We start from the raw sequence: 72,089 nt of genomic DNA on the forward strand, positions 1-72,089 counted from the left end.
CTCAAAATGTCCGTCTGGACTTTTAAAAGGGCAAGAAAATCAGAAAAGTTCCTGTGAGGCAGTGCTTTTTGCCCATTTTTCTAGAACAACTTTCAATATCTGGCAGTTATTTACAATTCGCTGCATGTTAAAAAACTGTTTCTACAATTTAAAATGTCAAATTTTTTCCAACTCTCTCCTCTCTGATTCGCCAGGTTCCTGCAACAACGTGAGTAAAATTGCCGTAATAATCACATTTGACGTACAACTTCTCTGGAAGTTTCGCTGGAATCGCGAAGTTGCAGTAATGCAAAGTGCATTTGTGCAAACGTGTCGTCTGCGATACACTTGGTGCAATCTGAGGGAATTTATTTCTTCTTTTTTTTTTAGCCGGCATGAACAGGTTGTTGAATAAATAAAGTGGACGTAGTCAAACAGAAGCGAAGGAGCCGGTCGTGTCTCTCTCTCCACGAACAAGCTGAAAACCTCCATCGGGAGCCATGGATCCTCTGAAAGACTCGTTTACGTGAATAATTTAGGACAACTGCTAATTAATGTTTACAGTCTAGAGACGAGGCTGACACTTCGCTTGTTAATGTCGTTGTCTCCTCTGAATTGTAAAGGTCTTCCCCGGGGGACAGTTGGACAGTTGTTGTGTGGGGGAAACAGAGCAGAGAGATGTTGTGTGTCCGTCTACGTCAGTAATTTGCTTGAATGCTCTCTCTCTCAAGGTTGGACTTTATGTTCCCTGCATTGCGGCACAGCGTCGAGAGTTATCGAGTGATAACAACAAACATGGCGACAGAGCAGGGGAGGGGGACGGACGTACCGCTTGGAAAAAAAAGGGGGGTGAAAGCGGCCATATTGTTGAGTTTCTTACCAAGTCTCAAATCTTTCATTGAAAGTTAAATGATTTTTTTGATTCCTTCAAATACACTATGTACTATGGTTGTTTCACTTAAACTATGGTCTTATTATTATTAATGTCCCCCAATCATCTCCAGTGGTTTAGTCTGTATCTGCATGTACAGACAGAAGACTGTGTGTGTGTTCCAACGTGTGTTAAATGTGTACGTTAAACACAACAATTATAATATAAAAATTATAATCTCAGGTATTTTCACTTTTAGTTTGATGCAGGAGGCGGGGACTTCAGGGGAAAATGCCATGGTTAAAATGATTATCATTTGGCAGAATTTTAAGTTAGTATGACGGCATATTAGGGCCAAACTGAACAGAGAAAATATTATGAGAATTAAATTACGAGAATATAGTCGTAACATTACAAGAGTTTTTAAAGGAAGTACGACAGAGGATTAGGGCCAAACGGAAAAGAAAAAAAAAAAAAGTAATCTTTTGAGAATAAACTTGTAATATTACGAGAATAAAATCATTATTAATCAAGCAAAGACGACCAGCTGCAACCTGCGACAGGATGAGAAACAAGGAGCATTTTGTGAAGTCATATTTTGGTGTGTTTCTTCACAAATAAGTAAATAATTAATGGTGTGTCACGTCAGGGTTAGGCTCAGGACTTTGAAAAGATTGTGAAAGAAACTGCGTCTGTGTGGAAGGAAGAATCACAAACACAGCCTCGGAGGAAAGCATCTCTTTTGTGGAGGAGGAAATGACTAGATCTCTCTTTAAAAACATGGTATTTTATTACCATAGAATCAACCTTTTATATTTGGATCAGGAGCCACTTCAGCTCACTTTGGACCACCATGTTTTTACAAAAGCCCACGAGGGACAAACCAAACATATTTTGGATTTTGATGCAAACTCAAAGCTCCATACGTTGGAAGGGAAGATTGAAGCGAGTGATATTCAGCTGCAACACTAACAATAAGTGTGATGATTTTACACACTGTACTGTTCAGTCAAGTGTGTTTGTTCACACAATAACACATTATAGTAGTAAAGGAACTGTGTGTTTATGACTCCTCTTCTTCATCTGTGTTAAGATTAACTGTGCATGATATTGAACATGCTGAAATGCCACACTGTATATGTGATAACTGTGGATGACCGTGATCATTTTCCTCACTCTAATCATCATGTGAAATCATCTCTCTGTGTGTAATTTGTTATTCTTTGTTATTCTTGTTGCAGAGACCGGGCTTTTTCTGTTGAGTCCAGATATTCAAACCTGCAGGTGGACAACAACACTGGCCTACTTAGAAATGGTGCCGCTGCATTAATCCTCAGAAAACAAGGCCACAGTTTACAATTCAAATCAGGGAAAACTGGAGAATACGAGGGCTTCAGTTAGCTCACAGAATATAGGCCACATGCACATGTTTCCCCCGCAATTTATCTTCATTCCTCTACTTTCATGTTACTTCACAGGGAACAACCAGGGAATTCCTGCAAACGCCTCCTCTGGGGTTCAGTGGGAATCTATTCCCAGAATTCAGATGAGCAATGAAAGATGTGAAAAGAACAGATGAGACGGGAGGAAAAATCAATATTCCACCTCTGAGGGGAGAGAGACGCGGCGTGAGCAGTAGCAGGTGCATAATTAGTGCTGACAAAGAGAAATGTGGAGCGTTAAAGGTTAAAAATAGAGAGGATTCTCCAACAAATGCAGTTAAAAAACATTTGTGTATCAATTGTGTATCAGTCCTTATTTTACGCCTGCGATCAATATGTTGGTACGAGGCGTTCAGGAGCATCGCTCGTTTCTCATGAGAGCACAGACTTTAAGCGTCTGCAGTAAAGTAGGACCACAGAGGGAAAAGAAAACATCCTGAAACTTGCAGATTATTGTGTTTGGCATCAACATTATTGTCTGAAAATGTAGGAATTGAAATCTGAGTTTAAAGAAAAAAGAACAGAAGAACAGCATCATTTATTTTGTAAATGTGATAAAACATTTTAATTTCTCTGTTGAAAACATTTCTCAGGAAGTTTTTCAAAGCAATAGTGAAATTTAAATGCAGTAACACGCGTTTTCCTACTCTGAGGCGTTGAAGCTTCGCTGTCCTCGCAGCGGTTTATACAAAGCTCTAATGACTCCGTATATAACGCACAACAGCAGAGTCTATCGTCTGTTCTTCCCCACATCATGTGCGTAAACACAGGTTGACGCACAAACGTCTCATTTAACCGTCGTAAAACTCTGAGCTACTTACCTCCTGTCTCCTCAGAGGCCTCTGCAGTTCTCACTCAACCTACAGCACCTTTGGGAGGTGATCTAAGGCACATTATTCATCGCAGCACTTGGAGCATGTGTTACAGTCTGTTTTTCACTGTAAAGGTGCAAACAAACAGTTCCTTCCCTGCATTTTATCAACAAAACACTGAGACGAGATTTAGCGGATGAGCGTTTTCTTGGAGGCAGAAACGTGTGTGACACAAACGATGTAAACGCTGGTTTGAATCATTTCTGCACCGTTCTGACTCTAAAACTAGAAATCGATGCAAGAACTGGTCATCAGTGAACATCAGCAGGCACGTTGAGATGTTTTAAAGTTAGGGTCTATGAGTTTGGAAGAACTAGCGTTAGAAGGCGACACTTTGGTTAAACTAAAGGCCTTTGCATGTTTTTAACTGATTTTCTCTGAACCTTTGTACAGTCAATGCAGCTTTCACGTTTACAGCTCATGATTTGTCGACTTGAAGAATTTATTATTTACATAATTATGTTGTTTGCTAATTGGTGTAAAATATGTTTACTGTTATGTGAATGATGTGAGGCAGTTGTATTGGTGATCTACTGAAATAGATGCCTGCGCCTTTAAGGGAGTCTCACAGTTTCTGACCGATGGAAAAGACGTTAGCGTCTGTTGTATTTCAACGTTTCAGTTTACTGTGACATATCTGCATGGATGTATTTGTGTTTTGTTTGTCAGTTTTTAAAATATATCTTTAAAAAACATCATTTTCTGTTGTGGAGCTGTGAGTTTTGGCTGCTTTGTCACTCACTCACTAACGTCTCGCTATCATCTGTGTCCCCTGCCTGTTGTTAAGACTCAGGTTCTTTCAGAGCTCAGTCTCCAGTGAATGAAGCTTCTCTGTGAGACACATACAGAGTCAGTGATGACTGGATGACTCTGAGTGTGTCTGAGTCCACGTGTGTCTCTGCTGTGAGCCTGATGTTACCGATCTGGGTTTGATTTCTGATGTCAAAGAACATCAGAAATCAGAAAAAAACAAAGAACAAAGGACTCACTCACTCACTCACTCACTCATCTTCTACCACTTCAACCTCCACATGAGGGTCACAGGGGTCGCTGGTGCAAATCAGAACAAAGCAAATAGATTCAAACTAAGCCATGAACCTAAGCAGTGCACAACGTTTCCTCTCGTGTGTGAAAATCAATGACTTGATGTTATTTTTCTCTTTGGGACATTAAAGGGGGGGGTTGTTTTGTTACCAGCACTTTTTGGAAACCTACTCAGACTGTGTGTCTCAATATAGGCACATTTCACAACACATTCATTTATGTGCCAGATGATTGAAGCAGAACGCCACATCTGGCTGGAGGGCTGCTGTTTGCCAGCCCCTCCTCTTCCTTGTCCTCTCTCTGCTACTGAGCCAGAAAACTGTGCTTCTCTGGCACATAGTTTTAAATCCACCAATGAGTTTTGCTCCCACAGAACTTCTGCCTCTAAGGAGAAAAAACAAAAAACAAAGGACCAATCTGTTCAAAATAGACAAAACAGAGTTGCTTCTGATTTTGTTTACCTTGTAGAATACGTTACATTTACAAATATAGTTTTTAAAAAAAAGATGATTCATGTTAAGGTGACTTTTATCTGCCTGGAGGAACCTCGTATTTGATTGTGTCTGCTTTAATCCGACTCAGCACTTTGTTAAATACACTATTAAAGTGAAACCACCAGGAAACATAGTGACCTTCTTGCTGGAAGCTGGAGGAACTTCTTTAGTGGTGTATGGAGAAAGGTGGGAGGAGAGTGACAAGAGGTTGGTTCAGACCATGCTGTGAATTGTGACTCCATTTCCACAGGTGTTTTGTGACAACAGCTCAAAAAAGCCACGAGCCGCTTAGCCTGATGGCATGGACAGGGGGGCGGAGACGATGTGGCCACAGGTCGGAGGAGCTGATTGGCTGGTTTGTGGAATTATGGTGGATGCGGGCGTGCAAGTGTTTGTTGATCAGATGACTCTGGTGCACAGGGGGAGGTTGTGGGTAGATGGATATGCCAGAGGGTTGAACCCCACCCCTTCTTGATTGTGATGCCCGTCACAGGGAAAACGGTGATGTGTGAAAGAAGATCAAACCCGCCCTCATCGTCTTAAACCCTTGACCTTCTCTAACAAGGTAGGTGACCCGAATCAATCAAGCCCTCTAAAGAAAACTCAGAGTGGGAGCACATTACCAGGTGCCATGTTGGGTTTGGAAAATCAGCCTGGTCTACCAGAAAAACATTGCTATTTTTACCTTTCTGCAAACCATGGGTAATGTTGCATTTGTGCATTTGTTTCTCATGTCACATCAACATCTCTATGTTTTTACACGACATCCTGGTGTATTTTTGTTATGTGTTTTCCTGGCCCTAACCAGGCGCCTTTTATCCCTAATGCCTGAGCCACAATGGATACACGATCAGTGTCTGCATCAAGGAACGTCTTGCTTCTCGTTTCATCATCCATGTTCACACATTAGAGCGACCACAGGGGTCACGTGAGACTAGCGTCTGAGGTGGATCTCACACTGAGCTCTGCTGCTCTTCCAGACACTCAGATTCTCCCCTTTTTTTCTCACTGAAAATGACCTTTAACCACAGTTTCACGGTCTATATCTGGTAACTACACATATTATTTTAACACTTTCTGTATGACTCAAGCATTTCTGCTCCCTGAATCCATTCAGTTCCTTAACAATGCTTTTACATCATGTAATAAGACACAAGGACACACTGCACACACATCCACTGTGGCTCAGGCTTATATTAACCACCAAACCACATTCATAACCAGGAAATTCATTTACACCAAAGTGCCACAAGAGGTTAAAACCTGATCATGTCTGTAAATAACCAAAGTTTGGTTTGCAGAAACATACATAATAGCAACGTGATCCTGAAATGCTTTTTAGAAACTTACCTCTCAACAGTGATTCTATAGCGTCTTATCCAAAGCTTTGAAACAACCCGATTGTTTTTTTTATTTTACAGACAAACGTGCGAGGGCTTACTCCTGAAGACTAAAGATGTTACTTTGCTTCAATGGTTTATTTTACCCATAACCATGTACAAATAAACAAAACCTTTACAGCTTTGTATGGTCACACATTTAGCATTCATTGGTCCATAAGCACTCCTCACGACGACATGAAAACACTTTGTGAGAACACCAACATTGATTTTTCTAGCATCGGCGTCTCAACGTTGCACTGACGTCACAAATGTACCATCCATTCTAACAGTTTTTTTTTCATTGCAAATCAAAAATAGTCACATGCAATGATTGGAAAAAAATTACATTACCTCATGTCACATAGAAAGTAAGCGAAAAGTTCCATCATTTAGAAATAAGTACTCTTCAGAGATTTGTCTCTTTCTCTCTCTCTCTCCCTTTTTGTTTTTGTTTCTTAAAAAAAAAAGTCCTAGACATTCTTTCAACAGCGTTGTTGGTCTCATTTGGGTTGTAAACATTAGTTACAGTGCCTAGCTTCATTCACCTGGCTGTGTAGAGAACTGGTCAATCGATGCTATCACTCAAGTGATCGAGGGGAATTGGTCAGCGGTCAATCGATTGTACAAGGAATTTATCGTGGAAGGACGTGATGGTCTTTGGGCTGAGTTAAGGGGCAACGGGACACCTGTGGGACACTAGAGGACAGACTGAACAGTAGATCTATATAAGACACCCTGAGAGTCACAACTACATCTCTTTTACTCGTCATCCCTTCTTCCTATCCTCACTCTTCCTTCTATGGAACGATCAAAGTCAGGTGGGCGTGGCCTCGGTGAGCGAGGGAAGATGGTTGGTAGGTTTTGTTGGTTGGTGGTGGCGGAAGCCGGTTGCCGTGCAACAGGCTCCTCGGTGGTTGGCATGGAGACAGGTTAAGGTGGATTCTGACCTGGTCAGGTAGTATGCAGCACGTACACTAGTATGGACAGTAGAATGTAAAATGCAGCTCTGGGGTTTAAAATAACTGGATTCAAAATGGATTTCAAGTGAAGTTTGGATTAAAGGGTAAGTTCATCCAATTTTTGAACGAAATATTTCACAACTCAGGCGGGTGGTATTTGTTGATTACAATCCAATGCAAAGTTTTTGGCTTATAAGAAAGTTGGTCCCAAGAAAACCTGTGAGAAATGCTACTGATCTTTACTGCAACAAACATTTCAGGATGAACTGATCCTTGAAAATGTAGAAAAAACAAAAAAACTTGAGGTATTCTCGTTTTTCTTCGCATTTTAGGAGAAAGATTTAGGATGTATTTTTAAAAACAATCCAAATGGTGGAAAGCACCACGTGTTAGTCGAACAAATCAAGCGCACCTCAAGTTCAAACACTTGAACGTCCACTCCAGATGCAGATTAAACCCCAGAGCTGTCAGCATGTAACAGTAGATCGTGACAGTAGTATGTTATCGATGGAGAACATCACATGGGGCTGACGTGGTGTGCAGCAAAAGGATGGCGCAGGGTAGGCGGTAGTGGTGGACAGTGATTGGTTGATTTGGTTGGTCAGGTGACTGAAGGGGTTATGGACAGTCGAGTTGAGTCAGATCACATGATGAGGGTTTGCAGCTATAACGTCAGGAGGTTCCATTGGGAAGTATGGAAGCCTGACAGGTTTTAGCTTTTGGTGAACACTGGACAAAACACCCACCCCGAGACCCCAGCCAACACACACACACACGCGCACACACATACACACACACGTAAAAGCAGACAATCATTCATTCACAGAAAAAGACAGACACAGACATTTCCTTTTTTTTTTTTTTGCATAGACACATAGAAAAACACATTTGTGTAAACTCACTCACACGAGACAAACACACTTTTGTTTAAATTATTTTCCACAAACCTGCATTCAACACGAACACACACACACACACACACACTTGCCCACCCTCAGACTTGCGATGTGTTACTGTGATGATGCAGAGTGTGGTGGAAGGTGAAGAATAAGACAACGGAAGACAGGTGATGCTAAAATGAACATTTATAATGACTGCTGTTGCTGTCGCAAAATAAGAATCCTTAAAAAAAGACCTCATATATATTAGCACTAGATTGCCCACTTCACTGGTAATCCACAAGTCAAGAAACACAACTCACTAGGATTTTTTTTCTCTTTACAAACACAATGCTACAATTACATTAAATATTGAATACTCTTTAAGTCAGTTAATGAATGTTGTTAAAAGCAACCACTAAAATACTAAAAAATAAAAAGTAAAAACAAAACAATAATAATAATATTAATTCACCTTTTTCCAGTCGTTCCCTTTTTCTTGTTGCGTTGTTATTTATTAATAGTATAATAATAATAATAGTCTGAGAAATAAATAGCTCATGTGGTGTTTCCAGGGCAATGGGGCAGGCAGCATAAATCAAGAGTGGAGCTCGGAGCGATGCGATGAAATGGTGGCGTTTTGACCTCACGTCGTCACTTGTAATACTTTCAACTTGTCTCTGATGTCCGAGGCGATATATGGAGATATGCACACGTTTGGTTCTGCAGGCAGCACAATGGCTGAGTGGCACCTGCAGAGATTCTTCATCCCTAAACTATTCTTCTATTTTATGTAAACTAGGACTGTATTGCACAAAAGTTAGCAGCTCAGCTTCCTCGTTTTGTCGCCCGGGAGGAGCTTACGTTCCTTTTTTATTTTTTTATTTCCATTTTCCTCTGTCCACCTCCCTGGGGTTTGTTTTTTTTCGTTCCTCCAACCTGGAGCCGAGCCGTTTTTTTTTTCTCTTCCACGATGATATGTCTATAACACGACCAAGCATTTGCAATAACTATGGCTTGATGATAAAAGATACTAGCGCCACTACGACTCACTGTTTTTCGAAAAAACATCAACAAATGTACAAAAACAAGCCTCTGTTGAGAACGGCTCAGACTACGTCTCAAGGTTAGTACAGTTATCTAAAGAGCTTGCTAACCAACATGGAAGCTAAACAGCGAATACAGTAGGTAAATCAACACTAATAACAACAGCACAGATTAACACAGTAGAACTAGCATAGCCGATTATACAGGCAGACCTAACTATCGAATACAGAGATGAAAAGTGTAATGATCGTCTACTGCGTCCACTTGTTCCTCTTTATGCTGCCGGCCCCGTTCTGCTCAACACTTCTCTCTTTACAGCTCAGCAAAAATCTGACAAAAATATTTACAATGAGAGAGAAAAGAAATGAAATTGTGGTGAAACAGTTTGTTTAGTGTTTTTTTTTCTTTTTTTTGTTTGTCTGCATTTCTTTTTTTGGACTTTTTTTCTTCCTTTCATGTTTTTTTTGTTGTTATTTATTTAGTTTTTTTTTTTTTTTAAACTTATATCTCAGAGAATTGTCCCCAATGATGAGCAACAAACAAACAAACAAAAAAATCCAATCATATCAGCTAGCATTGCACAGTCTCAGAGAGGTTTTGGGATGGAATGAAGAGTTATTGTCCAAACAGTTGGATGAACACAGAAGGGGGGTAGGAGGAGGAAGAAGGTCAATAAAGTTCATGAGGGAGGGGTGAAAGTTCAAAAAAGTTCAAGAAGACAGAGGATGGCTGCGCAGCTGACGGTGCGTAAACACTCCCCACACCACCGCACCGGGGCGGCGCGTGTGTCGGCGTGCGTGGTTTGGATGTTTAACGATAACAAAAAAAAGAAAAAGAAAAAAAAATCATCATTAGAAAATGGAGTTTTTGAATCTTTCCCATTGAGAAAAATCAAATGGAGCAAGAGCGAGAGAGAGGGAGGGAGAGAAAGGGTAAAGAGAGAGAAAAGGTGAGGAAGGGGGTCGGGGGTGAAAAGAGTGAAAGGTGCCCCCAACACTATGGCACACAATCAATGAAGTCCCACAGGCTGAAGAGATGACAGAATTAGGAAAGCAGCTGGCATGAGCGGTAGGGCTGTTTTAGGTTGAGAGCAGGACAGTAGGTAGGTAGCCAACCTGCAGAGGGGTTAATCCTTGTCGGGTTTAGCTCTGTGGGGGGTGGTGAGGAGGAGGAGGAGGAGGAGGTGGTGGTGGTGGGGGGCAAGGTGCTGTTCAGTTGAGGCGTCATGAGCGACATCATGTTATGAGGGCGGAGCATGCTGGCTTCATGGGTGCTTCCAGGATGGATGTCCGACACACAAGAACAACTCAAAGAAACGCTTGGAATGGTAGTTGTTGTCTTTTTTTTTTTTCCTCTCTGTTCTATTTTGGCACTCGAGAGAGAGAAGAGGCTTGTGGGAGGCAGAGGAGGAAGGTGTGTATGTTTGGGAGAGGAGGAGAAGTGGGCAGTGAAAGTGCAAAAAAGAGGGCATGGAAGAGTGTGTTTGTGTGTGTGTGTGTGTGTGTGTGTGAGAGAGAGAGAGAGAGAGAGAGAGAGAGAGAGAGAGAGAGGGTAAACAGGCTACACACAGAAATGGCATTTTGTTAAAACTGGTCTAGGTTAGACAGAGCATACAGTACAAATCAAAAACCAGGAAAAAAACAACAACAGAGAACGAGAAGAAGGAACAGAAAAACAGTGATATGACAAATGCAGTCTACAGTTGCTGGTGCTTCGATGGGGCCCGAGTCAGGGGAGGGAGGGGGGTGTGGTGGAAAAGTGGAGAAGAAGTGGGGGTCCCATAATATGTCTCAGAGAGTGTTTGAAGAGGTGGGAGGGTCAGTGGTGGGTGTGGGTGAAAGTGGGTTTGTGGTTTGTGGTTTGGGGGTGAGGCAGAAGACAACATCTGAGCACAATGTCGAGGAGCCACACACCCACTGAGAAGCAATGAGGTCACCTGGCGAGCAGGTGGGGGTTAAAATCTGCATTCCTCTACGCATCAGAATTTAAAATACAAACCATAAACAAAATTCCAAAAAAACAAAACAAAACAAAAAACGCATAAAAACGCTGCAACACAGACACCACGAGCACGGAGCCGGCCCTGAAGCAGACGAACTCAGAGAGAGGGAGAGAGGGGAGCATGCACATCCAAAATACACCCACATCTACAGTAGTCTCGCACACTGACCCCCACCTCAGCTCGGCCTGCCATGCACAGCAACAGCAGAGGGTTTAGTGCAAACATGTCTCCAAGAGAACCTTTTTACATTTAAAATGATTCTTTTTTTGTAGGATGTGGTTTATTAACCATGACAACATCTGTCATACACCACGCTGGAAATCATCTGGTTCCTTTTGGTGTAATTATGGGTAATGAGAGCGGGGAGAAAGGAGGGTGGACTTTGGCCTTTTTTGTTGTTGTTTTTGACAATGAAACCAATAAAAAGTCTAATTCATCTCGAAGTGGAAACGAAGAGATTTTCCAGAAACACACTGGCAACGTTTAGTGTTGTTTCTCTTCATAGTCTCGGAGTGACAACACAATCTGTCCTAAATTTGAGGCACCCGAGGGACGCCGGGGACAGCAGACACACGCTGGCGTGACTGCGTTGTTTAAAAAAAAGAAAAAGAAAAAGAAAGGGGGGTTTTCTTTTGTCGATGAGGGAGGGGGTGATCTAATTTCTCCCAACCCAGTGAGAGACACTGGGAGATGCTCCATGTTGTATCTGAGGTCAGTAAGGTGCATATAAGTGACAAGACAAGCCAGAGCTCAGAGTGTGGGGGGGGGGGACGGGGACGGGGACGGGTAAAAGGACAAACAACAGCGTTATACTGAGTCTGACAGCGCGTTGAGGGTTAGTAATGTTAGAGTAGAAAAACACACAGAAACACACATGAGCCTCTACTGCACGTCAATGGTCAGAGGAGTGATATGCAGACCTTTGCAGAGGTGAGTACATTCATGGACAATCTCCTGACTTCTTTTTTGTTTCTCTTTTCTTTCCAAAGTTAGTTCACAAGTGAGGACGTTTAAGTACAAGCTCGCTCAGCAAGTAGCAAAATAGTCTTAGGTTTGTTTGGGAGTTTTTGTTCGCGTTCCCCTCGGAGGACGGCTTAAAGACAACGCAACGACAGAAAGTAAATGGGACATTTTGTTCACCTGTGGCCCGCGGATCAGGACTCAATGTAAGCTCGTTGAAAAAACAGCTAACATTTGAACGCATGTAAAACAAATATCAAAATGCTCTATCGGCATGCAAGGATTTGTCTCCGGAAAATGAACGACACACACGGCCTAATGGTTTTTTCTTTTTTTTGTCACTTTTTTTTTCTTCAATTTTTTCCCCATTTTTTTTTTTAATGTCCACGCTTCACTTTTGATATCATGCAATATAGACGTGCAAAAAAGATAACATCTATTTCCACAAAATACATTTTCATTGTAACTATAAAAGGCTGTAGTTAAGAATGCTATCTAGTCACATTTTTTTTCTCTCCTTAGCATAATTATGCTAAACTACCGCTATATTGATTAGTCTAGCCCCAGAGTCATAGTGCTGTTGCATTCTGGGAAGGGTAGTTCCCAGAGAACTGGCTAACACTTGGCTAACGTGGTTGTTGGGCTTACACACACTGTGTTACTGTGTTAGTCTATGCAGTGTTTAAAAACGCTCACAGGGACTAATCCCCTCCTATGTGAATTATAAATATGGTTCTTTTGGCACTTTTCACATTTTCTTAATATAAAAGTATGTCTCCTCTTATCTAACTTGATTTAAATCAACACATTTACAGGTTTCATTCTGTAAAGACCTATTTTGGCACATGTTTAACGTCAGGTTAGAATGACACTATTATTAACTTATGACAAGCTTATAACAGAGCGTGTATCACACGGCCACTCGAGAATAGCCTCTCCAGCTAAAAGGACAGATTTCGATATGTTTTAACTCGGTATTTTTAGTACATCAGTTATTATTAAATAGCAGCATATTCCACAAATGAAAAAAAAGAAGATTCTTACTCGTGTAAACCTATTCATTATCTACAGGTAAATCCAAAAAGCTCCTACAACAGACTGAGGATAAAGGACAGGACAAGACGACATGCCACTACATGTATTGCTTCCAGTAATCGTCACATTTTTATCTCCGTCACCTAAAATACAGAGAACTCAAGAGATTGGCCGCCGTGTAAAAGACAAACTGAAGATTTAACTGATGAGATGAAAAATTAACCTGTCGACTGTGAATTAAAGAAAGAAAATGGCACCTAAATCAGGAACTGCAGTGCAAGTTTGATTCCCCCATTGTAAATGTACTGTGCTGCTGCACCCAGGATAACACAGATTTGACTCCAGACTAAATAATCTACACCCACCACCGACTCGTCACAGAATACAAAGCAGCTTTGTATTCTTACAGAGACTGTAAATTAAAACTTTTAAAACTTTGATAACAGAACCATTATTATTAAATCCCTGACATTGCTGGCAAATTCAAGTCTCCAAACTGTCTGACAAACTGTTTGAAGCCCAAACGCGTTCAATCCAAAGCTGCAATCAGCATTTCTTTGCCATTACAAACATAACAAATCAAGCAGTGATCCACCTGACTGACCCTGCACGTGAAAAATAAAACCACATGCTTCAGTGCAGCACAGTACAGGTCTACAGTGGATCAAAAACTCGCTGCCTCAAATCAAGTCAAACCCCATCAATGACACAATCTTCCCTAAAGATAAGCGAGTGTGTGTGTGTGTGTGTGTTTGTTGTGTTTGTGCAGCGAGTTCTAGATGGACCACTTCTCAGTGTCATGAAGAAAAAAACATACTGATCCAAACTACACATACTGTATGTAAGAGTGTTTGTGCACTGTGCTCCGTCGGCCTCAACAACTAACACTTCCTCTGCAGGTGTGGTCGTCTCTTCTGACGGCCTCAGCCGCCCCGAGGAGGCAAAGACGAGAGAGACTCCATCCGTGGTGTTTGCCAGGGCAAGCAGCAGACATGCATTGATCGTTAAAAAACACACCAGACATAGTCACCCATGGAGCGATGTGGTAGGAGGAGGGTGTGTCAGGATGGGAGTGCACTGGAGGACTGAGGACGGGTGTGAGGAGGGGGGTGAGGAGAGTGTGGATGGTGTTAGATGGGAGTAAAGAAGCCTCCTTACCAAGCGATGGAGAGAAACCCTCACTGGCGCTCCAACAGAGAGACACATTTGATAGCACAGTGGAGGATTGTTTTGAGTCGGATTGGTTTCGAAAGAATCAAAAAGCTTTGTTTGTTTTTCTTCTCTAATCTTACAGGAGTCCCCTCCCGTCACCAGGCCGATTGGATGGTTAAATCGAATACACCCCCACCTCCTTAATTTTTTTCCTTTTGGCATTTTACATTCCGTCACACTTTCAACTCCTGATGGACTTTTTTTAAATATTACGTGTCCAGGGATTTGCCCATCGGATGTGCAATACTTTAGAATTCATGAAGAAGACACAGCTGTGATAGAAAAGTGAATTTAGAAATGTGTTCCAGTCTATTTACTGTGGTGGTGGACACCTCCCCCCACATCCCGCCCTCTGATTACAAAACACAACAGGTGAGTAAAATCTAGTTGATCTCAACCCTTGACCTCAATGAATTGATCCTCGTCATTGACCTAGTCTCTTCCTCCTCCTTCAATCTTCAGATATGACGTGCATTTCTGACGAAGTTCTTCATATGCATTCTACATATATTTCATATATGTGTATTATTATTTTTTTTGTATTTTTTTTTTTTTTATCCCTGCCATACAAAAACCATCCGATCATGATGCCATCTACAGCACAAATCCCTGACCTCATAGGCCCGGGAGGACCACTCCCTCGCTTCACAGTGCATTAAGACAAAAATTCAGTGTACTCTGATTGTAAAAAAAAACAAAACAAACAGACGAAAAAAAACAAAAAAAAAACATAACACAAACAAAATCACCAACAAAAGAAACAACAGCATCTTCACAGCCTCCTGGGACTACAGTGGCCAGAAAACCTGTTGCCATGGGAGACCTGCAGTTTGCCAGAGGCAGAAACAAGCTCAACTTGCTGGACTGCATGTCGAAAATCTCTCTCTCTGCCCTTTACCTCATCAGCAGTCGATCAGTTGCTTGATAAGGGCAAAGATCAGGGAGGTTATTTATCTCTTATCAGAAAACAACGTGCTGCCTTTGAATAGCAAATCTACAAGCAAGGCTCACAGATTCGGGGGCGGACCCCAGGCAAACGCCGCTCCCTTTGTCATGTTTCAGTGTTTTCTCTTACTCCGTGTTTTGCATCCCTCAGTAGTACATCGTGAGACTTAAGTGCTCTCGCTTGATCTGGTCTGTGGTTCGGGGGTTCGTTTAAAAGGGGGTTTAGGAAGACCACAGGCTTAAGCAGCAGCAAATTCATCTGAGAATCAGTCTCAGGTTGACTTGGTTACTCGTTTCAGTTACACTTTTACTTCATTAGGAAAACTGTAACTGGAATTTGACTACAGGTAAAACACAGTAGGGATATTATGTGATGGAGAGAGAGCCAAGCATGAGGCATTTAAGGTTAATATAGCTGCTAAATTGCTGCACTGCAGCCTGTGGTGTAAGTAGTTTACAGATATTTCTTGTTCATCTGGACTGCAGTCTGCATTGTAGTCGATATGGTGAATTCCCTTTTCTAGCACCACATATGGCATCATAGTGTTTTCAGTGTGTGTGTGTGTGTTCCCTGTTCTGCTCTGTTACTGGATATATAAAGTGATCCTTCACTGTAATGATGTTAATGCCTGGGGCGGCTTTCTTACTGGACTTAAATAAGACATATATTACACTATGTGACATTACCATTCATCTTTAAATCCGTTTTTAAATTAAAAACAAATCAAAAAATAGTCTCATTTACATTCATGTCAACCTGAATTCACATATCAAAAAAAAAGAAGAAAACAGCTGAGCTTTATATGTGTGAACTCATTAATAAATAATGACGATGGTGGTGATTCCTACTATCATAATAATAATAATAATGATAATAATTAATAGACTGCAAATAAAAGCCATACATCCTGTGTGTTTGCCGCAGCTCGCACAGAATCGCTCTTGTCTTTTTCGAGGTTTTGTCCGACACGAGGTCACCAGCGCGTACCTCGGCATTTGATCTCAAACACTAGAGCCGCAAATGTGAGGGGGGGAGGTACTAAGTGCGGTAACCCCCGCCCCCATGGCACTGCACTGCTTGTGGGATACATCACAGGCTATACAGGAGTTGTGTGTAAATGAAGAAACGCCCAGCTGATTCAAGCCCTCCCCCAGTTCCACCTCACCCTCCTGTCATGTCCCACAAAAAGGGGGGAGGAGGAAGACAGAGGTGAGACAAAAAGTGGGGGAGAGAATAAACAATGTGGGGGTGGGTAGAGGATGTTTCTTCCCTCACACACCAGCTGAAGTTTGCAGTCTTACTCATTATAAAACCCCTGTAAAAGGGCAGGGCAGGTGACAAGTGGGGGTGGTGTGGAGGTGGGGGGAGGGGCTTAGGGGCAAGTCAAAACTGGAAAAAAACAAAAACCCTACAGGAGGGTGATGCGTGTGGGCTGCAGTGGGAGGGAAGGGTAAGGGTTTCTTCCATAACAGAGTTTGGATTAAGGGGGAGAGAGGGTTGTACCCCGTAAATGCCAACCCCCCCTCCCCCTCTGTGTGCCCCTGCCCTTCCCTCCCTCCCCCACTTCCTGCAGCCTCTCAGGCAGGTGGCCTGTCTACATGGCATTCAGCTTTGTCCACAAAATACACAAGCAAACAAACAGACAGCTTAACTGACTAAACGGAACAAAACAAACAAAACCAACCATAAAACAAAACAAAACAATTCCCGCAAAAGGTCAAGACGTTAAGTAATAAAACTTATTTACATTTTACACATTTTTTTTTCTTGGTTTTTCAGCGTGATAACTCGCTCCTCTCCCTCCTCGTCTTCTCAGCACATTTTTGCTTCGCGTCAAAAACTTTTTTAATAAAGAATACTGAAAACACGCAGAAGAAAATAGCGTGGACGTTTCCTTTCGACATTCTTGCTCTCCTCTCCTTTTTCCGTACTCACTCTCTCTTTGTTTATACTCCTCCCCCAAGCCCCCACTCTTTTTTTTTCCTCTTTTCCTCCTCGTTTCTCATTGGCTGTCAGGTTTAGCCCACCTTCTGTGGGTTGGTGGCGCGTACCCCCTGCTCGTAGGTGATCCGCTGGCTGATCAGGTACTGTGCAGCCTGTGTGGCGGCCTGGGAACCCGTGATGGTGACCTTCCTGTTCCGAGTTCCAGGGATGAACTCGCCCTTCTTGGAGATCTGAATCCTGGCACCAGTCAGCTCCTGGTACTCCACTAGCGTCTTCCCTCCTTTCCCCAAGATGGCTCCCACCAGGTTTTCTGGCACGGCAATCTCGACCACTTCCTTCGCTCCTTCTGCTAGCTTCTCTGTGGCCAGTAGAGATGACGCCACTAGAGGTGACGCAGCGCTTAAGTAGCCATTGGTGGCGCCTGTGGCGGCAGCCAAGGATCCCAGGGAGAAGCCTCCGAGACCGGCTGCTGGGTGAGCGGCGCTAGTGGATGCATCGCTGGCGTAGGATGCTAACAAATTTGCTGCAGCGGCAGCTGCTGGATTAGCGTTAGCTGCTACAGCGGCTAACACGCCTGAGGCTGCAGCGGGGTTCAGCCCAAGACCCAGGGAGTTGGTGTTGTAGCCGTAGCTGGCCAGAGTGTTGAGGGCGGAGGTGATGGTCAGCAGGTCATTACCTGAGAGGCTGGACATGGTGGCGGGGAAGGCCCCCACTCCTGCCAGGCCAGCTTGGCCCAGCAGAGAGGAGGCGGTGGCTGCCGCAGCAGCTGCTGCAGCAGGCATGACCTCGGTGGAGTTGGCGTACGGGGAACCGGTGGGGTTGGAGTTGGCGACTGGCCCCGTGATGTTGGAGTAGGAAATATTGAGGCAGGAGGAGCTCTGTGGGTCTTCCTGGATCTTCTGGACGATGATCTCGACAGCTTTGCGGTTCTGCTCGGGTTCTCCGCTGATGGTGACCACACGTTCCTGCAGGTTTATGCCCTCTGGCTTTTGGGATAGCTGCACCCATGCGCCAGACTGCTCCATCACTGCCTTAACTGTAGCTCCACCTTTTCCGATGATCAGCCCCGCCGTGCTATTGGGTACGATGAGCTTGGCCTAGAGAGAGGGGCGAGAGGAAATATGTTATTGCTAAATGGAAATCTTTTTTTTATTATACTAATAAAAAAAATTATAAAGGAGACAAAGTCATGAATGGAGAAGGAGAAGTCACTGCTCCTACTGTTTTCTATGCTGTGTTGTGATGCCTCTTGGAAATATGCAGTGTAATGACAAAAATAATTATGGATTGAGGTGGTAGATGAAATATGGGTTACATCAAAAGAGACACTGAACAGGACTTTTTAGAGATGATCTTGAAAAAGACAGGAAAAGAAAAAACACCCAAAGTAAAGAGACAGAGAGTCTGAATCATGTTTGAATAAAGAGCCAGCGAGGAGGATGAGTTCCTGAGTGTGTGTGTCAGAGATAAAGTGCAAATAGGTGAGTGAATAGTCGACAAAAAGGTAGAACAAGGTAAATATATGGTGGTGGATGGTAGAAGGAGAGAGAGACAAAGAAAGGAGAGGAAAATGCTAAAGTGGCTACTTGTGCGAGGAAAAAAAAATACATCGACTCCCAGGGGTCAGTGTTGCCATGGTAACACAGCTTCAGCATTCAGCACACACACACACTGTCCAAACACAGCACCATATTTTCATTTCACACAATGGCGTGAACATATGGTGTATTATATTTATTCATTGTTGTTGTTCTTCTTCTTTTCTTCAACACATAAAACAATAAGTGTAATATATTTATGTTTTGGTCAAAGAGAGAAGATGAAGCACTTTCTTCAGGCAATTCGTCATTAAATCTGCTCCCGAGCATACAAGCGGGGTGCAGCTAATGATGTTTTCTCTGTTGAAAGCTGGTATTGATCAATGCATCAAATATCCTTACAATCAATGTGTTTAGTCCATTTAATATCAGGGAATAAGTAAAATCGTTCTCGTTTTACCAGACTAAATCAAAGATGTTTAGTTTATTATTAAAAAACACATCTCTGAGAAGCAGGAAAATTTGATCCATCAAATAAACATAATATTGACCTGTTTGTGTTTGGATAACATCTCCCTCTCAGTGAGGTCGACTATGATCAGTGTGGATCCTTCACTGCACACGAAAGACTGGCCTTGTTGTCAAATTAGCTCAACAAACACTGAGCAGCATGAAGATCAACTCAGTCAGAGAAACCTGCAGTTTTGTCCTGTAACAGTCGACTGAAGCGGAATCGTCATGCCTGCTTTTTATTTTAGTTGCCTTTGGTTCCTTTTGCACCTTTTGAATGTGGTCTCTGACGGACATTCAGTCTAGCCTATTTTTTTAGATCCTTTGCACAGCTCTGCCAATATAATCACAACCAAACCTCTTTAGATACCTCCAAAGTAGACATTTTGGCCGAAGGATCAGGTATGGAGTTTGTTGCTGTGTGGATGCAGACAGTGAGTTTTAACACAAACACTCCTGTGGATAATTTCCACAGGATTGGGTCCAGAAGTTCACATACGGCAAACGCAGTGGGACGTTGTGTGGGTGAGACACATTCACATCGGCGGGAGAATCTTTGGATCTTAGAATCCAGGTGATTGAAATGGCGTCTGGCTTGCCAGAGACAGAAAACTCGCACATTCTCTCACTGTGGATTTTCCAGAGTTCCCCCTGGTGTGCTCTCACATGAGCTCACTGGAAATTTTATTAAACTGCTGTGAGGAGAAGCTCTGGAGAATGTCTGGAGCAACCTCTGAGGACATTTGCGTTCACACATACAGTCATCTATGACTACAGAGCATAAAAAAAACAGCTTGACTTGTTACAGTCTGCAGCACTGACCTTCACAAACAATTAACAACCTCATTGTGCTGAATTGAAGGTTAAAGAAATTGTGTTTCTTTGCTCATCAAGAAACGATGTCTTTCAAAGACAGCGGCTGCACATTAGCCACTTAAATGTGTGGGCACTAAAGCCATTCTTTGTCCCCATTGCATTGATTCAACTGTGCAGAGCAACTCCTTGACAAAGCTACAGCAGCTACGTGCTGCTTGTCTGTAAGAGCAATGGTCATATTGTGTGTTGTGCTGCAGAAACACTGGGAGGGATGACGAGATAAAAAAGACCTGGCCTTGATGAAGAAAAGGAGATGATGAAATGAGAGCGGTAGAAAAAGAGAGAGGCTGATTCATCTGTGACGTATTAAGTGAAAAGAATAAAGTGATGCACAATTTTGTTTTGTCTTTCCATGAAAAAGAGAGCATAAAGGAAAGAAATGAGAAATATTCAAACGTGGACGGCATCTTTTCAGCTTAAAATAGAAAAATGTAAAGGTCAGTCCAATTAGCGTCCCTGTTTCGATGCCCTGCTTCATGCACATGCTCTCCGTCTCCCTCTGTTTGCTACAGTTTTAAGGCGAACATTGTTTGCATGGCTGTGGCCCTCGATGCTCACTGCCACGCCAAATTATCCACTTCCTCGCTTCCTGCTTCTTCTTTTTTTCTGTGAGGCAGGAGGTGAATTTCCATAGAAATAGAAAATTAAGTCGAAGCGGACGAAACGAGCGACTGCAGTGTCACATGTTCACACTTGTCGAAGCTTCAGGTGGAAGATTGAGGATCAGCTTTGGCCTGTGAGAGTGGTTCCACGTGTGTGTCTCTCTGTGGGATTAATAGGTGTGATTTCTTTTCTCTTTCAGAACTAGTGGAAGTTTCCATGACTATCGATCGCTGGGTTGTTACTGTGAAGCGCACACAGAGATTGTGTCTGTGTCCTGCTGCTCTCAGAGGCTCTGCTACCTTCTGTTGCAGATTAATGTGAAGAAAGTGCAAAGTGCTAACAAAGTGTTCTGCTGCAGAGCAACTCGGTTTTTCCTCATATGCTCCGTCCTCAAACTCACAAACACCAGATATAACACTTTGGGAGAAGGATGTCGTTAAGACCATTAGATTTCATTATATCTCAGTGTTAATAAGAATGTTTTTCCTAGTGATTCATAATCACATTCAGTTTCTGCAATCAAACTAATTATGTCTGATTATGCATTTTATTAGAGCCAATTTGTAGAGTGAAATCTTTAGTAACCTATGACAATTCATTTGGGGAAAATGTTGTAAAACAATCAATAAATCAAAAAAAAAAATCATCACTCCCAGCTCAAACAACTCCATCTTCTACTACATTTCATTTAATGACTGAAACTATGAATTACATCCAATAATAAAAAAGGCTCTATTTAAGTTTAGTGTGTAAAATGATAGATCTATAGAACGAACGAACCATTCAGTCAGTGCTATATTGCACGATAACGCTGCACTGTAGGTAGATTGTTCAATCCTTATTTTCTTCTTATATCTTTCCTACATGCATCAAACAAAAACAACACAAAATATAAATCACCTGCTGAGCCCTGGCTCGTTTACAGACCAGAAAAACAACAACATTTTTTCACATTTCTAACACCACATATGCAACCTCACACATACGGTTTGTAAAACGTTCTCATTTCTGGGTGTAATTTGGACACAAACTTCCGACAGATGAGATAATATGTAAACACAAATTCCTCTTTTCACCATGAATTTCAGCTGTAAAAAGTGTTTGCCCACAAACGCATCTCGCACCGGCACTCGCCAAGGCCTTAAATGTCTTCTGGAAGTCTAATTTTGCATCCGGCAATGTTCCACCGAGTCTTTTTTTTTTTTTCGTTCAAGAGGCAACATTTTCAAAATGGTAGTTTTTGCGCAGTGAGGAGATGAGCGGGCGGCGGGGGGTAAAGACGGAGACAACGCATGAAAGAAGCTGGTGACAGACAGCGAGAGAGGGAGGGAGCCAAAAAGACTTTACCCATGAACCCTTTCATCCTCGGCTCTCTGCACTAAAACATTCTCTCTTTTTCCACACAAACACACACGCAGTAAGAGTGTTGGTGTAAAGGTGGGAGGATAAACAGTGGCGTACAGCGCTGTCTGATCCCTCCTGGCGCTAATGATCACATCCACCATCTTTATATCCAACTGATTCTCCGCTAATGAGCTTCTCCGTTCGCCCCCACTCCTCCTCCTCCTCCTCCTCCTCCTCTGCTTTCTTTCCGTTCTCTTTCCATTTAATTTTTTTTCTCTCCCTTGCATTTTTGACCCTGCATTCCATATAATAGCTTATTAAAATCTATATGTGGAATGAGTTCACATTTTAATGTAATCGTTCATTGTTTTTCAGGCTCAATAAATCAAAGACTACACACACACACACACAGAACAAGGCGTTTAAATGGGACTGGTTTAATTTATCTGACATGACTGTTGGTTCAGTTCACTCTAATGGCAACTTAACCACGCAACCTCCTGCCTTCCCACAATCCTCTGCTCTACGAACCCAAACATAAAGAAGATTATGTGACAGCTGGCAGCATCCAGACAATCGCTCCTAAAGTGACGGCTCTTTCATGTTTCCCTCAGCTTCACCCTTTAAAGTTGCTTTTTCTCCACATTCTCTTGATCTCTGGTGTCTCCATTTTTGTTTCATGTTTTTTTTTTTTGTCTTCTAGAAGAGCTTCATGTGTGCCGGAGAAACTTTTCCTCAAAGAGAAGAAGAGAGGCGGGTTTTGGCGTCCATCCAGCTGCTGAAATGTCCTGTTTCTGCAGCTGCTGGACTGAGGTCGGAGGTCAAAGCCAATCTCCTGTTCATGGAGACACTTGGAGACACAGTGTGAGGACGGGAAGCTTTGGCCTCAGCAGGGAGAGAACGACTTAGCCGATTTACAAAGACCAACGACGTCAAACTGCAAAAAGCTTATGCTCTGATGTAAATGTCTTTAAATATCAGAATTTCTACAGCACAAAAGCGATGTGCTAACGTTACATCTGCATTTTCTTGGGTTTGAGCTCATGCACATGCACATATTTGGAAGGAGCCTGGAACAACCTTCCAACTGAATGACCTGCAAAGCTGTGATTTTAGATTTTGTAATAAATGAAATAATGAAAAGAGAAATTGACAGTGCACAAACAAGAGGGGAACTAGTTACAGTATATTCAACATTTGGAAATTGTTCTCAGTTGTTGTACTGTTATATTTCGAGACCAGACTGTGTTGGTGGTTCGATCTCAGCTCCTCACGTCTGTGTGAAGACACTGAATGGCAAATTGCCATTGAAGGCTGTGCCTGTATGTGAATAATGTGAGATAGAAAAAAAGCACAGTATATATAGTAGATGCACTATATGAATGGGTGCAACTGTGTTTAAATAGCAAAACCACAGTAAAATGTCTTTTTCATTATTTGTCATCATCACTTATTAGAGAAAGTTTAGGTAATTGCTCTTCTGTGACCTCATTACTCTTCACCAGATGATGATGATGATGATGATGATGAAACCATCCTCCAAACCTCTAAGAGTTCAATATAATCTCACACTTCATGCATGACATAGCCTCCTTGTTCACTGTCATCATGTTTGAAAAATTAATTGTTCCTGAATTAGATGTGAATCAAGCAGATGGATAATTGTTGCTCTACAGTCTCCCTGTTGCCCTGAAGTAGCTGCAGCGATGTTGCAACAGCAAATGTGTGTGTGTGTGTGTGTCTTAATATGTTTGTGTTGTGGATAAACAACTGGTTGTGATGTGCCAATGGGGTGAAGAGGTCAAATCTGAGAGAGTAATGTCTCTTAAACGGATAACAACCATGAGCACACACACAAACTTTTTCTATCTCTGTAAAGAAACCTCATGGACATAATGAATGCATTCCCAAGCTACTTACACTAACCTTAACCATCACAACTAAGTGCCAAACCCTAAAACCATGAATCCTTAACCCTGAAAAAGCCATTTAACCAAAATGTCCCCACATAGATAGATTTGTAGTCTTTTAGGTCCCCACGAGGATGTGGTTTGCACAGCTACCCTTTTTTGAGCTCTGCAGTCATTTTCTATTCATTTGAACAGCTGAGACAAAGCATTAATCCCTAACCTTAACCACAATAAGTAAACTTAACCAGTTTGTCAGAAATGAGGTTCTGCCTTTATATTATGCTTCTCTTGTCTTGATGAAGACTCAAAGCTGCTTTACAATACAGTTTTATCATTCACCCATTCACCCATTCACTCACAGCACATTTTCTATCACAGATCTTTCATATTCATTCACATGCTGCCAGCACAGCTATCAGTATCAACACAGGGTTAAACAAAGCACATACAGTACAAACACACACACACACGTTTTAACCTTGACGTTCAGTAGCATGAACACAGGTGTCAAATCATTGCCTCTCTTGTGTGTCAACTCAGTCTGACGCTGATCGGATTCAACAAAATCGAAATCTGAAACTTAAACCGACATCAACATTAAGAGAAAAAAAAGTCAAATATTCATTCAAGCAAAAGAAGTATCATGATTGTGTTATAATTTTAAACTCCTGTTATCGTTTTAATATTCGACTTTAGCTTGTGCATCATTTCATACCACGGTGAAATGAGCGTCGCTCTGCAATAACAACCACAACTGCTGCTTCTCTCCCTCCTCTCATCTGTCCTTCATCCCTTCATCTTAACACTCCTCACTCCACTTTCTTCTTCTGTGTCTCTCACTATGTCGGCGCTGCCACCGCGGTGACGACGAGTCCTCTCGTACGAACTCTGTGTCGCGTTCCGCACGGGTCACACTGGCCACTGTCACTGAAGGCCAAACGGACAAATGCCAAGGCGAAGGTACAATACACACACATTCCCTGAGACGCACACACACACACACACACACACACACACACACACACACACACACACACACACACACACACACACACACACACACACACACACACACACACACACACACACACACACACAGATATAGAGCAAGTTGAGAACAGCAGACAACTGTTGATGAGATGGCTGGAGTTTGAACTTTGAAGTCTTAAGCGGGCGGATTCAGCTTAACCTTCCTCCTCCTGATCCACAGGCTTAGTCACCTCACTCTCTCCCTCTGTCCTCCATCACTCTGCCTGTCTCCATCAGTCTGTGTCATCCCTATTTTCCATCTCCCTCTCCCTCTCTCTCCCTGTCTTTCAGCTTTCATTCTCTGGCTTGTCCAGGAGCAGAAATCCCCCTGCAGGTTAAATATAACTGCGGCACAGAGAATCCAGGAGACAATGATTGACAGTGAGGGAGCAGGGACACACAAAACAATACACAAACACACACACACAGGTTCAGGGAGCTGTCATTTTAACCCTTAGTGTTCACGCAGATCCGTGCCGCAGGTGCACCCTTGGTAAATTGTCGTGGGAATAATACATAGCTCCTTATATGGACATCCTGGATGTGTGTGTTTATAAGGTCACACATATAGTTTTTTTTTTTATCTTCTTATGGTGTTGAGTCAAAATGATGATACATTTTATACCACTTTTTAAAAAATAAATAAAAATATAATGGGAGGAATTGTGCAAAAGTCACAAAATAGACAGTTTGTCTTCTATTTTAGTTCAAGCGGAGGAAACTTTGAACTGTGACGTGTTCCATAGTTTTTTGCTCAGGTGTGTTTATATAGTTGGTGAAAATATTAAAAAAAATATAGAATTTCATCAGAATGCCTGTAAGTTCTGCTGAAAAATAGGATATAAAACACAGCCTAAATTATCTGTGTTCTAAGGTTTCCAAGGCATAAGGCAAAACATAGAATTATCCCAAACCTGAACACATCTACGATTCACGTCGTAGCCCTTAAACCTAACCAAACCAAAGGGTTTGGTCTCCATGAGGTCTACTGGTCCTGACAAGGTTGGCATTTATGCCAGAAAATGTCCTAAAAGAGACGAATGCCACACACAAAGCTTCCACCTTCCCCTTTTCATGAATCTTTAACCAGTATTTTGTTGTTGCTGCATGAACAATATACACATATAGAGTAGAAAGTGTAAACACAGAGAAACACATGTTTACAATTAGGGCTGGATTTATGTCTAGGTTGTTTTTGTTTAAATGATCACATTTTCCTCTCTGGAGGTGATCGAAATAATTCCATCACTGTACATGGTTTTCTTGCTTTAACAGATTTAATGCTTAGAACGTAAGAAAGGGAAAAAATACACGTGTGTTGCACTCATTTTTTAACATGAATATTTGTGGATTTATTTATCAATAAACATTGTGTGTGTGTGTTTGTTTCTCCTCTGTCTCCATCATTACGAGCGTGCTGTGAAGCCAAGACTCGTTCAAGTCCAAACATTTTAATGGAGGCACAGAAAAGTTTCCACAGACACCAAACGTGTGGCTGAAATTTTGGGATTTTTGAAGAATGTAAATTGAAGCACAATAAATCAATGGACGGTGAAGGTTAACATCGTGTAACTGAAGAGTTTTCTCTGGTGAACAGCAGGATAATTATTGGTTCTCTCAAACACAGAATTACAGGACTATTTTTTAAGTTGCTGACAAATGACAACAAGTACAATCAGCCAAAAAATTATTTGTTTCAGACGGAATTAAATATTCAGACAGAATTTAAACTACACTGTTTCACTATTTCACTAATTTCACAGTTGTCACAACTGTGAGTTAAACTTCAAAATATTATAAATAAAATAAAATGAATATAGATCACATTCATTCAAGAGTAAAATAAATATATAAATAAATAAATAAAAAAATAAAAAACGGGCAAAAAGGTCTCAGTTTACTCCAAATATGGGCACCACCATCTTGTGTTGGAGCCATAGTATCAAGGTAGTAAAGTAAAGTTTATTTCTATGGTAAAAGTTTATTCATATAGTAAACAATGTTTACATTAAAAAGAAAAACTTTATATAAAATCAAGTAGAATAATTAAAAGCAATTAAAAAAGTAAATAACAGTAATGATAAAAGAAGAAATTACATATACAGTGTATAAGCTCATTTGGGTTTTGGTTCTGTTATTGATATGAATAGATTAATTTTGCATCATAAATATGTTTACAACATTACATACCCAACAAATATATCATCATCATAAAAGTGATACATAAAAGAATAAAGTAGTTCTACATGTAATTTAACTTTATTTATTTCTTTTTACTTTTAGTCTGTGTCTCATTTTCCACCATGAGAGAGAAGAGGTTCATGACCTGTCCTGCATCCAGCCAACAGGTGGCGGTCAAGATGATTTGAGGGATGTCGTTGTCTGTTAATAATCACAACAAGGATCCTAAACCTGGCTGTACATCACTCATGAGAATATTGTTATCATGTCATTTGTAAGAGACAGTGTAGAGTTCTAAAATAATGTGTAGGTGTGATCGGCGCGATAATGAATCAAATCCCCTCCTGAAGATGCATTTAGACGATCATACCTGATCATTTCTTTTAATCCTACACACACACACACTGAAGATGAAAACATCCACCAACACTTAGCTCTTTTTATAGCAATTCATTAGTTTTTACACGGTGTCAAATTAAAGAAAGGGAAGATAGAACATTAAAGTCTCTATAAAATGGATCAAAGTCATAATCTCTGCCTGTGTAATGAACTGTCAGATCTTTCCTTCCTTCCTTCCTTCTTCCACGTGTGTTCACCTCTTTCACCTCCTCTCTCCTCTGTCCACCAACCAGCAGGAGAAAGGTAAAATAAAAAACAACAACCTACCCTGCTTTGTTCAAACATACTTTCCATGTGGCACAAATATCTTTAATACGCACATCACACCTGCTAAAGATTACTTTTATTTTTCAGTGCACCAATCATGAAACAGATGTGATGAGTCATCACGTGTTGCTCTGCTGACTCAGCACCGAGAAACTGAGCAGGAAACAGATACAGTAGAAGAAACATTATTTTACATTTATCATATGAATTTAAAAATAAACTGAGCTCATCTTTGTATCCAACTTTCAGCAGGATTCCACAAAAACTTGGTAAGAGGGTGGGGGTCAAAGGTCGAGGAAGATCATCTTCAATAATTTGTTTCTCAACATTTTCCTTGAATTTCTCAAGAAATAATCCAGCGATCATTACGGAAAAATGAGACATGATTATGTAGAATATCTATAAAATCTGGAGCAGCTTCGGAAACTTTCAGCCGCTTTCTAAAAAAACTCTGAATACTGAATTTATCAGGTGGACACAACGCACTGGTTTCTGGTGCAGGTTGGTATAAATCTCTAGCGCAAACAAACAAAGAAAACCTCTAATCTCATTTTAAATAATTCAACAAACAGCAACAGATTCACTGAAACCTGTATCATGATGGCAAAATATCACATGTGCAACAATAAACTAGAAAGAAGACATAATTCTACCATTATTGATCAACAACATGCTCATCATACATCTGTTTTATCTTTGAGTTTTATTTGAGTATATCATTTATTTATGATGAGGGTTGGAAGTTGGAAACTTTGTTGAAGGTACATAAGAAACATAAACATAGTATAAATATTGTAGCATAATCGTGGCTAAAACAATCAGATTTGATGTGGACACAGTTGAGTATTATATGCTGTTCCTCAATCACTGGGACAGAGCACTAACACTACTTACAGCAGGGCTACTGAGGCCACGCCCCCTACATGCACTGTGCCATCACATGCACAATCATTTCTAGAATTCTAGAACAACTAAAGCTACTCTTCTATATATTATGATGGGCTTTATGTGTTTAGATTTAGGTTGGTATGTGATTCAGTTTCTTAAAACTAAAGTTTTCTAGAAATTTACCAGACATTTTCCAGGAATTGTCCACCCCTTTGCAACCCTATTTACGACTTTAATCACTTTCAGATGTTGAGATTTGAACCCTTGTGGAATTAAAAAAGTTCTTCTCCTTTATTCCTTCATTCATTGATCTCTAAGTCAGAGCTGACCCGAACTGTGTGTGTGTTCCACTCGGACTCTTTTCTATCTCACACTCCAGGCTCTTGATCATCTGACACGACGCGAGCCAGACTCAATTTTCCTGACATTTATGGGCGAACTTCCTGTGCGGTAAGAAAATAACAGGAAGGAGGAAACAGGTGTTTGGGCTGGAGGTGAAAGGTCACAGGAAATGGCTTCTCTCTTCCTGCGCTGGTCAGAAAAACAACAAAAAGAAAAGAAAAGCACAGAGTAGATGTGTCTCTGTCCGTTCACCTTTCAGGGCAGTTGTCATCAAAGTGCTGCTGAAGATTTCATTTTGAGTAAAGGCGTGTGTGCGCGGAGCAGCCCGCGCCAAGAATAGCTCCACGATAATACCACAACAAAACCACAGGCCTTTTACAGCTGATCTCACAGGGGACGCAGCGTCTACTCTGCAGCTCACTTTCAAACACCATAATGCAACAATAGCAGTCAGTAGGCCATGTTTTACTGTCAATATGAATACAATATTGATCCAGTAAGTAGGTGATGCTTCACTACATTATACTGTACATAAACACAGTGTGGGAGGCCTCCGGAGTGCTTTGGCTTTTACGTGATGATCCCCAATGTTTACAAGCTGCTGCTTCTGCTTTCATGGGAACTTTTTCCCTCTACAAATTAGAAGAGCTGCAACAACTGATCTGTTGTCCACTAATTTAATTACCAACAGATTAATTGAGTTATGTTCTGTGGCTTCAGCTTCATAAATGTGACAATGATCTGGTTACTTTGCTCCTCTATGAAAGTAAACTGAATACATTTGGTCCGTGAACAAACCGTTGGATTTAAAGAGGTCGTTACTTTGAGGTTTGAGAAACATTTCCTGACATCTTTATTGACTGAACAATCAACTCATCGTGAAAAGAATTAACCGCTAATAAACAAGGTCATTATTTGCAGCCCTAAAACATAGTAAACAAAAAATATCTGAAAATAATTATGTAAATAAATGATGATGATGATATAAAAGAAGTTTGTGTTTATTTTGAAATGTAACACATGTCAATCTGAATATCAGACTCAATAATGTTGAATCATATTAGATGTTGTGACTCAGAATCAGAATATTTACATTGTAGTTCTGTATGTCGTGTCACTACTCCCATGAAAGCTGTATAATTGAATCCAACATAAACAAACTACCAAATCATATATGAGGTTTAACTCTCATAAAAGTATTTACAGCTTGTGCGCATCAGTTTCCACATTAGAGTCTACATCGTAACACTAGGGGGCGCTGCAGCATGAGCACGCGACCAAAAATCAAACACCGGAATAATGAATGTCATAAAACCCCCGGTGTCGATAAATCCTCCACCGGTTTGTCGTGTCAGAGCTCATTAAAGTAATTCAGCTCCTAAATCATTTCAGTCACTGCCGTGTTGTCCTGTTGTCATGTGACGCTTCGTCTGTCGGTGTCGTTGTTGCTCTGTGTTTGTTCTTCTTCTTCTATCAGCAGCAGCCGCAGCCGCAGCAGCAGCAGCAGCAGCAGCAGCAGCCGCAGCCGCAGCCGCAGCAGCAGCAGCTCTCTGTCACTCTGCAGCTGTCGGCTAACAAGACTTCAGAGATGCCTCCAACTCTCAGTCATCCTTCCTCTCCCTTTTACATCTATCTATCTATCTATCTGTCTATCTATCTATCTATCTATCTATCTATCTATCTATCTATCTATCTATCTATCTATCTATCTATCTATCTATCTATCTATCTATCTATCTATCAAAGTCAAACTTCCAAGCTACTCTCTCTCTCTCTCTCCACCCTGAACCCCTGACTCTCTCTCAGTCCGGGGAACCAGTATTGCCGACACCACATGCTACAACAGCCGTGCTCTTGACAAGAAGAAGAAGAAGAGGAGATTTTCTCCACAACCTGAAATAGCAGACAATCACTGGACACCATTTCATCTGTCAGAAGCACATGTGTGATGTCAGTGTTGTTTTAGTGTTGTGGTATTCAAACCCCTCTGAGGGTCTCCTATAACTTCTTTACTGAGTAGATTAGGAGAGGACCTCTGACCTTAGAACATGTACACGAGTGGGAGGGTGTGACTGCAGTCACACATGTTTTATGTTTGAAATACTGGGAATCTGTCGGATTCAAAAGTAAGAAATATATTCAAAATAAAACAAATTTACTAACAAGTAAGTGATTATGATTTTACGACCTACATACCTAATGACCTGTCTGTCTGTCTAATCAGTTTATCAGTTGACTATTTATGCCTCTCTATACAACAATAAACTGAATATCTTTGGTTTGTGGACAGAGCAAGTGATTGAGGTTTGGGACAGACAGATTGACAGTTTTTGGACCACAGAAACTAACCGACTGATTAGATGTTGATGGAAATCGTTATTATTTACAGCCGTAGATGCAAAGCCTAAAGATATGAGAGTGAGTGCTCAGCAGCACGGAGAGCTGTACATTTGTAAAACAGAACAGTTTAAAGTCTGAATCACATGCAGAGTATAAACATCAAATTTCATGATAAGCCTTTTAAGGGTAATATCTTGTTTATTTTTCACTCAGATTTTGACACTGTTGTTGAACAGTGGAGGTCTCTGTGTGTCCAGAATGTCTCTCTCTCTGTGCGTGTGTGTGTGTAAGCACGTGTGTGCATCTGTGTGTCGTCAAAAGCAGACAAACCCATTTAGTCTCCTCTCTGACGCAGTATAAATAGCCTGAAGAGCAACAGGGGATTCGCCCTCATATTATAAGTGTCTGAATATCAGCAGCTATTAGCCTGCTCATCTCCCTGCAGCTGCTCATCTCCAACCAAAACAGCTTTACACGGCTGTCAGTCAGTCAGTCAGTCAGTCACGGGCTCAGACCATCACCATGCACAGGATCTGGTCTTGATAAAAGAAAAAATGATAAATGCGACACATATTGGATTCTCACATCTCTTTCCGATAAAAAAACAAAACGCTGTTCATTCTGAAAAAGTGACTTCAGGGTGTGGGGGTTTATGCACTGCAGTATTTTCAGACTCTGAGCAACAGCTTCCCTTAGTCTCTCCGTGTTGCCTGGCAACTGCAACCCAAGTTTGGTGTGGGAAAAAGTTGCCCTACCTCACACTTTGAGGGATGAACTGTGAATATGAGCCGGGCCTCGTCACCCTTCATCATGAGGTCATCGGTGACTGACCTCACTGTCACTGATGAAATCATTCTCAAGATTTTAAATCAGAACATGATGGAGAAAAAAAAATCAATACAAACAATACTGTTATCTGCAGCAGCAGCAGTGTGTGCGTGTGTGGGCTCAAGGACAGAGTGTGGGTGGGTAAGTGTGTGCATGTGTCCAGCAGCGATTAACTATGCATAAAACTGCACCTTAGGATTGTGCGCTCCACGAAAACAACCCTCTGAATCTCTGAGAAGCTGTAATCAGTCAAAAAAAGCTGCAGCAGACACTCGCTGTAAAGTCTGTTTATGACAGAGGATGAGAAATCGCAGCAGGGGAAAAGTACACAACTCCAATGCAACAGCAGAGCATCCGAGAAAACGCCGTTAATAATGTATCAAGATGTGCCGTTAGTTTACTTTTTTATTTCTTAGCTTTCTTTGTTGTTCCTTTAATGTTTAATTTAATAATTTTGGTGTCAAACCACTGCACTGCACTGCAGTCTATGTGTGTGTATTTGTTTACTCTTTTCTGGCATAAACACTAACCTCGTCAGGACCAATAAGTAGACCTAAAACCTGGTCCTAATGAGGCAAAACATAATTTCTGATGACCTGGTTACGTTTAAGGCTTTGAAGATTTGAACTAAGAAAGTAAGAGTTTAACATTTACTGGCATAAGGGCATTTGTGTCCTAAGAAGAATAGCTGCACAAACCTGTGTGTGTGTGTGTGTGTGTGTGTGTGTGTGTTGCACAGTCCTTAATAGTCAATACATGGAAACAATGCCAGACCTGGCTAATCAATAGGCAACAATCATGAAGAGAGAATCATGATAACCACTTAAATAGATTGGGATTATAATCAATGGCTGCACTAATTGTCCTCAATCACACAGCTGCTGCTGCTGCTGCTGGTGGCGCTTACACCCATGGTTCTCAAACTGAGGTACATGTACCACCAGTGGTGCGCAAGCTTTCTCTGGTGGTACTTTTTGGTGGAATTTTGAGGAAAATGACACAAATAACAAAAAACACCTAATCTCTCACTCCATTTTAATCTAATTTCACTACACCAGCAAATGATCGTATTGGGATTAAATCTGCCTCCAGTGAAAGTGTAGTTGACTTTACTTGGTCTATTTACACCTCTGTATATTAATGTTGGTACTAATGGTGTTACTGTGAGAGATACTTGGTGTAAAAAGGTAAACTTGTGATTTACTTTCACCAGCCTTGACTCAACATATGGTCTAAATGTCATCATGATGATGTCGTTATGAAATGGCATGATCACAAAATAGAAAAAATCCTCTCTGTCCCTCATCTGTTTCATGTCAATACGGTTACTCGTTATTTTCCCTTTTTTTTGGTTTTATTGGCGTCATTCCGCTCCAAACAGAAAATCCCGACTCGACCACAGCAACACACATGATTTGTTGTTCCAAACACAAACGCTTCCTTCCCTCTCTCCCTCTCTCCTCTCCTCCTCAGTCAGCTGGGCAGCAGAGTTTGGCATACACACACACACAAACAAAGCTAAAACTACAAGCCTACAAGGAGCAGAGCAGAACAAAGTGGAGGCGACACCAACCTGTTTGACACGGTCTGGGTTGACGGTGGTCTGAGGCTGCAGGATGCTGACCGGCTCTGTCTTCTGAGTGCTCTGAGGCATCTCCCTCACTTTCTCAGCGATGAAGTCGTGGACGCCGTTCAGCGCCTCCACCGTCCCCTGGATAAGACACACGCGCTCTGTCGTACCTGAACACACAGACACAAGTAGATATAGACATGAGTTTAAAGATGCAAATGATCCAAGAAGTGCTTGAAAAGTCTGTATTACTTTGATGAGTGAAAATATGCTGCCAAACATTCATCTCCTTCACATTTCTTTATTAATGTGCCAATGAGCTTTGAAAGAGCCATTCATTTTTCAGGTAAAGGCTGGATGTTGATGCTCCTCAATCTCAATCTGAATTTTCTATTTTCATCATTTTCATGTGCAGTTGAATTACAATGAACCCTGTGTCTTCTCAGCAAAACAAGAACTGTGTAAAAGGTAAGTGAAATGATATGAACAGCAATGATAAAGAACAAAAAATGACTTTAGTCATAAGACTTTCACTTCAGGAAAAATAGATTTCAACACAATGACTTGATAACTGCATGACAGAATAATGCTATAAATGAAGTCGACAAAAAGACGACGATTCTCGACCTCACATGCAGACGACAGCACCGGAGTTCATATTTCCGCTGCATCGTTTGTCCCCTGAAGGCATCACTTTATATCTGTTTCCAGGACAGTGAAATCGATCCACTCCTCACATGCTGCTACCATTTCCAAACCTCTGCTTCTCTTCGGGCAGAACATGTGCGTAAGCAGTGAAAGCTGCATATTTAAGATTTATATCAGCTTCAAACAAACTGGCTGAAGTCTATTACACCGAACCGAGGAGCTGCGGACGATTTACAGTCGGCTACTTCAGCAAAAGATCCCGGAATTTATGTCCAGTGAAAAAGTCACAACGTAGCAGAACACTTGCTGTTCCTCTCCCTCTCTCTGTGCACGTGAATATACTGCATGTACACACTGTATCTACAGCTTAAGCACTAAATGTGTGAGCATAGATTATGGGTTAGGATCTGTTGTCATGTCGTGTGTTGAAAAACAGGACAAACAGTTGGTCTTTTCAATGGAAATGGCCCCAATATGTTTGAGGGACCAACACTAACTGTGAGAATTATATTATACATCATTATATAATTAACAGCACACTGGAAAAATCCTAAACACGATACTTAGGTCAATTTTTCAGATTTTTCTGTGCGTTTTCTTATAGTTTCAGGCACCAAACAATTTCCACTCACTATTTTAGATATGGAAGTCAATAAAAAGCTGCTACAACTAGAACTATAGGACTACATTACACATCTCTGGCAAGTTTCAATAGAGTGTACTTTATTTAAACGGATGAAATCAATTACCGGCAGGAACAGTAATGAAAAGAGTCAGCGCTTCAGAGCAAAACAGTGACAGAAGTTCCTCTTTACGTGAATATGGTGGTGGTAAGTCGTCGAACAGAATACAGCATCACTGAGCGGTGACAGACAGACAGACACGGAAACAAACAATGGCGTAATGACAGAATCTAGGCCAAAGCAAAGCCTCTCAGTCTGACACATTAAAGGTAAATCTCTCTTTCTCTGCAATGGTTCTCTCATTCTTCCCTTTTTTCTCTTTCCCGCTCTCTTCTCTCTCCCTTAACTGCAGCATTTTAGAAGGATCTGCTCTTATCTCAGCCCAGCAATGTGTCAGTTACAGTGCTTCTGGTCTCCTCCTGCTCCCTGCTCGGCTCAGCTTGGCCCGGCTCGGCCCTCTGTGGCTGAACTGAGGGATGAAAGCTGTGTTGTGTGTGTGTGTGTGTGTGTGTGTGTGTGTGTGTGTGTGTGTGTGTGTGTGTGTGACGGGGTCTGGAATGGATGCTTCATTGTAGCTTAAGGCCCGAGAGGTCAAGAAGCAAAATAGAAACAACAAAAAAAAAGAAAATTCATCACAAACTGTGGGCATTTGTGAATATTTAAACACTGAGGACTCGCATGCAGAAGCACAACAGCTGAACTCAGTGGACGGACGCACAAACAACAGATGCTAAAAATAAAACCAACAGCACATTCGGGCTGGTTCTACCTGGCCCGTTCTCTATCGCGTCTGTCACGTTTACAGTGGTATTAATTCCCATTCCTATTTTTACAGTGTGTCGACAGCAGACACACAGTCACCGACAGCGTCTGCGTGTTTCGGCTGACGAGGACCAAACAAAATCGCACAGATTTCAGTCGCGCGCTGAAGCACTGAAGACAAACACTTCAGCATCACGTCGCTTTTCATTCAGCGTAAGTGTGTGTTTGTGTGTGTTTGTGTGCGTTTGTGTGTGTGACACTGAGGAAACTGGGCCTTGCCTCTCCCCGACAGCTGGTGCCCTCTGGGTAATCTAGACTCGTCCAATCAGAGGCGAGGATTAACAGGCCATTGTCTTGGCATGAGCGTTTGTTTGTCTGTATGTGTGTGTGTGTGTGTGTGTGTGTGTGTAACTGTAGAGGGAAAAGGCCACATTGGAGATCACACTGAAACCTGCTTCATTTCATTATAGAATATTTACCTAAAGGTCAATTAACAATCACTGCAGCTCATGATGATTTTTCTTCTTCTCTGTAAATCTGTCTTTTATTTATGCTCATCGTGTCACAGTGTCTGTTCCCGTGCTGCAGGGCAAACGCAGACTCACAATCACGGAGACGCACAAACCAAACTGAAGCCAACAAAACAGAATTTACTCTTTATAGTAATCAAGAGGGAGCTCTGTTGGCAGCTCTAACGGGTCCCACTGGTGCAAGACATCACTGTGTGTGTGTGTGTGTGTGTGTGTGTGTGTGTGTGTGTGTGTGTGTCAGTATTTTCTGCATTTCCTCATCATCTGACATTTCAATTGTTGGAAGCAGCTGCTGAAGCAATAATTGTTCAACGCTTTATTTAAGTTACAATTTTATGACCCAGTCGTGTTTGTGATTAGTAGGAAATGCATCACAGTGATGATGAAAAATGACATTAACATTAAGGGTAGAAGAAGGAGGAGAAGGACACAGATCGAAGAAAGCAAAAAACTCTAAAGTTAGAATTTCAGGGTTTGGAAACCTTAGGATTTTTAAATTTTCATAAGGTTTTCAGAGACGAAACACACGAAACAGTGTCACTAAGAACTCACACAAGGTCTGAAGTATAGATAAAAACGTGTTACATCATGATCACAGCTGTCTGTAGCTCATTTGCCATCTTCACTGTCACACTGGACAAACCGTGACTGAGTGAATCTCTGATCTCTATGAAAGGATGATGAGGATTAAAGAGAAAACTTCAACTTCAGCAGTGACCAAAAGTGATCCCACACAACTTTGTTCAACACTTACCATCATGATCCAGACTGTGGACCCAAGCAGTTGTTTTTATTATAGTTTAGCGAGCATGACTCACTCCTTCCTCCTCCTCCTCCTCCTCCTCCTCCTCCTCCTCTCTGAGGAGTGGAGAGGCACCGGAGGCAAACAGAAATCACAGTGAGCGGCATCTCCTCTGATTTGTGACTCACACTAATTCAGAAACATATGCAGGCCAAGCATGAAGATGCACACGCTGATTGTGACGAGGACGAAACTCCACAAATGAGCAGCACAGAGTTGACACATGAGAAATCATCTGCTGTGAGCATGAGAAACGTCACATACATATAAGTCCAGACTGTGAGACAAGTCCAGAGGAGAGCAGCGTATCAGTGTGACCTCACAGTGACTGACCGCTGCAGTCACGGAGGCTCCACACTGTAGCGATAACTCACACAGCCTGTTAATTGCAGCGGAGAGAGAACAATCTGCAGCCAGCAGCCATGATTCATTCTCTCCAGCCTCCTCAAGCCGAGGGTGGAGACAGCTGGCCGCTCTGGGCCACCGTAGCCGACAACAGAGGCAGATTACACAGCTCGGAAAAGTCACCGACTCTTTAAAGGTCAAATGACCACCAGCATGTGAACTTCATCCCACAGCTGAAGCTCGGTATCTTTTCATTTCATTATTTTGCTCTATTTAAATTTACAGTATTTCTTTACTGTATAAATATTATAATACTACTTGATCGGAACAGTTTTCAGATGGTGAGACACTGGATTTTATGATTTGCACTGTGGGAAATAAAGACGCCAGCGTTTCTGGATGATGAGAAAAAAACGTTTCAACTTTTAAATCATCATCGTTTAAATCATAACTGACACAGTCTGTGCCGTGTATGTTTAATATTTACATTTAAATGATATTGTGCTCTCATGTACACACATTTCTGCAGAAAACCATGACTATTTCTTGTCTGTATATCTGTAATAAATAAGCAATTAGTCAATGCAAGATAATTTAAGTGTTATATTATCAAGTTCTTCAGAGCAGCAAAAAAACTCCTGTAAATGAAAAGATAAATGAAGGCAGATATTTGTTTAATGAGCTGCAGCTACAAACGGAGCCTCTGAGGATTATTATTCTTAGTTAATATATTTATTTACCAATTTACAACGTGTGACTTTGCTCAACAAAGCCTGAAAGCTTCCTTGACCTGAAAATGCTATTTTTTCCCTTCTTGGTTTATTCATTTGAAGACGACCAGTATGGCATAAAGTGTCCTCGTGCTCGTGCAACAAATGTGAAACAGGAAGTCAGATTTATACTGGTAAAAAGGAAAATAACAACCCCCGAGAGTCCCTTAAGCCTCACAAAGTCCCTTATCTGTGAGTTTCTCCTACGTTTTTAAAAACTATTTGAGTAATATCAGCAAAGAATAACAACATAGAAGAGAAGACACGATGTGACAGCGTCGCCAGAGGTCTCATGTTCACAGGTACGCGGCGTTCGTCCCCCGCCGTACGAAGACGTACGGCTTCTTCACTCCCAACACCAGTCTAATGGAAAAAATAAAACCTCAGCAGGAGAGAGACAGACGCTTGATACAGAGTTACAGAGGTTCACACCACTTCTGTCACATCGCCCCCAAAAAAACACGGCGCGAGGCGACGGGTGGAGGCAGGAGACGCCGAGAAACGGACAGAGGCTCAGAGAGGGAGCGGCAGATCGGCATCAGAGTCACGATAATCACGTCAAAGTGGAGTGACACCAGAGAACGAGGGAGACGAGCAGAGACAGGGATGGAGAGAGAGAAACCTTTGTGAAACCTGTCACAACAAAGTACTGTCAGAAAAACAGAGAGGAAGAGACACGGGGAGACCACAGCGCCTGCACACGCGTGTGTGTGTGTGCGTGTGCGTGTACAGACTGTGAGGAGATTCGTGTATTATTTTCATAATCAATATTTTCTCAATTAACTGATGAGTCATTTGGTTCAGAAAATGTCAAGAAATGTTGATCGGTGTTTTCCCAAACCTCAAAGTGATGAATATTTTTCCTGATTTCTTCATTATATGAAGCAAAGAAACCAGAAGATATTCACTTTGAAGAAGTTTTAATTGTAATTAATTGTGTTTTTTTTCTTGGTAATTGTTTAAGACAAACTATTAATAAATGGATTGTTGCAGCTCTAATGCAGTTTATACAGATGTGGATTCATGGTGCTTGTCATGAGTGAACAGTGAATTGATTATAATGGACCACCATAGTTTGAGTGATTTATTCTGAATAAGAACTCTGACTGCAGCTTTAAAAAAGGTGAAGATTTTCTCATTTCTTTGATTTTCTATGACAGTAAAATCACTACTGCTGCTTTGGACAAAAACAAGACGGTTTTTCACATTGTTCACTATTTTTTGGTTTAATAGAGAAAATAAGTGGTAGATTAATTGACGGGCGATGAAAAATAATAATTAACTGTCGCCATAGACAGAAGAAAAGGAGATTAAATATATAATTTAACCAAAACAGCTTTTATACAACTTCATAAAAGCAAATGTAGGTTTGCTCTTTCATTTTTCTCTTTGTTGTTGTCGTTGAGGGTGAGACAGCTGCAGAACAAAGGAGTGGATGCAGCTACAGTATGAAGAGACGAAAACAGAGGACGGAGGGGAAACGCACACAGTCAACACTGTGTTACAGAGAAGACAAATCCATGCAGAGGCAAACACAGAGAGGGGGAATACTGGGTATTAAGTGGCATTAAGAGAATAAATAATAATAATTAACCCTTAGAACACAGAGCATAGGTATATACTGAGGCTATGTGTAATATAGAGTGTCTCATATCCTTTTTTTTTTCAGCAAAACCTAAGCAATCTGAGCAAAAACTAGTCCACAGTTTTAAAATCTCATTGAATTTGTGAAATTTGGAAATAAATCACAGATTAAAGGTCGCTCGGCTCGTTCTTATCAACAAAAATTAAATTAAAATGGTCTATTTTATGAATAACAATAATAATAGTAATAATAATAATAATAATAATTTTGATAATGATTATTATTTCAATACAATTTCCGTACAAAATAACTTCTGAGGCTCTGAGACTGGAAGCCTAAAGAGACGCAGCGGCTCTTTGATGTAAGCTCATTAAACAGATCTCATTAGGCTGTGGATAAGCTCAGGTTAACTGGACACCTTTGATCGGATCTCATGGATTAGCCGACTGTTAGAGGCGTGGCTCGACACCTAGTGGTCGCAAAAGGGTTAAAGAGTAAATGATGGAAGATGGTGGAGATGTCACCTTCGACTGGGCTCAGACTGGACAATACTAGCTGTCAAATACATCACTGTCCACTCTTACATGCCATGCTTTATCATCTATAATTATGTCTCCTCAAAATGGGAACATCATTTACAAAACTGACAAACAACGAGACCATGAACTGTTCAGGAAAAGGTTTACTGACGTTATATAGTGTATTCTTCAGAAAGTAAAACAGGAAAACTTTTAATGTTTTTAAATACTGCAGTCAAAAATGAACTAAAGCAACTAAAACCTGCAAAAATAATTAATAAATAATAATATTATTTAGTTTTTGTTATTATACAGGATCAGGATACAAGATAAGATCAGTGATGTACATTATGAGTAATAAAGTGATGAACTCTATCATAAATAAATTAAATAAAGGTGCTAGTGATGACCAATAATTGTGCCGACGGTGGCAAACCGGGTTTCTGTTGCCGAGAGACGACAAATGGATTCATTGATTGACGCGCCAATAAACCAACGGCAGCGTCCGCACAGAAGCTCAGCGCCCACTTTAACAAAAAAAAAAAAAAAGGCTTTACAGCCTCAAGAGTGAGTGAGAGGCCAGATGTGGGGACAAGAGCAGAGACAAGTGACCATAAAGATGGAGGCATGGACGAAGGACGTTCAAATCTGTCAATTTAATTAGACAGACAGACAGACAGACAGACAGATGTTGCATAACCTTCTCTGTTACCTTATCAACTCTCAAGCAAGTGTCACGCCCTGAACTATGAGCACACACACACACACACACACACACACACACTCTTTCATAGAGCCGGGCAGCTGTTGGTGATGTCATGACTTGTTATTCCAAAGGGACAGAAGTGTGTGTGTGTGTGTGTGTGTGTGTGAGAGAGAGAGAGAGAGAGCGAGAGACCATGACTGCATGTGCTGATGTAATCAGGATCAACGAGGAAAGTTGGACCTGTTGTCTGCTGCATTTGACCAAGTCTTTATTAGAGACAGGAGGAGGAGGAGGAAGAGGAGGAAGAGGGGGTGTCACAAAAGATGGGAGAAAGGAAATGGAAAAAGGAAGGATGGGAGAATAGAAGAAAGAAGGAAGAGAGGAAAGGAAAACAAACCAATGAAGCCGGGATGAAAAGGACGGAAGCAAAGGAAAGCAAAAAGTTTAAGAAATAAATTAAGCAAGAAAACAAGAAACAGAGAAAAACAACAACGTAGTTAAATGTGATTGTTGCTGTGAGAGTTGGAGAGTCTGCAGGGTTGTAAAGATCGCTCTCCCTCTTCATTTATACACAGACAAAATCATGGTCAATTAGGAAAACGTAAAAACATAATAAATCCTGGAGTCTGTGTGGTCAGAGGAGGCCGTCTGCAACACGACCACAACACCGACAAATGAGCACAACAACAGCCACGACAGGAAGGATTTTCTTAGAGAGTTTAACATTAATGATGATCTTTCATCAGAGTTCCTGCCTCTTGTCTTCTACTCCACTCCACAGCTTTAGTCTTTTTTAAAGGCTGCACCAGGAACAGTAAAAACATGGTTTTACGGTCAAACTCCCTCACTCCCTCACTCCCTCCTCAGAGTTTCTGCTCTCTCACTCATTCACTCTCCCCCTCCACCTTCTTCTTCTTCCCCCAACCTCACCCACCACCCCCGTCCTTCACCGTCCTCCTTTATCAGTCCCGGGGTCTGGCAGTGACGGAGCACTCAGAGAGAAGAATAAGGCCGTGCTCTCTAAAGAATAACAAAAGAAAGTGGAAGAAAAGGCAGGAATTCCTCTGCTCTGATGTAACACTTTTCACTTGGAGGGAGAGAGAGAGAGAGAGAGAGAGAGTGAGGCCTGCTGTCCTCCGTCCAGTCTCCACCTTCACTCCTCATGTGCACACAGTCCCTTCACTCTCACATCTGTATGCCTCAATGACACAAAACAAAACGCTGTCCTTTGTCTTTCCATCTTCACTCACTGTTATGTTTTCATATTTTTAACACTTTCTTTAATAGGTTTAACTGTTTTTGGACAGGTTTGGTTTGTGCATGTGTTAAATATTGTTTTCTGCATTTGCCTCTTGTAAAGTGTACAGTAACAGTATAATATAATGACGACGTGTTCCACGTGTTTCTGGTCAGCGGGAATTTCTTTTAGTTTTCAGGTGTTGAAATAAAATAAAACACATTTACAGAAAAAAAACGTTGCCGACACTTTTCTTTGTGTTTGTCGTTAAATAATTGAAAAAAGAGTTGGTAACTTTCCTGAGGAAAAAAAACAAAAAACAGGCTCAGTATTCTCCCGTTTCCCATCATCTTTCCCCCCCTCCCCCCCTCCCTCCCTCCTTACTTCCCTCCTTTTCCTTTCTTGTCTTTCTTACTTTGGCAGCAGGGTCGGTGTTGCCCAAGTGACCCAACCCATGCCAAGCAAACAGCTGAAGAGATGCCATGACTGCCTCTCCTCTCCTTCCCTCTCTTCTACTCCCACTATTTCTATAATGATAATAATAATTACAATAATATGACATTGAGTCCCATTTGTCATTTGCACCCCTAAAACTGCAGCGTAATTCCTCCTCCTTTTTATCCAACACTTCATTGTACCTGCTGCCATAGTCATCTCAAAGCTGCCAGTTTGCAAAAGAACAGAGGAAATAAAGCAGAGAATAAAACAAAATGTGCTGAAGAACAATTGCACAGGAAAAAACCTGCTGCAAAGGGGTGAAAAAAAAGAAAAAAATGACATGATCTTCAAGAATCTTTCAGAACTTTTCAATGAATTACTTTAGACACATTTAAGATGCAAAGTATTTTTTTTTTATTTTTTAGGTTCCTTAAAAATGGAAAAGAACCCGCTACATGGAGCCGTGTGTCCTCACAGAGTCAGTAATACCAGCATGGATGCAGGTGAATGCAATGAGTGAGTGCAGTGATGAGAAGAGACAGCTGTAATAATATGTTCCACTGGGTCTTCCCCATGGACCTCAGACACACACACACGTCTGATGTCATTAAATGGCGACATTACAGGAACTCCTCTACACAAGAACACACACTTATGCACTTGTGGAAAGAACATACAAACATACAAACACACACATACACATACGCACACACAGTTCCACTATCCGGCTCTTTAGAAAGTCACACATCTCACTATTTAACCACCGACAGCTATATATACTCACCTAATCACCCTCATACTGATCTGTCTTCTGCATGTCTACACACACACACACACACTGACGTGCACACACACACACACAGCTCGTTTGTGTCCTCGCGGGGCCTGCTTGGTAACAGGACCTCGTGTGAATTCTTGGTCAACTCAAACGAGTTCATCACTGTTCTGACTTTACTCACACCCTCACACACCATCACTCACTCACACACACACACACACACACACACACTCAGGTTTGTGAAGCTGTCCTTGTTAGGATCATTTCGAGGTTTGGGAAACAACTATCAACATGGTTTTTTCCCCATTTTCTGGACCAAACAACTCACTGATTATTGGAGAAAATTATCAACAGATTTATTGGTGATGAAAATACTCTTTAGTTGCAGCCCTGCTGTGTTTATTTCCTCTCTTTCTCCTCCTCCTTATGCTTCTCATCACTGTTTCTCTTCTTCTTCAGCGGGAACCAAATCAGAAGCTAAAATTCATTTTAGTGCACCCATGTTTGTGTTTTCACTGCATCCAAAGAATGAGCCAGTCATTCAAACACCAATAATATTGATAGTGATGAAAACCAAGTCCACGAACACTGGACACAACGTTTCATGATCATTTCCAGTTTGTGTTGACAACATCTGATGTTTGGTGACTCGTTCCAGGTCACTGAACCACAGGTACATACTCTTGTTTGAAATTATTAACTAAATTATGAAACTAAAGCAGCGGTGCCCTGCTCACAGGCTGATCGGTGGATTTTATGCCCGATTAAGGACGAGAATAGCTATGTTTGGACTGGAAGGCTGAGGCAACTGTAGCTCACTGTATATCACACTGACCTTCTGCACATGCAGTTCTAGCTTTTTTGCTGCATCACACTAACTAACACTCACACACACACAGTAACACACACTCGCGCTCCTTCTCTAATGGTCTCCCCTTCAACTTGTTGGGCGTTATCTCCCCTCTTCGTATCAGGTGTCGCACAACTGCCTTGATGGAGCCACACCTGTCTTCCTACGCAACACACACACGCACACTCACACACACCCTACGTCTACTTGTCTACCGACGTAATTCTTCATCCCAAAGCCTCAAAGTCATCTAAACATTCCATTCCATAAACGTGTGCATTTGTTATTTCAGGGCATGAAACCAGGCTGTGTTCATTTTTGTATTTTTGTCTGCATTAGTGTGAGAGTGTGTGTGTGTGTCTATCTTTGGCTCTGTGTGTGTGTGAGATGTGGACAGTGTCAGCTGGTTTAAGCCTCCTCATCCCCTCCCTCTTACTGCCTCAAATCCCCCAAATCCATCTCTGCTGCCCATGTGACTACAACTGCCCCTTTAACCCATCAGCTGCCCCAACATTGCTGTCAGCCTCTCTCTCTTTCCCACACAAACACACACACTTACTGACACCTTTCTTTCATCTGCCATGTCTTGTCCCTCTGAGACATCTCTCTCTCTCTCTCTGGGTTGAGAGAGGATCATTTACAGACTGAACTTAAAGTCTCGCTGTCAGAAAGTGGAGACTCGGTCCAGCTGCACTTTGAAACAAAGACAAAATAAAGTTTACTTATGAGAGGAGCTGTGACTGCAAGTGTCGCATTCAGCCACACGTTTGGGGGAAACGGTAATAAAAACATCTTAATCTCCACAGATGTATAAAACTGGCGGCAGCATACTGTACAGACCAGGTAATATGAAAGTCAAGGATTTTATTTGACATGTTTTTATTGTGATGTCTAAGCGGGTAACAAAGTTTATGAGAAAGTTGAAGCTGTCGGGATACTGCACGCCTGGAATAATGTCCACTCAGAGGCAGTTTACATGCTTGTAAAAAGCACCAGGCGGCAGAACAATGGTCAGGTATATGCGGTCAGTTAAACGTGTGCAGTGAACTCTAACAGCTTGAAACTGGCGCTGGCGACATTCATTTTTGCAACATAAGCACACTGAGTCACTAGCCTTGTTAGGTACAACCCTGTACATGCTTTCCAGGGTTGTTGGAAGGTATGCAACACAATATGAGGTAGCACTTAAGACCAAGAAGTCTACATTCACATGACATAAATGCTTGTTTACAAGGTTGATGACACAATGGACAACCCAACAAAAAGGGCATTTCATTTTACAACTTTCCCCAGACGATTTATCCCACTTCCAACTTCTACCACCAGAGGCATCATCTCTGGACTGAGCAGACAGACAGATGGACCTCTGAGTTCTGTCATAGAACTCTGAATGTAAACATATATAATAATCACTTTTATGATTAAGTTTTGAGCAGTCATTTAAAAAAGTGACACACAACGTCTGCACTGTAGATGCTGTATATCCTAGTTAGAGACTATAGGCACAATACAAAGTCACAGCAGTTACTATACTGTGTATAGCAAGGTCTACACTATAATTATACTGTGCAAGTGTTATATATATATATATATATATATATATATGTATATATATATATATATATATATATATATATATATATATATATATATATAAATATATATATATATATATAGGTACGTTAGAGCTGCTGTCCATGCAATTTGAGTGTCCACGCATTTTCAATAAAAATTACAAGAATACAGTATATTCCCAAAAGAGAATAAATAGGAAAGAAATGAAGACACTGCAGTCACACCTCACACTCTTCACATCTTTGTGTCTCTCTATCACTCCACATTCTTCTTACTTCCTCTCATTTCCCTCCACTCTCTCTCTCTCTCTCTCAGCTAAACACACCGTTTGTCTTCTGACTCATGCCACGCACACGCACGCACGCACACGCACACAGTGTCTGAGCTACTTTATAAGAAAACTCTTCCGACTCGATCAGCATTTTCACAACTTCGCCGAGCACCAGGTGCTTGAACACATGTGACACCAGGCGCCATGTTGAAGTCAGTGCTCTGCTCTGCTCCATTACTTTTACTGGGCCACAACAAGCCGCTTTTCCTCCAAAGAAAAAAAAAAAACAATCCCAACAACACAAGTGCCTTTAATTTACAAACTCCGACATTCTCCAGTTTCCTCCAGCTTTTCAAACACAGCGTTGCATATAAAAATAGTGTATGCTGTGCCAAAAAAACTAGATGCAGTAATACATCATTCAATCGGCTTTTTAATGCAAAAACATCGACTCGGAAAATGTAAATACACGTGGACGGAATCATAATAATTTGTCTCCGACATGTCTGTGATTAGTTAGTTACAGCATTCTAAGATAAATATACAGTGAAGCAGTGGGAGCTGTTTAACTGCTTATGGCGCGTGGATCAGGGTTTGACTCCTCACATGTGTGCACAACACACACACACACACAGGTCCGTGCAGCTATTCTTGTAAGGACTCAGCAGTGCTATCCTGAAGCCTAAGCCCAACTCTAACTCTAACTCTAACTCAATTCTTAGCCCAAACCATAACCAGTTCCTCAGAATTGAAGTTCTGCCTGATCTGGACCAGCTTTTTCGTCTCCATGAGGATTACTGGTCCTGACAACGTCAATGTTTACACCAGAAAAGGTCTGAAAGAGTTCCTAAAAACAAGTACACACACACTCGCACACAGAGAATTTACTCAACAAAGCTCGTCATCCATGGAGACCAGCATGCCTGTTCTTTTACATCATGCTCATCATACACAATCTGGTCTCCATTTGTTACAGCTGGGACTGCACAGTGTGTGTCTTTGTACATCTGAGATCATGTACATACACGTGTGTGTGTGTGTGTGTGTGTGTGCGTGCGTGCGTGTGTGCTGGGACTTGGCTCCACACACAGGACACGTAGCCTGAGAAATTGAAAACTGTGCGGAGCCTCACACACACACACACAAAACATCTTCAACTACACTTGAACTCCGTCGACTCGCTGCTTCATGCTCCGCTTGTAAAACCGCCCGAGATGTTCACTGTTCCAACATGACATAAATCCACGCAGGAAAAACATAACTCTCTGGCGGACGGAGGAGGACTTGTGCTGTAACTGTAATCCAGCGTTCGCACTGTAAGAAACTCAACCATCCACAAGAGAGAGAAGGAGTCTTGATTTCTTTTTAATCTGAATAGAGGAATCTGAGCCAAACTGTGAAGCATCCGTGCCAAGAAAAAGTTGTTGCTTGAAGTCCTTTCACTGTTGTCCCATGTCGGTAACAACAGCTTTGAAAGTGCAAGAGCAACATAGAAGTCATCCTGGTCCTTTGAAAGCTCCACTGGCTTTGAAAAAGTAAAATGAGACGAAAACAGGTCGCACCACCTGCTCCCATCCTGACAAACACGCGGCTAATGGAATAGAATCCACACCACAAATGAAAGGTGCTGGATAATGTATGGACTAACCTCAGGGCATGCAGGATATTATGGGATGCTGAATAAAGACGTGCATGACATTATCAGCAGGACTGATGCACATGCTTATGTTTACTGAAAACACAACAAGCATGTCACTGTAGCAACGACGTGGTTGATGTCAGTTTGCCATTTTTAAGGTCAATCTTTCAGAGCTGTAGTTCAAAATTTTAAAACAGCCCCGTTGTGTCTCCTGATACAAACAACAAAAGTTATTATAGAGATAACGATGCCACACTTGGGCTGCTCGATTATGGAAAAAAATAATAATCTCGATTATTTCTCATTGACTTGAACTTGAATCCAGTTGTACATGTGAAAACAGTATCTTTAAACACGACATTTTGAATGAATCTTTTGAATTTACCTTAAAATAACTATAAATGATAGTGTATAGATCTTTACCTCCTTATCTCAAGATGCATGTTTAACCCAGAGCCAAACACTATTACAACATTAAGAGCGATATTCTTTAGAATAAAAGCCCCATTTTGCAATAATTACTTTGTTCCAATTATTTTGTTTTTGTTTGGGGGCCATCATTTTAATTGAAAAACAAGTTGAGATCAATTGCACAGCCCTATGCCACAGCAGGATAAATATGCCATTTGTTATACTTTATATCACCAAGCAGGATCAATATTAACATTTCAGACACATAATAACAGCGTTTTCCACAGAATTGACTCAAGAGTATGAAGAATTTGCTTCAAGAGTCTGAGTGACAGGTGCACAGACTAGACTGAAAGAAGAATTCAGCCGAAACTGAAGAATGCCTGCGTAGATAAAAACGACTTTTTTTTATCAGTGACATCACAAGCAAGTGAGTGAAAAAGAGGGAGAAGAAGAGCAAGCATGAGGCAAACGCAGCTGCAGCAAAACATACATTTACAAGTCTTCTGTTGATATTAAATGACAATAAAACTTTTTTTTATGTTTGTTGTTTAACTGTAGCATAACAAATAAAAAGACAGTGGGCAGCCAGTGAGCTACAGTCTGAATAATTAATGGGGGAAACTGAAAAAGCTGCACATACGTTGAACAAAAACTCTGAAGTGATTTTGTTTCTAATGAGAATTTATTTGAACGCTCCTTTTTCGGACATGAGGTGTCAGTGATACGATGACATGAGCTCTTCCTATCATGGATTTCTGTGACTAATCAGTATGGATCTGTGCCCACTTCTATGAATAGCATAACATAAATTTGCACTGCACATGCCATCGGTGAGAAATCTGCAGATGACTCAGGTTGCACATAAGAAAAAAAGAAAAAAGAGAGCAGCACATTCAGCTGCCGAAAGTTGAGAATGTGAAAAAATTGGGATTTTCCAGTCTGTTCTCGTGTTGTGCACAGTTTCAGTGCAACAGTGTGTTTTTCAGGTTTGATTTTAGCTGAAAGTTTCACAAAAAGATGCATTAAGATGTTTTTAAAGGGAGGAGTTAATGACGTCGAGTGTCATTAGACATACATGATCAGAGGATTGGATAAAAACACGAGTAAATTGTGTCCACCGCTCAAACCCCCGCCCCCTTTCTCTGTGTGTGTGTAAGTGGAAGAAAGCTGCAATTAGCAATCAGCTAAAACACTAATTAGCCCCCCTCTCTCTCCCTCTATCTATATCGCTCGCTCTCGACAAAGTACCAGTTTGGTTGTGCACCATGCATGCACACTTCTCTGCATGTGTGTGTGTGTGCATGTGCACGTGAGCGTGGAGGGTGGGGTCTTCCTGGAAGAGTGACCTCATCTTTATTAATGACAACCATATGGAACGTGATTGTATGATTTACAGCTGAACGTAGAAAACAACAGACGGGATGAAAGCCCCGACTTCTGCCCGAACGAGGCGAAAGTTTATTGATGAGGCGACACATGGAAGAATTGATGACTAATGGGAAACAGGCTCCGAACAGAGCGAGACGGGGTAGAACTGTTAAAACAGGTGAAAAGGGTTTAAAAAAGGGGGGGAGTGAAACGGAGATGTTTGTGTTTGCAGTGCTGCATTTTCATAGTTTTCATCGTGCCAGTGCTTTTTCCTGCCACACAGGAGTGTAAAACAAAGACTGCAGGAGTCAGGGATCAAACCACCAACCTTCTTATTAGTCTATATCCTGAGCCACATCTGCTCAAGCTTAGATTAGGTTCATATTGAACAAAAGATTCAAAAAACAACAACTACAAGGCCCTCAAAAGGGTCTATAACAAATAAAAACAAGCAGGAATTAAAGGTCACATGGTAGAAATATCAACTTGTCATGGTCATTAGCCAATCAGCACCTCTTATTGGAAAGTCACATGACCAGCACTGATTCTAAAACATGTAACTACACACTCATGTATGTTCGTTCTCACACACACACACACACACACACACACACACACACACACACACAACTCAGAGCTTCATAATTAAAATAAGAGTCGCGTCAGAGAGCGATACAACAGCTGACGGCTTTGTGGGACCACAGACTGTGTGTGTGTGTGTGTGTGTGTGTGTGTGTGTGGGGTTATCATGGGGAGGATGGGGGTGAAGGTGGGTACATATGTGGGAATTGGGGGAGCTTTCACTGGGGGATTAAAAATAAATTGGGGAGGGAAGGACTAGGGCAGCTGTGGAACCAGTGCCTTTGTGAGGAGAGAGGTGTGTGTGTGTGTGTGTGTGTGTGTGTGTGTGTGTGTGTGTGTGTGTGTGTCACAGAGGGGTTAAGGGGTCCCGAAGGGCTACTTTTGTCCCCATGCCAGAGATTGAGGGTCTGTAAAGATGAGGGAGAAAAAAAGCTATTTTACAACTGGTTTTCTTTCTCTCTCTCTCTCTCTGTCTTTAATCTCTCTCTCCCTCTTTCATCAATGAAGCTCTTTGTTTGCTGCACTTACCTTTCTCCTCCTTAAAGGGAATACAACTTTTGCACAAAGCAGGAGTCTATAGTGAAGGAACCTGCACAGTTAAGAGCAAACACACACACACACACATCTGTATGCCCGAGTGCGTGAGTGTGTGTGAGAGTGGTCGTCAGAGACATTAGCAGATTTAGACCTTTTAGATCTAACCCCCTTTGTGCAACCAGAGGGCTGTTGCCATGACTACCACCGACGCTAAGTGTCATTGTTGTGGAACGGCCAATCAGGACGGAGCACACATGTGACTGTGCGTGCATGTTTGATCAGCGGCGCATTTGATTCGACTTCAAGTAGTTCACAAACAGATGTAAACAAAAGAAGCGTGACATTTTATTCTAACCCGGAAAGTTTTTGCTATTTTACTTTTATTTTGAAGTAAGTCTACTTGAATAATGTGAGCAGGCCTCTCTCAGCAAAGCTTTGCTCAGTATTCCACTGCACACACCACACAATTTATGATATTATTAAAAGCTGACACACAAATTACAGCCTCCACTTCCAACCAGCGCTGCTTATTTCAGCGACTCTCAAGGACAGAAGGCAAGAGAATCTGGAGGGCGACCAAGACGGGAAGAAAGACATCTCTCTGTCTCGCTCGCTCGCTCTCTCTTACACCTGCTCGGGAGGGGAGGAGGAAGAGAAGCAGGAGGAGGAGGAGGTGGTCGTGGTGGGGGGGGGACTCCTCCTCTAGGAGAGCTGTCACTTTGATTCCCATCACCAAGGCAACGGGTGCGCAGTCCTACAATTCTCTGCTTTGTCTGATGGGGGTAGGGGTGAGTGTGTGTGTGTGTGTGTGTGTACCTTCATCTCTCTCTCTCACACACACACACACACACACACACTCACTCACACGCACACAAACACGCACTCACATGCACACACTCATCCACCAAGGTCTGTTACTATCGTCATAGCAGGTCGTGAAAGCAGTAAATCGCCATGGTGACACAGAGACAGATCTTGCTATGTCTGCTATTTATGGGGAAACAAGAAAGCAGGCAAATTAGGTGAAATTTGTTTGTGTGTAGGTGTGTTTATGTGTGTGTGTGTGTCTGTGTGTGGTCTCTGCAAATGATAAAGATGTTTCATGACGAGTCCTGAGATACTTTGCTTAGCCACGCTCTTCACGGAGAGACGGTTTGTCATAACAACTGACAGACACAAGGAGCTGGGTGACAGAGCGAGAGCACAATCCATCAGTCCCTGGACTTAGACTCAGCTTGAGGTGTTTTTGTTTTGTTTTTTTGCATTTTTAAAGTCTGTGTCATGGTTGTTTTTGAGGGGTTGCGATGAAGGTGATATGTGTTTTCTCTTGTTTGTTGTTTGTCTGTCTCCCGGTGACACAACTGCCTGGCATTTCCATGACGCTTCCAAATGTTAGCGCTGCTGTTGATTAAAAACAAAGGCTTTATCAATCTGAGCGGTCTGATGCAAGTCAAGTCGAGTATAATAATAAAGGCACAGCAACAAGGTACAAGACGTAAAATCAATAAAAACCTAAAAGTAAAAGTGTCTATTCTTATCCTGAAGTGAAAGCCAAGGAGAAGAGGTGAGTCTTTGAAAAGTGATTAAAAAGTGACCCTCGCAGAAAAGGTCAGATCAAGCCGAGATTTTAGTTTGGATCTAAAAGCAGACTCCTGTTACTAGACCTCAGAGCTCAGGATGGAGCGTAAAGAACAAGGAGTTCCCAGAGGTAAGATGGTGCTAAGCCATTAAGAGCTTCAAAAACCAACAATAACATTTTAAAACCAATCCTAAAACGGCGCCCTGGACTAGCTGGAGTCGCTGAACAGATGACTGGTCTAAGCCCACATACAGGGAATTACAGTAATCCAGCCGAGATGTTATGAAAGCATGGATCAGAGTCTCTAAGACTCTGAAAAATGCAGAAAAAATAAACATTTACATCATGTGTCACATCATGTATGTGAGCATGTTTAAGTTATGGTTAAGTTATACTACAACACTATAGTATCATCATTATTATTGTTAAGCCTAAAACTCAGAAACAGATGCAGATTCGAATAATGCAGGCAGTCGATGCAATGACGCCCAGTAGTGTTTATAATTCATGGTCATATTGTAAAAGACACAGTGAATCATGTTCAGACACCTTTGAGTTTTAGTTTCAAACCTCACACCTTTAAAAAAAACTAAACTGTCCTCCGAGAATCCAGAACCATCAGATCGTCTAAATAAAGTTGCCAATTATGACAGAAATGATGCGGTTGAGACATAAAGTCAGAGACGTGTGACACAGCGCTGTGACCACTTTTAGACCTGTCGCACTCAACGCGTCGCCTCCGGTGATGACATCACTTCTGGAAGAGTCAGCCAAGTTTTAGAGAGAGAGAGTGGTGGTGGGGCAAACACACACAGGCATACAAGCCTGGCATACAGAGACAGAGAGAGACAGAGAGAGAGAGAGAGAGAGAGAGAGAGAGAGAGAGAGAGAGGAGAGAGAGGAGAGAGAGAGAGAGAGAGAGAGAGAGAGAGAGAGAGAGAGAGAGGGAGAGAGGGAGAGAGAGGGAGAGGAGAGAGAGAGAGAGAGAGAGAGAGAAAGAGAGAGAGAGAGAGCGAGAGAGAGAGAGAGAGAGTGGGGGTTGCTAATCAATACTGTATATCTCTAAAGTGCATTAGCTCTATAAGGTGATTAAACACAAAAATACTCCACAGTGTGTGTGTGTGTGTGTGTGTGTCACAAGCACAGGTTTAACACTGACACAGTTACACAGTACAGATGCACACACACACACACACACACACTCTCTCTCATATGAGGCAGATGGGGACACCCTCCGTCTCCTGTCCCCTCCCCCCTCTCCTGCTCCCTCCTCCTCCTCCTGCTAGCTTGACCAGGGTCAAAGAGCCTATTGTCATACAGAGTGCCTTGCCTTCACCTATTGTCTGTGACAGTTGGAAACCCTCAGAGCTCATAGAAACCTCTGCACATTCAGCTGCTCCTCCTCCTCCTGCCGCCCCTCTCCTTTCTCCTCTTTATTTCACTCTCTCTTTTTCACCCTCTCCCCTATTCTTCCTCCCTCCTTCCTCCTCCTCCTCTGTGTGCTGACTGGGCTCCTCAATCTGTCACACACACACACACACACACACACACACACACTGACAAAACTGGATCCTGCAACACAAACGCACGTATTAAAAGAATTCACGTTTTTCACTCTGTCATGTTTGTTGCACGAACTGAAGCGGCTGCTGTTACTGATGTTACAGTCGTTCAGTCAGATGATTAGATTAGATCAAATTAATCATTAATGATCCCCTGGGGAAAGCCAGCTTGTACGGAACACGACAGTCACCGTGAAAGAAGAAAGATTAAAATGTAGAAAATACAGTCTAATTTCCATCCATCCATTCATCTTCTACCGCTTTATCGTCCACATGAGAGTCGTGGGGGACGCTGGGCCAATCTGAGCTGACATAGGGCGATAGGCGGGGTATAACGTGGACAGATCGCCAGTTCATCACAGGGACACATATAGAGACAGACAAACATCCACTCTCACACTTACGGTCAATCTAGAGTGTCCCTGTGAGACACGGTGAAAACCCACGCACACACGGGGAGAACATGCAGAAAGAAACTTGTTCCGACCGGATCTTACAGTCTAATTTAATAATAAATAATAAATGAATGAAATTCTGTTCAACTATCAAAGCTGTAACTATAAACAGCCGTGCTTCCAAGCTGCAGAAACCTTGACTGCAGGTTCATTCTCTTTCTGACACTTGTGCTTGTGTCCACTAATGACTATCTGTCCTGTAAAGTATGTATAAACACAACATCAAGGAGTCCTTTAACCTCAACATGTTTTTATTCCTAAACAGGTTGAAATATCCGGCTAAAACCAATGCGACTTGATGTCATTGTGGTTGTAGAATAAACTTGTAAATCAGACGTACTGGACAAGTTTGCACGGAAACCGATTCTGTGACAGGCTCTGAAGGTTCGCTGTCAGCAGCTCGGGAAGCAGGAAAGGACTTTTCCACATTTCAAACAGAGCTGGCGGTGGATCGAGTGCACTGCCGCACAATCTCTTTAGCAGCTTCACACAGGAGCACGGCTGCCTCTGAGCGGCGAGGCCTCAGCGGCGGCTCCTGCACCCGGGGAGACGCACCTCAGCTGGGCATGACAGCGACGGGACTGAGCCTTCAGCATGACGCTGCAGTTTAAGCGGTGGCAGGACGCCTTGATACTGAGAGTGACAAGAGAATGAGGCTACATGTATTTCTTTTCACTTACATAAGCTCAATAAAAAAAAAAAGACAAGAAAAAAGAAGTCTCTTCTCACATCGACAAGAAAAAGCATTTCATCCATAAAGTTTGTGTGAAGGTTTTTAAACCAGAGTGAGATTTGTGTCACGGTAATTTAAACAAACAGCTCGGGGTTTGCTCACAGTTCTGGGGATTATTGTAGCAGTGGATTTTAGCAGTAATGTAAAAAAACAAACAAACAAACTAAAAGCGAAGTCTTATAGTTATCTTTTAATGCCGTGAAGGAGGGATACTGTTTGTTAGAGGGAGAGATAAATAAATAAATAAATAAAAGCAGGTTGACATCTGCGGTTTGTTTTGTCTTGAAGAAAATAAATGACCTCCTCCTCTGTTTGGCTGCGAGATTCAGATAAATGGAAGTATGTGTGTGTGTGTGTATATCTAATATTAAAGGATGAGGCTTATAGATAAGAATCCAAGTGAATCCCATTCATCACAACAGCAGCAGCTCTCAGCCTGGAGGAGCAGTGCAATGATTTATGAAGTGAGAAGAAACACATTTGCAGTGTTTAATGTAATGACTCCATGACTACTGGCATAAATTCTGCACCAAATTTGACTTTAAACTTATAAACAATGTTTTTTGTGACATTAGATATTTTAAATTGATTTCTGTTGATTCAATTGATTCAACTTCTGCAGATGTATGTATCTGCCATTATGTTCCAGACATAATCACGAATGTGTCTCTGCACGGCTCTGCATTTTTTAAATGCAGAGCCGTGCAGAGACACATTCATGGACCATAAATCAGGCTCAATAATAATCACGACTGCAGTTGTGACTCTGAATCTTACTCACATTATGGGGTCTTAAATCTGTTAACACCCTTTCTTTGTGGTGACTAGAGGAAAAAAAAAAATGTACAGACAATGTACTGTAGTTATTGATATTTAAGGTGAAGACATGTTTTAAGGTTAGGGTAAAGTAAGGTGTGTGCGTGTGTGTGCTTGTGTTTGTTAAATAAAGGACATTTGGAGACCAAAACCTGGTCCTAATTTCTGAGAATCTGGTTGAGTTAAGTTGTGGTACGGTTAAGGTTAAGCTTTTACTGGTAATGGGTTTAGGTCGGGGATAATGTTTTGTTTCGGCTGACCACATGAAGTCAGTGCAAAGTCCTGAAGAGGATAGCTGCATGAACCTGTGTGTGTGTGTGTGTGTATGTGTATGTGTTTGTGTGTATCTGAGTGTGCGCACTTTGAGCTGAGAGGCTGTGGAAGTGTTTGAGTGGGTTTATGATGCTCGTATTTCACCGGCAGACTGCATTATCCTACCACTTCCCACTGACACACACTCACACTCTTACTTCACACACACACACACACACACACACACACACAAACTACTGATCTGAATATGAACACTCACTCACTCACACACACACTTCCAGACAGGCAAGTATGTAAGGGTTGATAGTCTTGCACACACACACACACACACACAGTGTGTGTACAGCATTGATCTGCAGGCAGGTCAGTCATATCCCTGCTGTTCTATTTACAGCTGGCCTCACTGGGACCCTCACCTCTCCCTTATTAAAAGTCTAAACACGAAAGCAGCAAATGAAGAGAGACAGAGCGAGAGAGGAGGAGGAGGCTCAGAGGTGAAGGGAAACCAATATTGATCAGCAGCTTCTTCACCTCTCATCATCCTCAGTGCTGTTTGAGTCGGGAGGAGGAAGATGAAATGAGAAATGCGGGCTGCATTAAAGCAGGGGGGTGTTTCCTGACGCCCTGTCTGTCTGTCTGTCGCAGCCTCCATGCGGCAGATGTGGCACACAGATTGATTAGCCATGCCTGTCTGATGTGACCCCGAGTCACAGGGAGGTCAAGACCCTTCAGAGTGATGTTTTTCTTTCCTGTCTGACAGCGATACACCTGTCTCTCCTGACACCGGTCTGTTCCCAGGTCACATTAGACATAATATCTGTGGAATTTAAGCTGAAACTAGAAGCTAAATCCTCTCAAAGTATGAACTAAGGCTACAGCCTATACAGACAAGCAATTCAGCTCTGAATCTAAAGAAATCGCCACTAAAAACGTGCATGTGCATTTAGTAACGGCCACAAGGAGAGACAACTAAGAGAGAAAGAGATTTCTTCTATTAGACACATGACAAAATGCCTAAAACAGAGCCAGCAGAGTTTTCAAACCTCTGCACTGCAGGAGCTCAAAAGCTCAGCAGGCATAAATGTAGCAGATGTTGTGCATTTTACAAGTAAAACATAGTCGTAGAGTGGGCAACATTCAACATTCCTACAAAGTGTGAAGAGTTTCTCTCCCTGAAAAAGTTTTAAAACCACAATTAACTGGTTGCATCACCTTTAACTCGATAGCAAATAAACAGACTTTAATTATTTGGCTTCTATGACAATAACTTAGCAATAGTGAGCGATTTAAAAATAACATTGTTGGCTGCAGCTCTACACTGAAGCGTGCATGAATGTAAAGATTAACTCAACAAACATCTGGGCTGTTGATCTGCTTGTTTATGTCATGTTCAGTGCATTTAATAACAAACACATCCGAGAGTGTCTACTGAGTGGACACAATAAAAGGAACATCTGTGCAGTGCGATGAAATCCACTGATTGTATTACACAGACAGGTGTTGCCCGTACAGTATGAAACCTGAGGTTAGAATAAACCATCACACACCGACACAGACGTCTTAAGTCTTTTCTCAGCGAGTGTGGCTTTGACGTGTGTGATGGAGCCGTGCGTTAACGCCACTCAGGTGACGGGGCCTCATTCTGCATGACTTCATGTTGGGAAACATGAGTGACCTCGCCGGCGGGTTTAAGGTTCAGCTCCCAGCAGAGCCTGTGAACACGAGAACCCACTCAGAGGAAGCACTTCAGAGGGAAGCAACAAGCCTCGGCCACTTTCACACTGACCTTTTCAACTTTTTCAACTAGAACGAGCTTTTCTCCACCAAACTTTGCAAAATAAAAAGTAAACAATTGAAACAATACTAGGATTAAAACTAGAGATGGATCGAGTGTCTCTGCTGTTGTGTAGGCATGGTGTGTGTTTGTTTACTTGAGCTGTTGTAAAAGGGAACATTAATAAACATATTAGGAAACAAAATATTTAAGACATTTAAAGTCTGGTTTTGAGTGTATGGAACTTTCATTATTGTATTTCAGTGTTATCATGAATGAAGATTGAATAAATGATTTCCAAAACTATATTTGGTAACTTCTGCAGACATCCAAAACTGTACTACCGCAAAATCTTAGAAACACGTGGATTTAACCCAGCCAATTTTGTGAAACAAAACCTCAGTGTAGTTCCGGAAGGCAAAAAGTATGGTCAACAGCTCGGTCTTCTCCTGCATCTATTGTAATATCTCAAAAGTGATGGTAAGTTTATAAAATCAAATCAGGGAAACATCTAAAACATGCAGGGGTCTCTGAGGACCAGGATTGTTCTAAAATGTTCTAAAATAAGGTTCCTTTCACTTTGTGTTATCCTTATATAGATTAAAAGCAAGAAACCTTATATGGTACCTTCATGGACCTTGATTTTCTACATGAAAATAAAACATTTTGAAAGATGTCCTCCGATAACACTGTAGGATTGAAATTATTAAGAGTGCCATGTAAAGGGTTAATGCGCCTGCTTGTTTTTTAGTATCTTATAAAAGCAGTTGTCGTCATTTTCAGAGGTGCAGGACCTCAGTTGATCAGATTCCCTGCCGTACAAACACAAACAGCAGTTCTACGTCTCTGTGAAAAGCGTGAATGTGGTGGAGAAGTTGTAGCTGCAGTGATATGGCCGCGTGTGTCCGTCTGCCTGCCCGACACCGACTGGTACCGAGGCTTTACCCAGCGTGTCTGCCCGCTGATGTCACACACACACACACAAAACAAACACAGTGAAGTTGTTATCAGTGACTTGACATGAACTCAAGAGAATTCAGGACGTCAGGGAGACGCTGAGGTTGGGTCTGATTGACCAGAAACGGTGATCAAAACTCTAATTCACGTCCAGTCAACATGATCACAATAATAAAATAGAACAAAAATGCACCAAATCCATGAAGAAAATCACCCAGTCCCTGATTTACTGACAATTTTCTGACAAAAATCACTATAATTTTAACTTTATTTATCCGGGACATTAACATCAGTATCTGTACCTGATTGAGGAAACAGAGAAATACTGCATATATCATCCAGAACAAAACAAACTCATCACAAACTCTGACTCATGATTAATTCTGAAAAGTCAAGCATGTGTCCTCCATGTAAACACCACATAACGTAATTATCACCATGTCTTTCCTAACGTGAGACGCCGACACAGGGGCAGGTTTTAATGTAGGCTGCGCTCAGATCAGCTGCGACACGCGGGCTCAGACAGACACACAGACAGACAGACAGACAGACACTTGTGTGACTGGCGTGGATTTACCGCCGTGAATCGACAGATTTAGACGGAACCGGAGCAGGAATCTAATTTAATGGAAATCATCTGGTTAAAAGTGACAAACGACAGACGTTTGTAATGAACGAGTGGCTTAATGAAGAGGGGGAAATGGCTGACAAACAGGAAATTCATTACGGTTGCATATGCATGAGTGTGTGTGTGTGTGTGGGAGAGATACGTAATACGTAATTTTCTGTCTCTCAGTCTGAGCTTGTGTAAGAGGCTTAGTGCACTGGAATCAGGAAATGTTGATAAAGGACGAAGGGCAGAGTGTGTGTGTGTGTGTGAGAGAGAGTCAGGTGTGTATTAGTATGTTAGTTCCAGTGGCCTTTTGGGACAGATGTGTGCTGGTTGTGTGTGTGGGATATTAAATACTGAAAACTGCAGTCACAGTGTGGGATTTACGACAAAGCTCTAAAATGGTGGCACACAGTGACAGAGGACAGACAGAGAGACAGACGGACAAAAAAAACAAAACAAGAGAAAGAAAATGGCCGACTGCAATACAACTCAAGAGTCCGTTTTCACTCCAGATTATTTTCATTATTTCTACATGTGACCGAGCGAAGCTGCAGCTCCGTCTCTGACCAGAACATGTGGCTTTCGTCTCAATAAAATTCTGATTTAGTTTAGATTGGACTCATTGAAATGGGTCATGTGTGGCGGTGAAGTCACCTCTGCAGGAACACATCCCAGTGTGGGAGGGGTGCACCGAGAGACACTGTACACACGCACAATCACACACACACACACACACACACACGCAGGGAAGAGAAAACACTGCTCCACTTATGATGACCTCATGTTCTTTTGGTTCAGATCAGAGTGGAAAACTTTTCTTTTCGGTGCGTTTCTGTTTGTTCACTTTAATTGCAGTTCGAGTTACAAACGATGTGAAGTTTGCGAGAACACACGGTTTTCACCGCTGACACTTTTATTGGATGTTCTGGTAACTTGTCGTCCAATGAGCTCAGAGGCTTTGGCAGTAAAGTCGTTGAAACAAACAAATCTCCATCTTCACTTCACTTCAGCTGCTCGGCTGAAGTTTTCCAGCTTCAGCGCTTTGGGTTTTTATAGATTTTCATTGGAAAAGACGTGTTCACATTAATTGTTGCAGAGCAAATTGCATTTGGGAAAATTCAATTTTAAAAAGCAAATCTGATTTTTGCTGTAAAATATAATCATTAAAATAAGGTTAATGTACGATTTTGAATCTGTTGTCAAAGTATTCTCTAACTTAGGTCCAATAAACTCATAAAAAAGTTTATGGCTCACTTCTCTTGTGATGCTATCACATGAGTCTATTCCCAACAAAAACCATTTGTTAGACTATTCGTTACATTGCTTTGACATTATAACCCAAAAATTGCCTGTAATCAATAGACGTCCTGGTGGATTACGCTATAAACTTCAAACACTTCTTGGGCCATAAATCTGATTATTCAGTCAAAAAATCTGTTTTAAAAAAATCTGTATTATAGTATTTAGTTATTTTACCAGACGACATCGATAATAATTCATTTCCTGCGTTCAGCTCGTCTCTGTGGCTTTGCCCCCACGGTGTCCGAGCGGAGATCGATATCTGAGCGCCGAGCAGAGAACGCAGGTCAATTCTAATTATAAAACAGGTGTCGCGAATGAATATTTTATGCAGCCGTCGTTTGTTCCCCCGCACTAAATGATGAACTGGGAGATGAGTCCGCCGCAGGTTTAGAGATTCTCTCTCTCTCTCTCTCTGACTCTGCAAATCTAAAGTGATCATTCAGAGAATTTTATAAAATATGTAATTTTGTATGTAAAATCCTTTGGTCTTTCAGGACGTTGTTGCCTGCAGTGATTTATCAAATAATAAAAGTTAATGAAGCACATGTGGAGAAGCAGAGTGAAACTGTGGAGAATAAAGTTAAGCGAGAGCTTGACGGTGTCTGACTCTAAAGCCCCGAAAGTAACGAATTACAAATACATAATATGCCTTTGTGTTGTCATAAAGTTTGAATTTAAGTGTGACTGAGAGTTCTTTTTTACATATTTCAACAGCAAAATCTAGCTGACAAGTACATTTGTACTAAAATGAAACAACCAATAAATAAATAAATAAATACATAAATAAGAATGTCAAAAATGTATGTACCATATTGGAGTCCAACCCAAGTGTAGCCTACAGGACCACAGATATTGTTACCTGCTCCTGGTTAAAGAATTAGTTCCAAATATGTGTAAGTTACATGTAATTAACATTCTGCAGATAAAATATCCATCGCACAGGCAGCAAGTGCTGATTCATACACAAGAACACGGCAACATTTGGTCTGTGGTTTATACTTTAAAAAAATGTTTCTTAAGTGCTGCATAATATTTTCATTTTTTTTAAACTTAATACAGAAGTACAACATGTTATAGCTTTAAATGGCTTTAAATCTGTTTTCTTTTTCATACGTCCCTACAATATTTGTCAATAAAGCACTTATTAATTTGAATTGCAGTGTGTGTGTGTGTGTGTGTGTGTGTGTGTGAGTGAGAGAGAGAGAGAGAAACATGGAGAAGGAGAAAGACAGAGAGAGAGAGGGGCTATATTTGGACATGGTACTGCCTTGTACTGTACGAGTATGTAATAAATCTGTTGTCATAATGGTGAATGGTGGGTTGCATAGTGCTCTGTGTGTGTGTGTGTGTGTGTGTGTGTGTGTGTGTGTGTGTGTGGATGAATAGTGGCCTGTCTCGTCCCTCAGTAGTGCTGCTCCTTACTAATTGGTCGTCGGCCTAAGTGCTGCTGCTGCACTATTCTTCAGATAGATGGAAGGAGGGAGGGAGGGGAAGAGAGGGAAGCAAAGGGAGGGAGAGAGGGGAAGACGGCAAAGGAACAGGGAGTGAGGGAAGGATTGATAGATGAGATGGAGCTGGATCGAAGAATAAATTAATAAATGGGAAGGAGGGAGGAGGTGGAGGAGGGAGGAGGGAGGAGGGAAGGATGAACAGTGGAGGAATGTTGACGGCGGAGCAGAGAAGACAAGGTTGTGTGTTTAAATCAGACTGAATAAAACATGGAAGGGTGAATAGATTTTCTGTGAATGTGATGGAAAAGCTTGTTTTGTTTCCGTCCTGTTACGTTGATGTTTATCGCCTCCGTTGCACAATGAATGTTCTATTTTTAGTCGAACATTGAGTCCGTCTTTTGTTTCACTGAGTTGCATCCGCACTATGCTGCCGCAGCTACTGCGCTTCACCCTGGGGGACAATTATGAAGGTAATTTTCTAAAATGCTACATCTACATATTCATGACATTTCCTATAAAAATAAAAGTCTTGACTTCATCTCTCCACACATCTAATTTGCAGGATCCAGCCGGAGTGGTTTTTTTTTGCCAACTTTCGTGCGTAGAAATTCAGCTCACATTTGGTGATAAAGGGCCGAAGATGCTTTGTTTCTGTTTGAGACGACGATCTCACTCTAAAGACTAACTCACATTATATTTCATTTCTTGTAGCTCGCTGCTTTCAGTCTGTGTGCAAACTCAGGTTATTTTTATGTCACCTACACTGAGCACACACCAAACTCATGAGTGACATTTAATTTGAAAAGTGGAAGACAGGAGTGTTAAAATACGACGGTGAACGAGGAAGCTGCAGCGACAAAGATAAACTTTTCCTCCGTATTTTTTTCCCATAAATAATTAAATTCCCAAAACGTCGGTATTGTCTGCCAGGTTTTCTTTGACAGCTGGGATGAGTATCCGTGTGTGTGTGTGTGTGTGTGTGTGTGTGTGTGTAGAGTGTGGAGGAAGGGGAAGAAAAGGAGGGCGACTAATGTCTTCCGAGGAGTGAAAGGAGAGAATGAGACTGAGACGAGGCCAAGACACAGCAGTAACTCTCTACACTGCTCATTAGACTGGCTCTGTTATTCACACACACACACACACACACACACACACACACACACACACACACACACACACACACACACACACACACACACACACACACACACACACACACACACACACACACACACACACACACACACACAGGCCCCTGCAGCAGGTGGGCCTTTTGATTTGTCACCCAGGAAGAACCGTGTCTCATTTGCATACAGATGCCCCCTTCAGCGCAAAGGAAGAGTGTGCATGTGCATGTGTGCATGTGTGTGTGTGCATGTGCGCGCACACACACACACACACACACACACACAGACTCCTATAGTCCTCCCCTTCAGACTGGGGCGCATACAAACCCTCTCTTTCTGTATTTTCTCCCTCATACTATCCTTCACTTTTCTCCTTTCCTCGCCTCTTCTCTTTGAGCTCAGAAGAATGAAAACTATGTGTATGTGTGTGTGAGTACATGTGTGTAAATGTGTGTGCGTGTAAGTGTGTGTGTCAGGCACTTCCTCTGTGGAAATGTGCAAAGCGTATTTGGATTTATTTATTTATTGTGTATAGGTTGTATATTTGTCAGTGGATTTTACAGGCATATGAATGTGTGTGTGCATTTGTGTGCGTGTGTCCTTATGTGCGCATGTGTGTGTGTGTGTGTATGTGTGCGTCTTGGAGGCTTTTGGACCTTACATCTGTTCTCGCTGGCAGAGTTTTCTGGAGTCGTGTGTGATGGTGTTTAACAACGGTGGCTTGTTTGCAGACGCCAACACTGAGCTGATGCACACATTCACTAACTCTTCAACACACACACACACACACACACACACACACACATAAAGACCATGGTTTGAGTTTTTGAAAGTGACTAGTGAAAAAAAACTAGCAGAAGAAATGACTTGAAGCTTGACTGGAAATGTTTTCCCAGTGTTCACAACGGTTCCAAATATGTATTACACTGACACGAATGTTCCTGTTTCTGCCAAAATCAAACAAAGTTTAATTTAACTCAAAGTAGAAGCAGCATGTCAGGACGCCATTTCTTGAGTTTCCGACAGTGTTGCAGGAAAAGTTTCCTTTTTTCTTTAGCTGCAACTTGCTGAAAATTGAATCTTTGAAAACCATAAGAAAAGTTACGGATGTATGTACGCTTATTTATTTAAACTCATTGTAATTGCTCACATTTATGTCTGGAAAAGTAAGTTCCTTTTTAAAGATTTGTTTAAACATTGTTGCACAAACCAACACATTTTAGATGAGTTGACTGAATTTGTTGGGCTTTAACACAGAAAACTGTGGATTCTCCTCAACAGTGACTTGACTGTAAAAACAGTTTTTGGCCTTGTTTCACACTTACTGTTGATACAGTGCAGCAGCAGCAGCAGCAGCAGCAGCAGCAGCAGCAGCAGCAGCAGTGGGTGCATGTGTGTGTCCCTTTATGGGGCACACATTTCCAACATAAATTCCAGGCTGAAGCTCTAAAACATATTTAAGAGCGGCGCCCCGTGTGTCCAACACGTCTCTAACAGAGCTGGAGAAACCTCACGCTGTGATTGGCTCGGAGGCAGCCATTACATCAGAGACTCTGCGGGCGCTTCCACGACGCCGGGATGTTTAAGTGGAGGTGGGGATGGTTCGGTGTGACCGCTGACGCTTTGTTTCACTGTCAGCGTGTTACTGTGATTTCACCTGCGGGGGCTCGTTTACGTCTTGTGGGATTCTGGGAGGTTGTGAATATGATTATTTTACAGAGAAAGGATTTGGGTCACATGCAGTACAGTATATATACAGTATATATTATATATACACTGCAGGCCAAACATTTGGAGGCAACTTCAAGTTTCTGTTTACAATTCTATGGATTTTGGGATGTATTTACTGCATGGTCAGACTTTGCCTCGTTACTTTGAAGAAAAACCCAAATCCCTGATTAATTACAGTAAAATACGTATAAGTTTATACGTATAAACTTTAAACTTGAAAGCCTAAACATCCCTCCTGACGACCAAAGTATGACTAATGACGTCGTGGCTGTTAGATTGTGTGAAATAGCCCAGTCTCAACGCTGCTTTACACTACAGTTTTTGCCATTCCCTCATTCATTCACTCACAGCGCATTTTCTATCACTCATCTTTCACACCCTGTCACACGCTGCCGCCACAGACACCAGGAGCAACGTGGGGTTCAGCGTCATGCCCAAGGACACATTGACATGTAGACTGGCGGAGACTGGAACCGAAACTCACAACCCAAACCATCCAACTACAAGACTACTCACTCAACCTCCGAATCACCGTTGCCCCGTCTCTCTTTGTCGAATAATAAAACAACTCATGTTTGCTGGGCTGCTCCTGACCCGAGTCAAAGAGGTTTCTTAATAACAGCTCTAAAGACACTGCTAAGCGTGAAAGTACTCAATCACACGCACTGCCGGTGCATGTTCTTGTGACAAACTGCTTTTTCTCAAACACAACTGTTTTACATTGTTATTTTAATTGACGGGGGTAGATCTTTCTTCATTGTTTCTTCATTGTTTTGTGCTGTAAATTGAGTCATACTGTCCCCATCACCCATCCCAGTGTTTTTCTATTACAATTACACTGTGCAAACATGAGCACCATAAAGTGTAGTTTAAGAAGAACAAAAGTGTCTAATTCAGTTTTAAAGTCCTAGTGTCTCCTTCCTGCTCACTCAGTTTACAGGGTTTGTTTCACAAGGACGCAGCTGAAGCTGAAGAAGATGTTTTCTCTACAAACACATTGAGCAAAGTGTGTTTACGAGTTGTTTAAAGCAAACACGTTTGCATTTGCAGCAGTTAAACGCACGTGTTTCATTCGAGACATAGATACAGCTGTGTTGCATCTCAAACACACACGAGTAGCAAAGTCTTTTCCTAACTCCTCCAGTCACATGTCACATCAGGGCAGAATTAAGGACAAAAATAATTTCACCTTTGATCCTGAAAACCTCATCCCGACTGTGAGTGTGTGCGTGTGATAAAACATGAGCTCAGATCCCTGCGCCCTCGAGGACTCAGTGATTAACAACACAGATATTACACACACACACACACACGGTCATCTATAAATCCATAAATCTGTTCCACAGCATCAAAACAGGCTCTCGTTTGTCCACAGAAGCCTGAAAACACTGAAACTCCAAACAGTAGTAAACATTTGACTGTGTTTATTTACAAAGCACATTGTATCTGCGACAAAAAATAAATAATGATGGATGGTAACAGGCAGTGGTCGCATGGTCGCTGCATCACGCCTAACTCTTATCCTGTGCCTGCAAACCCACAGAATGCAAGTGAATCTCTATATCAATAATAGATATGTAAAATGCTTTGAGCTTTTGTTTAGAGCTTAGTGGTGCATATGTCACTGAGCCACTGTCATATTTTATCTGTTGCTACAACAATCACATGTTGACACGGGGTCTGTTTTATCTGCAGTAATAATATGAGCCAATGACGAGTCAGACAGCCTCATAAAAGTTAAGCAGAGGCGTATGCTCAGCATGCTAAGTGTGCTTATTGTCATTGCTGCTGCCCATTTCCGGTTGCATTCATACTAAAATGAGTGTCTGACACAGTGTAGCGTTCCACACATGCGTACTTGATCTCACATTCCATTTTCTCACAGGAGCTCACCCCCAGCTGTGTGTCCTTGTGTTCTTTGTGTCCCTGATTGTCTTCTACGTTGTCCTTTCACAGACAAAAGTGCACAACACTAACTGGACTGGAAACTGGTGTGCGACAGAAAGCATGCGCACGCTTTCTTTACGGTCTCTGCAGTCACAAAATATGGAGGTGCTCATGTGTGTCTGCACAAGGGTCTGTGTGAGTCTGTGTCTGTTGGGAAAGGCTTGACATTTACTTATATTTGTGTTGATTCTATTTGAAACAGCCGCTGTCACATGTGAAGATCAGATTTTTATAAATCACACTGCACAGATTTGCACCTATTTACACAAGGACCTCTCCTTTGTTGTTATTTTGTCAAAGACACAAGAACCATTAGTCGTTGGTGTCTGTTGTGTTGTGTGCTTGTCCTGTTCGTGTGTTACACACCAGCTCATCCTCCCCGAGCACATCTTTCCTCTGTCCTTTATCTGTGTTGACGTGTGCCGTGCACATTCAAGTCCATCTGTGTGTGTCTGTGTGTGTGTGCGTGTGTGTTAGTTTAAGGGCGGTATTTGGATTCCTGGCCATTCTTCAATAAACTGGAGCTGTAGCATGCGATGATAAGAGCCCTCATGGTGCAAACACAGAATGGAAACGATAACTCCTTGCTCACATAGTTTCCATCAAGTGTGCACATATAGGCACAAGACAAGAGTTTTAAAGACTATCGAGTCGAAGAGCAACTACTTCCACCCCTAATGACTCTTTGCTTTGGGATTGCCATGATATTTGGTTCAGTTATCTTTGCTTTCCATTCGGATGAATTATAACAAGAAGCATGAGATTATGGATGTGATTTAGAGAATGACTCATTACAGGCTGAGATTACAGACCAAGGGTTTTTCATCATCACTATTACAGGAAATGAGATCTCTTGCTCTGAAACATGATCATGGTAATCTGCTACAACGCTGTTACTGTACATTACGTGGACCTTTGTTGTAAATATAAGCTACTGTTTGTCTATTATAGTGTTTAAGAGTGTTGCGGCTGTTTGTAGTGAGGTGTCAAAGCAGCTTCAAGTCTTATAAATCGTATGTAGTCTAAGATGTTCGGCTGTTGAGCAGCTACAGATGCCTAGCTGTTGAAAAACATGACCTTGAGTGGGAGTTAAGAGAATATTAAAGAGCTACTTTGTGTTTGTTGATACTGTGAATGGTGTGTCTGTGTGTGCATGTGTGTGCATGTGTGTGCATGTGTGTGTGTGTGTGTGTGCGGTTATTATTTGCCAAATTTATCACACGTTTGTTAGAGTTCACAATGTTCACGTAATTCCTCCAGAGGATTGTCCTTTGGTTTTTGCTAAAATTCACTTAGATACTGTGATGTTTGAAAGATGTGAGGGAGCTTAGATTTGAAGCAGATGCCAGAGTTGATTGATTTTTGTTGTCAGTTTTGACATAAACATGAGATGTGTGAGTGTTATCAATACCAGTGAGGAGATTTGTGTTTTTTTGACTGATGAAGTCATGCTTTTATTTCAGGAAAATTAGTTTCAGCAGTGGTTCCCAAACTGTTTATAAAGAGTCCACCTTTTAGAGATGACAAACCATCACAACCCAATTCACAATATAAAAAGACAAAAACAAATGTGTGCATAATTCAACATTGCTGACTGCTGTTAAAGTAATATCTAATATTGTTTTAAATGGGTACACCAGCCATATAAACCAATATACATACAGTTTATCTCTTACTGTATGTTTCATACATACCTGTTTTACACTAGAGGATTTTCATATTTGACTTGATTTTTAGAACATGGGAAACCACAGACACAACAAACTTTGTAACGTTGAACGTTTTAATCGTGAGAAAGCACAGACTAGATCCAGTCAAGACGCAGGACCAAACACACGGTGTTTATTCAAATGATTTCAGGGAGGAGATTCCAGGGATTTGGGTGAGTTGCGCGATTTAACGTGACTTCAGAATATAAACAGACATGGATGCAGACTGTCGGCGTCATCAGTTGATAGCGGTTGTGTGTGCAATGTTTTGTGCTGAGAAACGCAACAAAAACTGTGGATGAAGTCACGCCCCAGTCGCTGTTCAAGTCGTAAATATCAAACATGTTTAATACGACGTTTAAATCCTGTTAACCCCTCACACTACAGGATTATTGGGCCAGATAATCTGTTCAAATCAGCCTAAAATCTGGACTGAAATCTGGCCAATTATCCTCTAGTGTGGGGCAGGCTTTATGTATGTGTAATTTAATAATTATAAAGTGTTCTTGACATTCCACAGGAAAATGTGGGACATTATCAAATTGGAATGATTTCAAAAGTTGATTCAATTTCACACACACACACCATCATCATCTAGTGGAGGACCAAAGCAGGTTAACGTCACTGTTTTTCAGTGTTTGTACAGAATTTAAATGTAAACAATGTGTTATCAAACCACCTGAAATGACATTGACCTGCTTTGGTCCTCAGTAAAGCGCGTATGTGTTTGTATGTGCACAGTGCATCAGGCAGAGCTCCAAGAGCCGACACACGACGACACACTTTAGTGCATACCAAAGCAGGAGAACGTTTCACCACTCTGACTGCAGTTTATCCACATTATGCTCACAAAAGCAGCACTGGTTTAGCTGCAGTCCTCTCCCTCCCTTTCTCTCCTGCCTGCTGTTCTTTGTACATCATTTCTTAAATAAAGTTCAGTGGAGGTGACACAGGCTGGAGGGAATCTAAAGTCAGCAATGAACAGAAATGAAATACAAAACATAAAAGACTTGAGTATGACCAATTACTTTTTCTCAACAGGTTTCTTATAGTTCTGTCTTGTCTGATCCTGAGTGTCCTCTCTACCATTCACGAGTACCAAGGCCTGGCTCACACTACACTTTTCTGGGTGGTGAGTGTGAACATTTGATTAAAGTGAAACCTAAAACCTGGAATTAACCTTTTCCCCTCCTAATTGTCTCATTGTTAGATTGGAGATTGAGATTGAATGTTGAAGGGTTGAATGTGACCCGTCAAAGCTGCAAGCATTTGGAGATTATGTAACTGATAATTTGTGCAGCGAGAAAAAAAAACCCTGACAGTGTGATGTAAGTCTTGATTTGCTGTGAAATAAGCTTAGAAGACTTTGGGCTCACTTTAAAGGTCTGATCAGAGACTGACTCAGAGTGTCTCAGAGACTGAGAGTGGCTTGGTGCTGAAAACCTATAGTAATCAGTTGTATGGTGAGGTAACTCGGCCACCAACAGGTCAATAAGTTAACTTTGTCCTTTTAAGACGCGCATTTGTATTGACTGCTTTCTCACAGCTGATTGCATCTTCATTGAAATCTCCAGCAAAGAGCACAACTAACACCTTTTGGGTCTTCCAGCTGTCAATAGCTGTTTAATGTGAATTCTCAAGGCAATTCTTTACATTAAAACTTGGTGTGGATTTATTTACATTCTTAGAGTTTGGCTAGACCTTTAGTACCTATTCGGGTAAATCCCATCACAAGTGGATGCTTGTGACGCAGCAGAGCTTCAGTACCCTTAATGTAAATGACCCAATGGTTCATGAATTATGTGTCAAAAATGGTTAAGATTAGAAATAATCTAAATCTCATGAGGAAGAAAACGCAACATTTCCTGTGACGGCACCGTTTACATTGTAAATACAGCTTGTAGCCTTTTCTCCTTCTGCTATCTTCTTTCTTTCTGTGATTTTCTTTTGACCTTTATTTGTTATGCACTTGATTTAATCTTATTTTTGCCATTGACATATACAGTACATATATATTATGGTATAAAGACATATTTAGATATGAATTCAGCAACTGCAGGTGCGCACGTTTTCACATTTCCAAGCCTGGATAAATGGAGAGAGACTTGCATCAGGAAGGGCATGTGCTGTGAAATCTAGAAATATTCCCCTGTAGTGACCTTTTATCAGGAGCAGGTGAAACAAGAGGAATATATTTATATTTATGTTAGTGCTGTCAAACGATTCAAATATTTAATCGTGATTAATCGCATTCATGTCATAGTTAACTTGTGATTAATCGCAATTAATCGCACATTTTTATCTATTGTAAATGTCCCTTGATTTCTTTTTTGTCCCTTTATTTTTTTCTCATTTTAATGCTCTTATCAACATAGAAAAGTTTTTTTCTTATTGAGACAACATCTCTGTCACCCTGCATATTTTGAGTTATTCCTCTTATTGTGAGAGGCGCACAATAATAAGAGAGGCTGTGTATCACCCTGCAGTCCCGTGGTTTAATGTGTTGTTGCCGTAACGAGCTAATCCGAGCTAAAGGAGCTAGCGGTCTTCGGTGGTCTCCTTCCTACGGTTCGGGGGTTAGGGTTAGCTTGGTAACTAGGGATGCACCGATATGACTATTTCCGCCGATACCGATATCCGATATTAATATTGCTGCTATCGCCGATAACCGATATCTACCGATATCGATATATGTTTTTTAAAAAAAAAGTTTCTGAGATGATAAAAGTTTGTACAGAATGAAAATCATGCAAGCTGAATTTTTTAATGTCTTCCTTTATTTTCAAAACATGTTTTACCTCCAAATAACAAGGTCACATAAGACACAAGTAACCAACTACAAGTAAAGGTTTTTAGAAACCTTTACCACTTGTAGCAAGTGTGTAACTAAATTAAAGTACAGTTTAACTCCCTCAACTCACTAAACTCCTGTGAGAAAGTTTGGATCATAAATTACAAACATGAACATAAATAAAAATAATACCCTACCAAAGTTACTGTAACCGAGATAAGGGCGTCTATACTGGGTACGTAAATAAAGTCAACAACCCTTCCTCCCGGCAACAACAACCGCGCCACTTCCCTTCACAATAAAACTACACAACAGATATGAGAAACAATACCTGACAAGCTCTACTAAGAGCTGCCATAATAAAACATGTTAAAATACTTTATCAAACTTGCCAGTATTCATGGCAACCAGATATTTATTAAATTGCGAAACATCGGAAAAGTAGCGCCGACTTGGCAGGTTGTTGCGGGGTTCAATATGCGCTATCAACCGTCGGAACCCTCGGCTGGTCGTCAAGAACAATCATTTCCATTACCTTG

General features: G+C 41.6%; 2 protein-coding genes and 1 long non-coding RNA gene across 3 annotated transcripts in view; 1 reads left to right on the top strand and 2 right to left on the bottom strand.

The window, feature by feature from the left end:
• Window positions 1-6,161: 6,161 nt before the first annotated feature.
• Window positions 6,162-7,850, bottom strand: LOC122773891. Its single transcript, XR_006360925.1, has 2 exons — window positions 7,344-7,850; window positions 6,162-7,260 (listed from the first exon to the last, which is right to left on the bottom strand). It is a non-coding gene; the product is annotated as an uncharacterized LOC122773891 (long non-coding RNA).
• Window positions 7,851-17,121: 9,271 nt separating this feature from the next.
• On the bottom strand, window positions 17,122-33,857 carry LOC122773280 (RNA-binding protein Nova-1-like). The gene is made up of 2 exons (XM_044031827.1): window positions 33,696-33,857; window positions 17,122-18,164 (listed from the first exon to the last, which is right to left on the bottom strand). Exons 1-2 carry the CDS (start codon window positions 33,774-33,776, stop codon window positions 17,142-17,144), a joined length of 1,104 nt encoding a protein of 367 aa, XP_043887762.1. The 5' UTR covers window positions 33,777-33,857; the 3' UTR covers window positions 17,122-17,141.
• A 34,432-nt stretch (window positions 33,858-68,289) lies between these two features.
• The window catches only part of LOC122773538 (potassium voltage-gated channel subfamily KQT member 1-like), a 24,091-nt gene continuing 20,291 nt past the window's right edge, over window positions 68,290-72,089 (top strand). Inside the window, exons 1-2 of the mRNA XM_044032298.1 lie at window positions 68,290-68,297; window positions 69,801-69,891. Coding sequence (XP_043888233.1) covers window positions 68,290-68,297; window positions 69,801-69,891 — 99 coding nt within the window. The remainder of the gene's footprint in view (window positions 68,298-69,800; window positions 69,892-72,089) is intronic.

Source organism: Solea senegalensis, linkage group LG8, assembly GCF_019176455.1.
Source record: "Solea senegalensis isolate Sse05_10M linkage group LG8, IFAPA_SoseM_1, whole genome shotgun sequence".
Taxonomy (NCBI): domain Eukaryota; kingdom Metazoa; phylum Chordata; class Actinopteri; order Pleuronectiformes; family Soleidae; genus Solea; species Solea senegalensis.

What these genes read in the sequence shown, in the direction of transcription:
- LOC122773280 (XM_044031827.1), bottom strand. Translation starts at nt 33,776, where the DNA reads ATGCCTCAGAGCACTCAGAAGACAGAGCCGGTCAGCATCCTGCAGCCT. An exon ending in ACCCAGACCGTGTCAAACAG is followed by an intron (nt 18,165 to 33,695) that starts GTTGGTGTCGCC and finishes CCCTCTCTCTAG; the next exon opens with GCCAAGCTCATCGTACCCAA.